The sequence below is a fragment of the Silene latifolia genome, chromosome 7 (genome assembly GCF_048544455.1).
Source record: "Silene latifolia isolate original U9 population chromosome 7, ASM4854445v1, whole genome shotgun sequence".
NCBI classification, from domain to species: Eukaryota; Viridiplantae; Streptophyta; class Magnoliopsida; order Caryophyllales; family Caryophyllaceae; genus Silene; species Silene latifolia.
The window spans coordinates 121,819,806-121,891,894 of record NC_133532.1 but is presented as its reverse complement, the minus strand read 5'-3'; the positions used below and the strand labels follow the sequence as shown (position 1 = coordinate 121,891,894).

General features: G+C 34.0%; 3 protein-coding genes and 1 long non-coding RNA gene across 11 annotated transcripts in view; all 4 read left to right on the top strand.

Annotated features, from left to right (window-relative positions):
* Nucleotides 1–286, top strand: part of LOC141592866 (uncharacterized) — a 2,285-nt gene extending 1,999 nt beyond the window's left edge. For both annotated transcript variants that reach the window (XM_074413737.1, XM_074413736.1), the window contains exon 2: nt 1–286. This exon is cut by the window's left edge. In XM_074413737.1, the coding sequence (XP_074269838.1) occupies nt 1–200 (200 nt within the window). In that variant the 3' untranslated portion in view covers nt 201–286.
* A 31,271-nt stretch (nt 287–31,557) lies between these two features.
* LOC141592864 (uncharacterized) lies at nt 31,558–41,930 on the top strand. 7 transcript variants are annotated; one of them, XR_012521235.1, is made up of 16 exons: nt 31,558–31,962; nt 32,908–33,121; nt 33,778–33,879; nt 33,984–34,045; nt 34,169–34,722; nt 34,838–34,910; nt 35,009–35,136; nt 35,234–35,354; nt 35,445–35,543; nt 38,031–38,152; nt 39,308–39,543; nt 39,678–39,777; nt 39,889–39,951; nt 40,073–40,174; nt 40,264–40,336; nt 40,569–41,930. It is a non-coding gene; the product is annotated as an uncharacterized LOC141592864 (long non-coding RNA). The 7 variants fall into 7 exon arrangements; XR_012521236.1 differs by having other exon boundaries at nt 31,616–31,962; nt 40,264–40,300; nt 40,587–40,911; XR_012521230.1 differs by having other exon boundaries at nt 40,264–40,911.
* A 20,119-nt stretch (nt 41,931–62,049) lies between these two features.
* Nucleotides 62,050–64,060, top strand: LOC141592863 (CBL-interacting serine/threonine-protein kinase 20). Its single transcript, XM_074413735.1, has one exon. It carries the CDS (start codon nt 62,275–62,277, stop codon nt 63,652–63,654), a length of 1,380 nt encoding a protein of 459 aa, XP_074269836.1. The 5' UTR covers nt 62,050–62,274; the 3' UTR covers nt 63,655–64,060.
* A 2,073-nt stretch (nt 64,061–66,133) lies between these two features.
* On the top strand, nt 66,134–71,361 carry LOC141592861 (calmodulin-binding receptor kinase CaMRLK). The gene is made up of 3 exons (XM_074413733.1): nt 66,134–67,383; nt 67,602–67,910; nt 70,565–71,361. Exons 1-3 carry the CDS (start codon nt 66,294–66,296, stop codon nt 71,194–71,196), a joined length of 2,031 nt encoding a protein of 676 aa, XP_074269834.1. The 5' UTR covers nt 66,134–66,293; the 3' UTR covers nt 71,197–71,361.
* Nucleotides 71,362–72,089: the final 728 nt, after the last annotated feature.

The window sequence follows — 72,089 nt, the reverse complement described above, 5'->3', positions numbered from 1 at the left end:
AGTATTTCACAAAGAGAAAAAAGGATGCCTTTAAAGAATTCATGAAGCGAGAAGCTACTATGGTGTCGAAGATGAGATGCAACCATATTTTTCATACTAGGTGTCTTATGAAATGGATTAAATCTTCTCCAAGTTGCCCAGTTTGCCGATTTGACTTGGATAAACAAGGAGGATTTTATAGGGATTTTTTAGAAATTTGAAGACCTTATGTACTACCCTACTCTATTCCTACTTCTTTGAGGGTGATGCCGTGATGGATTACAAAGTTAACTTATCACAGTTGATTCACAAATTCTTGTTTGTGACGGCACCTATCCGTCACTCTTGAGTGACGGATACCATTTTACCTCACAAAGTACCCACTTTTTCTCTCTCCACTAACCCATTTTGTTACCATTTTAACTCACAAAATATCCGCCACAAATGGTAACCCGTCACAAGGGAGACCAATTGCAGTTGATTATGAATTTGAATTCTCGTTGTGTGTTGTCAAATTTGAACGACTCCTTATCATGCATTTGATGAGCATTTGATCTTTTGTTACTCCTCGTTAGCTCTATTGGCTTCGTAATGCATATATTCCAGTTTTACAACTCAATCAGAACTGTAATCAATAATCTTGTGGCGAAGAATGAGAGGTTTGAGGGCATTATTGACAAGTAGATCTCCATTAACAAGTTAAAACTCGGTACAGTTGTGTATTTGAATAAGAAATATATGGACAACAATCCTATGAGGCCATTTATGAGCGTCGTTCACAATTATATTAAAAGTATCCTGCGAAATGGGAAACGGGAAAAAAAGGTAAAGCTACATAAACTTCAAGAACACAATCACTGGTTTACACAATGAGGTCTAGATTCATTGCTGAAAATCACGATTCATTCATTTATATTTTGGAATGTAGTTACTAATTAGATTTTGAAAATCAAACAATAGAAATAATGGAACGAAAATAACTTTGTAAAAATTAGGTACATCATTTTTCCTGAGATATATAATACTAGTTTAAAACCCGTGCAAAATTGCACGGTCATATATAAAAACATTTAAGTATGTATAATTAAATTATTATTTCTATAAGATTTATAACATTCCTACAAATAGGTCTATCCAATAAATTTATTACAAAAATCAGTATATATACAAAATTATAACGTAGGGTAAACTGAAGATATATATACGAAGTATGTTACTATTATTTCATATAGCCTAAATTTAGCATGTTACAATACTTATAAATGATTAATGACCACCTTCTTAACAGCAATAAAAGTCCATTTGAGAACAAAAGTAGATGCGTGATCTTGTATAACTCTCTATATATAACTCCAAGTAGTAATCATTCAATTACAATGCTAAAATTTGCTAATTTACACGTCCAATTCCATGTCTTATCTGAGTAGCTTATCAAATTTGAAGCAGAAGCTGGGTGGAGATCAACAATGTGTACGTACTCCATCTTCATCTTCATCTTTCCCTAATCGGATTTTCTAACATGTGCCCTAGGGCAGGGCACATGATAATAATCTAATTAGGAAAATATTGTTGAGAATATTTCATGATAAATTAGAGTTGAAACTCATATTTACTATAATTAGTATAATAATCTTGAAAATCTTTCCCTACTTAGCTTATTATCATGTGCCCTCACATGTTAGAAAAACCCTTCTCTAATAATTCACACATGAATCTGAATCCCTGATCTCAGTCCATCTTTGCCGTTTATTAATAGTACGTCTTAACATCATGATAAAAGCTTAAACAATTGATGTACATGGCCAAATCATGCTGACTTGAACATAGGACTATAAGAGCCCGAAGGATATAGCTAGTTAAGACTTAGAAGAGTCATGGAGAACAAATCGAACATACATGTGCCAATAATATCTCGCTGCTAATTACGTTTCGGACTATGCCTACATTCTAAATAGAGATCGAGATCTGAAATACTGATAAAGAAGCCAAAATTGATTATAATATAGTATTTCGTAAGACTGTAAAGTTCATTGTATTTTGTCATTGTTTCCCTCCAATATTTGAAGACCAAACAGTAAGTGATAGAAGTATTATCATCACATTCTGAACACAATTGAATAAAATATTGTTCAATTTTTAAGATGATGTGAAACTAATGTGAGGAAAAAAAATAATCAATCAAAATAATTCTTGTATAGCATTACTTAAAGTAATAAAGAAGAAAATTTTACCAACCAAAACCTTATACTCCCTCCTATTCATCATTTTCTTCCCTATTTCCTTATTCGGATTATTCGGGTTTTCTTCCCTATTTCCTTTTTTGGGTTGATTTGTGTGGTCCAAATTAAATTACATGTGGGGTAGTGTGTTTTTTGTGGTCCAAAATCGGTTTCTTATTCCTTGTGCAAAAAGGAAAGGGGAAGAATATAGTGAATAGGAGGGAGTATATTTTTTTAAGAACAAATTTATATTCAATTTGTGTAGGCCTAATGAAACATGGTGTACCAGTGTACCACCAATTCTTCTAGCAAACCTTACATAAACTATAAGCAAATACGGAGTATTACTTTTACAGGCGGAGCCATCATACTAAAGATGGTGAATTAATTGCGAATTCAAGAATCAATTAATCAGGTTCAAAACTAAATTAAATGATGTGAAAACTAAAAAGTTTAATCCAAAAAAACGTATTGTCTCACAACAACAAAATTTGGAGATCCATTATCAAATGAATTAAAATTAAACGATGTCAAAAAGTGAATCATTACCTTCTAAGTGATGAAATATTCAGCCAAGTACCTATAAAGCAAAGGGTCACTGGTATTAAGTACATGATATCATATATAGATTAGGGAAGAAAAAAAAAATATGTAGAAGTAATCCATTATACATATATGAGCAATGGCTGCAGATCGAGAAGATTATTGAAAGGTAAATGGTGAAGGCCAAGTAAGAAGGACTATAGAAGTTAAATTAGAAAGGTAAATGGTGGGAGGCGGCTTAAGTGTCAAATTAGAAAATGGTGGGCTGTAGAAGTTAGGGTTTAGCTTAGCAAAAATTGCATAGTAAATGTTTGGCGGGAATGCGTTAATTGTGAGGCTGCCACGTGTCCAGCCTAATCTATAGTGGTTCTTCTATTATATTTGTATATAGATTACTACAATATTAATCATATATCATGAAATATCTATGGGATTGTCTTTGAGAAAAATTGCATTTTTGATATTAAAAGGCATTCCTTAGAATAATTTTTTCCTTTCCTTTTTCTCTCTTTTCAATACCCGTTTGATGTTTGGCAGCCATCAGCAGTGACAACAAGGTAAGTCGTCAACGGGAGACGTCCATAAACACTAAAAAATCCTACGCTAAAACAGCATAAATGTATTGCTCAACTACGGCGTCTCTTAGGTAAGCCAGGTCCCAAAAAAAATGGACAAACTGACGAGAAATAAGAGGCATGGACCTGGAAAACTACGGGCGTCCCCAAAGCCTGAGCCAAATAATCCTCCAGAAGCGATTATAGGACCAACATCCTACTTGATAGTTGATACTGCATATATGGAACCGCAATTGAATATTGCAGGAGCTAGTTCACCGCTGACAACACACAAACATAGAAAAACAATAGGGAAAAAGGAACTCCAATCAAACACTAATGACAACACGCAAAGGGACGAAAACAGTGCAGGCATGCAAACTCTCACATTGAGAGCGCCGACCTAAAAACGGCTATCAAATGTCTGCCAAAGCTCAAATATTTATGCCCAAATATAGCTGGCGCGTTTTTTTGCCATGGCTGACCAAACATCCCTACCATTATGAATCAGAGATTCCATAACGGCATTACATATTTAGGGGGGGACCCCATACGTTTAGTCTTATGTGCAAATCACCCCCATAACTTTCGGTATGTGCATATTAGCCCCGCAAGTTCACAATATGGTGCAAATCAATTCTAATTTAAATTTTTTGTATTATATAAATATGAAAATTAAATTAACATAATTAATAAATATTAGACAAGCACATATATTATTAATAATTTATGAAAAGTCAATTTTACCCTCTTCTTTATCATCACACCACCACATGCCTCCCTCCGACCACCACATTACATCGACAACACCTGCATCAAACATAAGATTAGTTCAAAATCACCACCCTTACCACCATCTCGTCCCAATTGAAACCAACCCGGCAACATAAACCATCATTCCCAAACTCCGAAAACCCACGAAATTTCCCTTTCCCGTCATTGAAAAGCATGCAAAGGGGGATAGTGTTTCATGCGGCGAGGTCGGATTCCGAAAAACTTGCAAAGGGGGATGGTGTTCCATGCGGCGAGGTCGGATTCCGAAACACACAGCCTTGATGTTATATTCTCCGATAAGTAGTGTTCTACTCTCCGATTCCAAAACACATAACCTTGATGTTGTGCTGGTCTGGGTGGTTAGGCGGTGTGTACTAGTGGTGGAGGCATGTAGTGGTTGTGGTTGTAGCACTTGTAATTGGGACTTTGGGGAGTAGCAGTAGAGCCAAGAGAAAGAGGTATTTGGGTCTTAAAGGAGATAAGGGTAAAGGGTGGAAAGGGTAAATTAGTCTATACAAATTTTTAATAAAAGGAAAAAACAAATTGGAAATAAAAAAAAATGAGTAATATATAAAATAACAGCCAAACAAATTAAATGGGCTAAATTGCACCAATAAGTAAAGTTATGGGGTTAATTTGCACTTGGTAAAAGTTGTGGGGCTGAAATGCACGTAGGAGTAAACGTACGGGGGTTATTTGCTACTTCCCCGGATTCATACCAGACACATATGAATAAGAATACATCAGCTTTGGCTTCGAGACTATAGCCGACTCCCACCTTGAACTTGTTCCCACTAATCTTAATGGAGAGGTTACACGAGCAATCAGTAGGATCAAATGACATCAAGGTAAGAAAGGTACAAGCATATCAAGTCTAATGCCAAATCCATGGGATAACGTTCCCAATGCGACATGGTTACGCTCCGACTCTAAACTTGGCATGAGGCTCAAAGGTGACTCGCCATAAAATAGTCAAACTAACTTAAGAAAGCTCATAACTAAGCCAAAGAATGTTAAGAAAGATACGTTAGTGTGATTTGGGCTGAACATAAACATTCAAAGAGATTCAAGTTAGGTCTTCTTACATTGATACCCAACTATCGGTCAATAAAGCATTTGTCAGCAGCACAACCAAAAACCAATAGGGGTAAATGAATGAAAAAGGCAAGGAGAAGGGCCAAGTTTCAAAGAACACAGAGATGCACATTGCATAGCAGGAAAAACTACTGTAGAACCAATGACAGATTTGTGTTTCTCCCATTTGAGAACTCTCCTTATTTGCCAAAGAGTAAGGGACTATAATACGAAATTATCTTCATAAACTACATATTACTGAAATCATAGTCTTATTTAAGACCATCTTAACTTAAGACGACTCCCACACCCGATTAAAATAAAAGTGGAAATAAAAGAAGGTCGTTAGAGGTCTTAAGTTAAGACGGTCTTAAGCAAGAACAACTCCATACAAAAATTAGTCTATCCGTTATTACCACTAACCCTCGTCCTTTCCTCCACCACAATTCCTATCCCACTTCCTACTCAGCCCTCGCTACCAGTTCCACCGCGTCTGTCTCACTCTCCCCTACCTTGACAAGCCTGTCTCACTCTCCCATATCTCTCTCTCCCTTCACCGGCACTCTCCCCCAAACACCCTAACCACAATTCCCCCGTTACCTATACCAATTTTGCACATACTTACCTACTACCTATTATCTGTGAACAAACTACCCTTTTTTTCACACAAATGCTCCTTAGTTCCTTAGAATTTCGTACCAGTGCCAAAGCAAGAAATTCAAAACAAGCTTAATCAGAGAAAGCTGAAGTATTTTTATTCTATAACCACTGCATGTAAACCCATCATAGCCTAATCTCTAGGTAAAACCAGCTTTTAAACCTCCTATACAATAACATAAGTACTAATCGGTTTAATAGCCATTACACAATCATTAAATTACCATCTTTTAATTTGCTTTTTCATTTATTTTGTAAGTTACGATTATTATTAAATCGGTTTTTGATTAGTGAGCATCTCAATAGGTGAATTTATTAGCGAAAACTATTACTGAAAATGGTGGGTGTTTAATTGTACTCCCTCTATTTAAAAGAACTATCTATGTTTGTTTAAGATATGTGAGGTTTATGTTAATCAAACGCATAGAATTCATTTGAATAGGTACTTGTAACATCTAATCCTTTAAAGGCCTTACCATTACGATTTACGAGCAATAATAATATTCTCATAGCTCTTATGGTACTCGTAACACCTTTTTTTATACTTGTTGTATATGATAATAAAATTGAATATGTACCTGCAATTTACTATTAACAATAATATGATTACATTGAATATGTACTTGCGAGCTGATCTTCAAGTCTTTAGTCAATAATTGTTGGTTGCTCCCTTTAGTGGTATATATTCTTAAATATCTATATTTGGTCATCATTTTAAAGAATGTACTAACATGTTACACTTCAACTATTTTTCTTTTATATCAAAGAAAAAAAAAAAGATCTTGCACTTCTCTCCCAGTACTCCAGCAGTACTCTCATGTTAGAATTCTTGCATGTCTCTTTGTTTTGCTCTTGACTTTGATTCTTGTCAATTTTGCTTTTATGTCTGCTACTTTCCTTTATGTCAATTAATAATGCCATGCGAATGAATGAGGCGGAAGGTGTTCCTTTCGTCCTACTTCTTTCTTTTCAACTCCTCGCAAGTCACATCTTGTAAATGTTTCCTTCAAACCTTGTACTAAATCGCACTTTTGATAAAAAAAATATAGTCATGTCTTTGCGAATATAACGACTTTTGGTATGGTAAAAATATATGATCGTTTTGCTAAAAAAAATGATTTTTAGTGTGAAGTTAGCATAAATAGTACTACGTACTCCTACTACATATGAGAAAAAATTACAAAATTTGGAGTTTTAAAAATAGGGTATACAAAATGAAGAAATCAATAGCACCTCGATTAAATAAGAGACGATGTGTATTATATACTAATAATCAATAAATAAGCACAACACACTAACCTTTGCTTAGTGATTTGGTGTATATTAGCAATGGCTTCGACAACTTTGAGGTTAACCTACATATTAAAACATTAAAACAATGAAAAAATAAGAACAAATTAGAGAAACCGGCTAATTAGGTAAAAACTATGATATTATTATCACTTTAGCTGAGATTAAAAGTTTCAGAGTCAGTTTATGTATTAGTATACAAAATAGCGGTTACAAACATTTTAATTGTTCAGCATTTACTATCGCATAATGATGATCCGACTGCCACATTCAAGCATATGATCGACTTAAGTGGGCTGGGTATGCGGGAGGTTTATTGGGTATGTAGATTGTAGATAAGTGCATTTGGAGGATGTTAGGAGATGCCATGTGTCATTTCAATGCCATTTAGTGCAACCGTGTCATTCATAAAACAAATGTGGCATTCCATTAATCAGATGTGGCATTTTTCAATCACACGTGGCTTTAATGACGTGGACTTTAGGAGTCATTTTAGTTTAGGCTTTTAATAGTATTTTATAGATGAGATCTTGTTACGTAATTTTCTTAACTGCAAAGATAGTGCATTATTAGAAGATAGTGGATTATTAGTGGGTAGCTTTGAATGAAACCGCTTATTATTAATTGTTTGGTGTGCTGCCTTTTTCTTTTAATTTTAGATATTGGGCCAACTCCTATTATTGGGTTCGTCCTATGCTATACGACGGTTCTATAGGAGAGTTGCCGCAATAATTGACATAATAACCATTATGCCATGAATAGTATTCTGTTACTAATTGTATTAAAAATTAGATGTTTCTAAACAAGCAAATGATTGGGCCCCCAAAATTTTGAGGGCTAGTGCCATTGCACATGGTGCGCCTAGGCTTAGACGGGCCTGAAGAGAACAAAAAGGGAGGGGAAATAAAAAGATGGAGATTTTCCTATAAATCTCTCATTTGTTGGAGGGATTTTAACTTGACTATCAAGAGGGAAATAGGCGGATCCATTTTCCCTAACGGGCATTAAGCCGTGAGATCTGTGAGACGTACCTGGCTTAGTAGGTTGACAGAAATTTAAGTTATCATCGTACAAATTAGAGGTTTTCCATTAAAGGGTTAGTCAGAACTTATAAACCTACTCTATTATATTAGAGGTTTTCCATTATATCTACCGAGTGTTCAAGATGAAAGGAAAACATTAAAATTGAAAATAATACGAGAGTATATAATATTTATAAGTTGTTATTGTTACAAGTCAAATTAGATAAATCCTAGAACGTGCAATTTTGAGACACATGAAATCAAATTAGATAAAGCTTAGAACGTGGAATTTTGAGACACGTGCCAATTAAACACAAATACCAAGTTTACGTAGGCTTGGATGCATGTTGTAACCGAAGAAAATATGAAGTATGCTTATATCAATATCAAACTTTAGTTCAATACATACATTATCCAACCATTAACTTCCATGAATCGAAGTACTCCATAAGTAAAAGAAAGATGTAACGAGTGACTCATATTCTGCTGATTCCATCCTATTATATAGTCTCATTTGATGATATTTGAGACACATACGACATAAAGTTTACTGTTATTTGGATTCATGGAGTACTAAAGTAGATAAACACTTGCTTTATGCATTTACCACACTATCATCAATCCATCATTCCTCTTTTTCAATTAGTTGTTTTGCTTTAGGTAAAATCCATCACTAAGCAAAATTAGTTGTTGAAATTATTATATTATTACCAATATTTTTAGTATTTACATGATTATGAAATAAGATGGAATTTATTTATTTTTTTTTATTTTTTTTTTTTTGATGACGAGGAGGTTGGATCCTCCCCGGATACAGGACCCCACCCTGCTAGGCGCCTGTACCATGTGAGTTCTTTCATGGGATTATTCCCTCTCCGGGCGTCAGGTCCCCAGGAAAGTGTTCATCTAGGGAATCGAACCCAGGACCTCGCAATTCCTCCTTAGGAGGCTTTGAGGTTACCCTGGAATTCCACTAGACTCACACATCTTGGGTAATAAGATGGAATTTAAGTTGATTGAATTTGGGTAGGACTCTAACAAATAAAATGACAATAAGATCATTCGAAACATGTTATTCATTCAAATATGTTAAGCGTATTCTGTTAGTTATCTACTATTTTAAATATAATTCTACTAATTGTGAGTCATGGGCTATAACATAGACTTACAAAAGACTAACCAAACTCAAAGACTAATTGAAATTAAATTTCTCACAAATTAATTAAATTAAATGTTAAACTCATAAGTTACTCAACAATGACAAACATATACTCCGTATTTTTCACATGTAAGAACAAACATTTTTCACAAGCTTATTTAAAAATAAAACTATTTAGTTTCCCGTGCAACGCACGAACACGAAATCTAGTATATATATTCCCTCTCATCCAAACCAAAGGTAACAATTGATTTATCACACTTATCGAGGCACGTTTTACAACGCGGATATCCTTAGTTACACATTATTAAAAATTGCCCAAATTGTTGATTACACCCTAATATGTTACAAAACTTGAAAATTACCCCCTAATAATTTTTTGTGTAAATTGATAAACAGTATCAATATAAGGACCCTTTTTAATGGATAGTACCAACATAAAAATTAATTTGTAAACAGTACCAGAATATTTACTCCGATCTACCAATAGTACCAACTTACACTTTCCGGCCAAAAATGACATGAAATGACTTAAATACCCTTATTATTAACTAGTTATTCTCTCATATTTTCCTCACCCTTGATATATGACTATTTCAGCCACCGAGATGCCAAGCCACCGCCGCCGAGGAGCCCCGAGACAATTTACACTAATTTTGGTACTATTGGTAGATCGGAGTAAATATTCTGGTACTGTTTACAAATTAATTTTTATGTTGGTACTATCCATTAAAAAGAGTCCTTATATTGGTACTGTTTATCAATTTACACTAATTTTTTTTTTAAAAAAACTTACCACCTAATATGTCTTTTTTTCTTCAATATCAACACTTTTAGTTTTTTTTTCCGGTGAGAGAAGGTTTTTTTGGTCCGATATGCCCTTGCCTTATATCTATTACCCATTCCAACTTAATCCTAATTTACCCATTGTTTTTACCCGACACTTTCACTATTCATCACCAAGGCTTTCACCGTTCATCTTCAATTTGTACTGTTGTGTGCTTCTGCTGCGTGTGTCGTCATCATCAATATCATCATCTTAATTTCAGTAAGTTTACTCTATTTACTTAACCATCAATGCATAGTTGTTTTACTTTGATTTTATCTTCATCACAACCCTAATTTCATACTCAATGGCAATGAGTACAAATTGATGTCACATAAAATTGCTTGTTTCATTCCAATTTGATTTTTATTAACCCATGAAAAGTTATTGCAACCACGAATTTGTTTTCCTGGGTCGAAAATGGAGCATGCTTCAAATCTTCTTCCAGGGTCCTTGTTCGTCCAAGAGGTTAGTTGCTTCACTTCTTTACCACAATAGCATACTTTGGGCCTTTCAAATTTATTGTAGGACAAGCAATCAGAGGTGGAAGACATTGTTGGGTAAACTTAATATAGAAGGAAGAGAAGGGAGAGAGAGAAGAAGAAGAAGAAGAACCGAGAAAATGAAAAGAAAAAGGACGAATGGTAAAGAGTGAATTGGAATACATAATAGAGGGTTTTAATACATAATAGAAGGGTATAGTACTCAAGTAACATCTCTTTTGGACAGAATAGAAAAAGTTCACCAGAATTTGTCACCGGAATCTAGTTCTGGTGTTTATATTGAAGAAAAAAAGACATATTAGGTGGTAAGTTTTAAAAAAAAAATTATTAAGGGGTAATTTTCAAGTTTTGTAACATATTATATCATTCATGACGATAAATCAAACAAGATCTCACACGACTATATTTTGTCTTATAAATTAAGAACAATATCAAAGATTCCCTACGACCATGAATAGTGCCAAAAAGCAAGTGTTACCTTTGTTTGGATGACATGGAATACACATACACACACACACACACATATAGAGAGAGAGAGAGTCATTTGCATTTTGCAAGTCCCTATGTCCTTCTAATGACCATAGGATGAAGGGAATGGAGGGATGAGATTACATCTCAATTAAGGGCCACAAATTAATCTTGCAAGTCTCCCTTCCTAATCCTCCCTAACTTCTTCCTCATTCTAATCTCCCTGCTCATTCCTCATGAATCATTCTCTCTCATTTTTCTCATTCCCTCATTCTCTCTCATTTTCCTCTCATTCTCTCAAAATAAAACTAAATAAAAAAACCCACTCATCTTAATCCAAAAAAAAAACCAACAAATAACCACCTCTCTCCCTCACTCACCACCACCAACCACCACGTTCCTCACCACCAGCCAAATCCCGCCCACCACCCACGCCCACCACCAGCCAGATCTCGCCCACCACCTTTGTCACCAAATCTGACCACCACCTCCCTTTTTCTCCCTTCCTTCTCGGCTCTTCCAACCAGCCACCGACTTCCACCACCCGACCTTGCCAGCCACCAAGACCACCATCAACTCTCCTCTTCTCTTAATTTTTTGTGTTTTTGGTTTTCCCTTTTCAAATCCGATTTCTCTTTTTCTTTTTTCATTTTTTTTCTTTTTTAAATTTCTGTTTAGTTTTTTCAGTTTTAGATCTTGATTTTTAATTTTTTTGGGTCGGTTGTTGTGTTGTTGTCATTTGATTTTTTTTTTTCAGATCTTGATTTTATTTTTTAGGTTTGGTTTTGATTTTTTGTTTAAAGACTTGGGTTGGTTATTTTTTTGATTTTTTCAATTCTCGTCTTTTTTTCAAATATCGTCTTGTTTTATATTTCTTCAAATATCGTTTAAAAAAATTGTCTTGTTATGTATTTTTCTTCAGATTTTGTATTAAAATCTTGTCTTGTAAAAAATCGTCTTGTTAGATGTTTTTATATAAAAATATGAATTAGTGTAACTTTATACTTATATGGTTATTTTTTTTTAGAACTTGGTTGTACTAAAGTTACACATGTTGTTGATTAAAGTTACACGATTTACGTTTAAAGTTGCACTATTTACAACTAAAGTTATACCCTTCAAACATTAAAGTTGCACTATTTAGGACAAAAGTTATAAAAGTTACATATCTATTTTGTATAACTCAATTTATTTATTTATTTTTCATTTTTTTTTTATTTCTTTGGTATTTGTGTGATGTTGTGAGATGGTTTCTTCTACTTTTTAATTTTTGTTGACAGTTTACATTTGTTAAGTTTTTTAATTTTGAAATTTTCAGATCTACTTTTGAATTTTTAGTAACAAATTATATTTTTTAACATTTGTCTTGTTATATATTTTTTTTAGATCTAATAATTTTTCAGATCTAAATTCGTCTAATTATTTAACTTTTCAGATCTATTTGTGAATACGACGAAAGTTGCACATTATATGTAACTTCAATGACATTTTGTGCAACTCCCATTATGGCAACTTTATTACTCATTATGTGTAACTTCAATGGCATTATGTGCAACTTTATTACACATTATGTGCAACTTTAATGACATTATGTGCAACTTCAATCTCGTTTTGTTATTTTGTTGTTTTCAAATCTGATTTTAAATTTGGACTAAAGTTACACGATTTTGGACAAAAGTTACGCAAAATTGCACTAAAGTTACAGAAATTTGGACTAAAGTTACACTATTTATGACTAAAGTTTCACCCTTAAAAATAAAAGTAACATAAATTTGGACTATATGACTAAAGTTACAGTTCATAGACTATACATCTGAGGTAGTACCTCTTATTGTTTATTTTCTGAGTTTTATTTTAAAGTTTTTGAGTTCTGCTTTAATATAATGTTTTTGAGCACATCTACTAAAACATTACACTAAAAAAATATAATATTGCTCAAAAATTATATTTATAAATAGTAATATGCTCAGAAAAAATGTGTATATGCTCAAAAACTACAAGGTCTGAGGTACTACCTCAGATGCGTAATCTTTTTTCTCCTAAAGTTACACTACTTATGATGAAAGTTGCACTATTTACAATTAAAGTTATACCCTTTAAACATTAAAGTTACACTATTTAGGACAAAAGTTATATCATTATGGATTAAAGTTATATCCCTTATAATATTAAATCTCTTATTCTTCTCATTTCTCTTTTTTTTGACTAAAGTTACATAATTTTGTACTAATGTTATACAAAAATGGACTAAAGTTACAGTAGGACAATTTATATAAACTTGTCTTAAAATTTAATAAATTCATTCTTAAGAAATAAAGTTTTACCTAAAAATTACAAAAGTTATACAAATTTGTGTTGGGAAATGTGTCCTCAACAATAGTGCGATCACATGATTTAAATATCATTATTAAATCGCATGCCAAGAATACAAAAGAGATGATACATTACATATATAGTCAACTGGTCCACACATATCGGTTAAAAAGAAATGATGTATAACACTTCATATGCTTTGAGTATGATGAATTGTTTTCAAAAATCGAATTTAAGTAATCTTTACCAAGTAAGCTATAAAGATTACCCTTTAATGCTTGCAGAAGCATTAAGGAAGTAAAGCAAAGTGTTTATGATGCAATATTGTGTAAGGGTGTTACACAAGTGACAATTGACAATTGAGATTGCGCATGGTTTCTGACAAAACCATAATCAAAACACACTAGGATGGTTAAGATACCATTGTGGCAATGTTAATTAAGAAGTAGATTTTCTAGAATCGTTCTAGGCAATAAAGAACAATGAGAGATTTTTATAACGGAAATTGAGTACACTTGCGATCATGAGATGTGCAAGAAAGATGAGTCCCACTTTGTGAAAACAGTGGGAGCTATTCTTAGGCTAGAGGGCCTATGTCTTGATTGGATCTCGACACGTACTCAGAAAGTTTTGTAATGCAAATGTATACATTACAAAGGAAAACAAGTATGTAGTGAGGTTGAGTAAGGTACAAGAAATTGATAAAACCTACTAACCAAAGCCTTCTCAAAGGCTAAACATGATGAGTCATGTCATTTCAATTGAATTGAAATGAACAACTATGTACAAGATCAAATTAGATTATAGAACATGAAATAGTAATCGGCATTGACTATTCATATGTGATAATCGCATTTGTCGTTCGAGTTTTACTTTAAAACTCTTTTATTATACCTTGTTACATCCAAACGGGTTGTAGAGACAATTGAACCCCGTTAAAGTGAACACGGATTAGCATTGTATTCGCCCATAGTCACTTATATGAGGTGACGTCTCGAAGTGACTAGAGTGTGATGCGATTGATGGCAAGTTCAAGTGCCATAGAGTCATGTGAGATGACTAGTCGATCACATAAAGCAGACTATTAGGAACACTTTGTCGGGCGGTGACCGCTTATAGAGTTATGGCAAATTTATAAAGCCTGGTCGTGGCGAGAGCTACTATAGTATTCTAATGAGTCGATTCTTTTGACTAAAGACTATTCGCCTAAGATGGCACAGTTTCAGATTAACTTTGATTTGTGTTACTACGACCTTCGTAAATGGGGTCAAATGGGCATATTTTGGGTTATGATGGCTGTGGCTAGTCGAAGGGAATGAGTGCGATAGGAATTGTCCATCCCCTTGTCAGGGTTAAAACAATATCTCAAGGCCACTCGAGGAGTATTGTTTGCATGCATAAAATCCACATTTAATTTTATGACAAATTAATTTCGACATATATGAGTATGTTAAGTATGTATATGAATCTACATTTCTTTCAATCGGTATCAAGAGCCACGGTTGTTTGCATGCAAATTGGTTAAAAGTTTTTCCGAGTTATAAGAATAACAAATAAAACTTGTAAAATTTGTGTTATTATGATATATCACGAAATTATTACATGCATGTTAATATTTCTGGTCCTAAAGTGTTTTAGGATTTTTTGGTTAATTTTTCGGATTTTTATTGTTCATAATTTACAATAATGGCATTTAAATGTGATTTTATGAGTAAAAATGTCATTTTTGGTCTAAAATTTGCTATACTTCGAATTTTTCATTGATTTTTGGATATGTTGTCACATATAATATTTTGAGATAACCTGTAAATTTTCATAATTTTTGGACTTGTTATGCTCGAAAAATGGATTTTTTCATTTTAATTCGGATTTAAAGTGAAAAATAGGTTAATATGAGTTAAGTTTCGAATCTGGTCATAGAAATTTTATATGTTGTCACATGCAATTTTACAAGATGTGTGTAAAATAATTGGCCATAAAGAAGTCCTTTTGCATGATTTATGGATTTTTGAAGAAAAATAGCATAAATAGTGACATTATTAGTTAAAAATTAATAAAACATAATCTATGACTTAGGAAAAATGTCTAATGTTGCTTTTTATTATCTTTTTCAGATCTAAAATTGAAAAGTTAATGGATATAATTTTTCCTCATGTTTTATGATTATTTTAGTTAAAATCGATAAACCGCAACATTGTTTTTCCGGAAATTTTCGAAATTTTTTAACCTAAGATTTTGAACATTATGAGTGTCATGGTAATTTTCCAGAATGTTCATGAATTTAAATTTCAAATTTTGAATTTATTTGAAATTTTGTGATTTATTTGAAGTTTAATAGCTTATTTTTGGTAATTTTTGGACTAATTTATGAACAATTTTTGTAATTTAAGTTAATTATGGTCAATTTATTAGTGAAGACTAAATTTTGAGTCCTAAGTGGTTAGGGTAATTAACTAGTGCATAAATATGAATTTATGTATTTTTGTGATTATAAAATGTTGAAATCACGCAAATCCGTAAAAAAAAAAACCAAGTAATATACGATATTGGCAATTTAAAGGCGATTTAGCATAAAATGGAGCATGTTCTTACATATTATAATGCTACATTTTTCCTTATGATTGTCATAATTTTAATTTATGTAATTTTGAATTATGTATTTTTACTTAGTATGGCCTTAGATTTTAATTGGTATTTCCCGAAATGTATGGGAATATCGATGCGGTTGTAATTTTATTGTGATCTCGTATCACCGTTTTGTAATTTAATAGATTTATTTTATTTTAGTTACAAATGTATAATAGGAATTATGTAATTTATTATGTAATTTTATTCATTCCGGAGTTCCCAAAGACGGATTTCTTCAAGAATGACGATACATAAAGACGGTGTTACCTCGAGATGCGTGCCACAACCGAAGTTCAAGGGACCAATGGAGTTGGTTTCCGAATTTGTAATAGTTAAAGAGTTTTTCTATTTTAGGAAAGGCCATACTAGGATTTATTTATTTTATGCTTGCATTTTATTTTATGTTACATGCATTGCTAAATCGCCATAACTAAACATGCATTGTCATTTTATCGAGTTTATCGACCGTGTCAATTCAAATTATCGTAGTTCACCGCTTTAGTTCACTTAAAACGTGATAGATAATAAATTGACATGACCTCTCGCTAAAACAATTAATTGAGACATAGCCTTACCAAATAGTAGAAACCATGAAAACCTATTTCGCGAGGGAGTGCACTCGGCTACCCCGGGGTACAAACCTTGTTACGTAGGGGAAGTGGGTGATGAATGTTAATCCACCGAATTCATGTTGATAAGGGATGTATCGGCTACCCCGTGCCCAAGTTGATGTGGGTTTGGATAATGGACACATTTATTCGAAATTTGGATTGAACTCAACAAAAGTATTTAATAAGGGATGTATCGGCTACCCCGTGCCCTTGTTGATGTATTTTGGGCTATAGATAAACATTAGAGTAATTTTATCGACCAAGAGTTCTAAAAGTAGAATCGATTAAAAGGTTAATCCACCGAGTTATATTGATGAAGGTTGCATCGGCTACCCCGTGCCTAAGTTAATATGAATTTGGATCTTGGAATCATTTATCATAGTTGGGTAGAGGTCACTATGTAAATGCTATACTTGTTTACAAGTATTAATATAACGATGAATGTTTTGTTTTCCACTATTCCGTTATCATATTGTTCTATTTCTTTACCACAATTCATATACGATATCATTTCGTTTTGATTCAAATCTCCATTAAAATATCATAACTAAAGACAAATATGAATTTGCTTCTAAAACCTCAAATGAACCATTGCTAAGGATCTCTTGTAAAGAGTATAGATTAAAGTTATTCACTATCAAACAGGTTTTTGATTCTTGACTAACACATCTACTTGCAATGGATTGTTATTCATATACTTAATTGAATTAAGTATCTTGAAGCGATAAATTGTTTTGGTAATTAGTTTTGTTGGAATTCGTAATTGACCAAAACAACGCAACCACTTCAATAAAAGTTTTAAGACTAAAACGAACAAATGAAGAGTAATCTTCATAAGATTCAACTTTGCTTCTCTAAGTAAAGACTAATTGAATTAAGTGGGAGCATTCTCTTAAACCGTTAAGATGAGGACGAGGTTCAAGAAGTAAAAATAATAATGGAATTGATACAAGGTAATGTTAAAGTTGTTGAGAATGACGATGCTAAACCTATCAATCCCAACCGATATAGTTTCCATTGTCTTAAATGTTGGACACGAGAAAGGAAACTACCCCAAATTATTGAAGAATCAACAAGTTAGTTGTGGGACATCTAATGGGACCTTCTTTTTTAAATGTTTATTTGATTAAACATAAAATTTTGCTAATACTACTTCGTCAATATTAGAAACCAGTGGAGGTTTTCATCATTATGTTTGATACATAGGATGATTAGAATATGACGACTAGCAAAAATGAAGTCGAGAGATAGAGTAATTGTGTACTCAATCTAGTTTTTGGATTTGGAGTTGTACTTAATTGTGACTATTAAGTACATAAACTCTAAATAAGAATACAAACTTGTTAAGATACAAAAGAGGTTTCACTTTTGTGACCCTATACACCACGATTTGATGTATGGCTAGCCCATTATCAAGGTGAGTATATTCTAAACCAAACTAGAATGATATATCATGAAGATGATGCAAGACTCAAATTGGTAACCCAAGATTGAACCTTAAATTATGGAATGATTAACGCAAAGAGTTATCGAGTACTCTTGAAACCATTAGATTGTTAATGGTATATGCGTATCTTGTATTCAAAGCAAGAAGTCTCGTGCCTTTTGGTTGAAAAGGAGATCGAGGTTGTAAATCATTGATCCAAAATAGGTTGATCATTTTCTTTTACCAACGATTTAAGTTGACGCTAATATGTTCACTTAATAAGGTAAAAGGAGAAATCTTTGAAGAATTTCAAAGAGTTCAAGGAATCACGATTTAGTCGTGATGGGATTATCAAAGTGAAGACTTTGATATAAGCCAAAGGAAATGTGATATAGTATCACATGTTAATCTCTCTTAGCACGCATCATGGAATAATGTGTGATTGGATAAGAAATCAAACGCTATTCGATATGGTTTGGATTTCAATCAAGTTACTTTGAGTTACTTGATCCTTTTGGGGATTTTATCATTTTTGTCTAAATTATTTTTCCACTAAATCGAATCATATGAGATATGAAATGGTAAGGGTACCATGGTTGTAAGTTTTCACAAAGAAACAAATGCTCAATTTTTCCCTCTTCAATTAACACGAGTACGACGGGTTTGCGGCTCGTGAAGCTGTCTTTCTAAAAATACAAGTTTATTTCTAGAAGACAGAGTGGGAGAAATTATTCAAGAGCCACAAAGAATGCCACAAAGATTTTATGTCGCAAGAAACTGGTCTTTTTGTGCAAGATGTTGTTTCTTTAGAACCTAGGAGGTTAAATTCGTCACTTGTTGAAAATGATGAATTCATGATACTTTTAAGAAAGTAAAGAGCTTATAACTTACAAAAGAAATTGTTTGATTCAAGTTGATTACTTCTGGAAAGTAATGAACATATGACTTACATAAGAGTGTTTAAGTTACAACTCAATACAAGGCTTAGAGCCATGAAAATCCGAAAAATTAAAAGGCTTGATTAGTTGCAAAGGGTTTTGCACTAATAAAGAGAGATTTCAAGGTTTGATTGGTTGCAAAGGGTTTTGCACCAATTGAAATGCTTAAGCCTATTTGGATCTTCTTAGGGATTGTGTTTCATTATTATGAAATACACAGCGAGTGAATCTAAAACCCACTTCTTCAATAGAAGGAATGTATTCAATACATGTCATGAGTTTTAGTAGATTCTTGCAATCCTAAGATAATGTGAAACTTAAGAGAGGGTCTTAAGTAGGACATCAATGAGTTAGAATCAACATTTTGATCATGTGATAAAACATTTCTCGATAAGTCGAGAAGTTGTGTTTATACACGGAGTTTAGTGGGAGTTACGGAAATTTTAATTAGTCCGATATGTGGATGACATATTGATCATTGCGAATGATTTAAGACTTTTGGAGTATTATAATACATCTTGAATATCCGGATTTATGAAGATAAATCCACATGATATTAGCGTCTGTAAGAAGTCTTATGTTGATAAGATTCATGAGTAGTTCAATTAAATTGAACATATTTGATTGATTTCATTTGCTTCCGCTGCCGAATCAATTAAAAAGAAATGATGTATAACACTTCATATGCTTTGAGTATGATAAATTGTTTTCAAAAATCGAATTTAAGTAATCTTTACCAAGTAAGCTATAAAGATTACCCTTAAGTGCTTGCAGAAGCATTAAGGAAGTAAAGCAAAGTGTTTATGATGCAATATTGTGTAAGGGTGTTACACAAGTGACAATTGACAATTGAGATTGCGCATGGTTTCTGACAAAACCATAATCAAAACACACTAGGATGGTTAAGATACCATTGTGGCAATGTTAATTAAGAAGTAGATTTTCTAGAATCGTTCTAGGCAATAAAGAACAATGAGAGATTTTTATAACGGAAATTGAGTACACTTGCGATCATGAGATGTGCAAGAAAGATGAGTCCCGCACACTGTGAAAACAGTGGGAGCTATTCTTAGGCTAGAGGGCCTATGTCTTGATTGGATCTCGACACGTACTCAGAAAGTTTTGTAATGCAAATGTATACATTACAAAGGAAAACAAGTATGTAGTGAGGTTGAGTAAGGTACAAGAAATTGATAAAACCTACTAACCAAAGCCTTCTCAAAGGCTAAACATGATGAGTCATGTCATTTCAATTGAATTGAAATGAACAACTATGTACAAGATCAAATTAGATTATAGAACATGAAATAGTAATCAGGCATTGACTATTCATATGTGATAATCGCATTTGTCGTTCGAGTTTTACTTTAAAACTCTTTTATTATACCTTGTTACATCAAAACGGGTTGTAGAGACAATTGAACCCGTTAAAGTGAACACGGATTAGCATTGTATTCGCCCATAGTCACTTATATGAGGTGACGTCTCGAAGTGACTAGAGTGTGATGCGATTGATGGCAAGTTCAAGTGCCATAGAGTCATGTGAGATGACTAGTCGATCACATAGGCGGTTATTAGGAACACTTTGTCGGCGGTGACCGCTTATAGAGTTACGGCAAATTTATAAAGCACTGGTCGTGGCGAGAGCTACTATAGTATTCTAATGAGTCGATTCTTTTGACTAAAGACTATTCGCCTAAGATGGCACGGTTTTAGATTAACTTTGATTTGTGTTACTACGACCTTCGTAAATGGGGTCAAATGGACATATTTTGGGTTATGATGGTTGTGGCTAGTCGAAGGGAATGAGTGCGATAGGAATTGTCCATCCCCTTGTCAGGGTTAAAACAATATCTCAAGGCCACTCGAGGAGTAATGGCGGAAATGCGTGGCCACGCTCGGAAGGTATCAGTGGATAAATCCGGTCAATCAGTTATTCTCGGATCGAGGAAACCACTCTCGATATGATCACTTGCAAGTACGACCGAAAGACACCTTGCATTGAGTGAGAGATAGTAATAGGACAAGAGAATTGGTGACGCACACTTGTCGAGGACAAGTGGGAGATTGTTGGGAAATGTGTCCTCAACAATAGTGCGATCACATGATTTAAATATCATTATTAAATCTCATGCCAAGAATACGAAAGGGATGATACATTACATATATAGTCAACTGGTCCACACATATCGGTAATGATTGGTTGACTAGAGTTTGACATTATTGTCGTGCGACGGTGGTGATCGGTTGATCCCTTGAGGTCACACCTAAAGGACGATTCCCTTAATTAAAAGGTTAATTAGTTGTATACCGTCTGATTAATTAATTCCTTAAAATTGAACAATTCGATTTGTGAGAAAGAGAATATTGATATCTTATTGTAATGGGATTAAATAAGATTTATTTTAGTAATAAAATGCTTTGTTGCTAAAATTATTTATTGTTTGAGAAACAATAAAGAAGAATGAATGGTTAATTATAATTACAAGAAGTTGTGAATTATAACTATATGACCCATTTTATTTAAGTGATCAAGCATCACTAGTCAATTTGTTGAATGTAATTTAATTAATTTATAAAATGATATTTATGTGATAAATATGCATTTAATTAATTAGTAACATGTATCATACTACATGTGACATATTGTGTGACAAATGACAAATTGACAAAAATAAAATGGTAGTCCATTTTATACATAATGGACCGAAAATAGTGGGTGTGTTAGTGGGTTTTGGTTGTTTTATTTTATTTGATAAAATAAACATAATGATGCCTACCTACTACTAGCCTTACAAGCCTAAGGTATAGAAAAGAACAAAATGAAAAGTGAAGGACAATATATTGGTCCTTTTGGCTCACCCAAACCGTGTGGCCTCTTTACTTGAGGAGTGCTTTTGTTCTTTTAATTTAGATCACACTCTACCATTCATAATACATGCAATATGTTCATGTAGAATTTTCTCTCTTCTCTCTCTTCCATCTTCATCAAAAAAGGATGAGATTTTAATCTAAATTGTTCATATAAATTACTAAGATTACTAGAAGTAGTATATGAGTATTAGTAATAGATTTTAAGGTAAACTAAAATACAAACATCTAGTACATGTTTATTTGTGGGATTAAGGGATTGTCTTGGGTGCTACTAATTGGAGGGCTTCTAATTTGAAGTCAAGAATGTTCATCCATTAATGGAAAGCTCAAGAACTAACAAGAAGGAGATCTTGTTAGTGCCCATTATGACCGAAATCTTTATGGTGAGAAAATGTTTTCTTATCTTATTTTTATATTGTTTGCATGCATAAAATCCACATTTAATTTTATGACAAATTAATTTCGACATATATGAGTATGTTAAGTATGTATATGAATCTACATTTCTTTCAATTTGAACTAAAGTTATACAAATATGGACGAAAGTTACATAATATTGACTTAAAATTATACAAATTAAATTTATATATTGAAAATCATGTAACTCTAGTGCTTTAAAAGTGTAACTTTAGTCCTTAATATTATAATTTCAGTTCTAGAGTCCATTTTATCCATTATTTTGAGTTTATGTAACTCTAGTTTTTAGTGTGTGTAACTTTAATTTACTGAGAGTGTAACTTTAGTACATAATAATGTAACTTTAGTCCAAAATTGTATAACTTTAGTCCAAATATAAATTAAGATTTGAAACCAACACAATAACAAGATGAAATTGAAGTTGCACATATTGTCATTGAAGTTGCACATAATGCCACTGAAGTTGCGCATAATGTTATTGAAGTTGCACATAATGTCACTAAAATTGCACAAAATGTACAATTGAAGTGGCATTGAATGCACATAATGTGTATTGAAGTTGCACATAATGCCATTGAAGTTATACATAGTGTGGTTTGAATTTACACATAATTTAGTGAAGTTGCACATAATGTCATTGAAGTTGCACATAATGTGGATTGAAGTTATACATAATGTTAGTGAAGTTATAAACAATGTGGATTAAAGTTATACATATTGATGTTTAAATACTAAATCTGAAAATTTTATATAATAAGACGAAATTTAACAAGACGAGATTTTAAATAATTTATAAAACAAGAGGTTGAAGTTATATACATTGAAATTTGAGAAAATAAATAAATACACATTGAAATTTAAATACTAAAACTGAAAAATTTATATAACAAGACGAATTTTAACGAGACGAGATTTGAAAAAAGAAAAAAACAAGATGATATTTGAAATGCCAAAATATGAATTATAATAACTTTAATATATCTAAGATTAATATTAACAAATAGAAATAAAATAACTCCAAACAACAAATTTAACACAAAATCTGGAAAAAAAAGTTAACTAAGAGTGAAACGAGATCGTGGTGGTGAGACGGTGGGACAGTGGGTGGGTGGTGTCGGGTGAGGTAGTGGTGTATGAGGAAGAGAGGTTTTTTATTTATTTGGGTTTTTTGATTTATTTGGATTTTTTTGGTTTTTGATTTATAAATGGATTTTTTACGTGGCTTTTTTCATCCCATGTGCCATTGTATACGTGGCATTATAGTTAATGCGTATTTTTTTTTGTAGTTTTTTTTTGAGTTAATTAAGTTTAAAACTAATGGAATATAGATGGATTTTTAAAGGAAATGAGTGAATTAAATTAATGGAATATAATAATAAATTGATAATCCATGTCATATTAGTTTGCCAAGTCAGATTTTTATTATTTACGTGGCTTTTTTTCATCCCATGTGACATTGTCTACGTGACATTTTAATAATATTTTATAGATTTCTAGTCATCTTACCTCGTGAGTAATTGAGTATGTATATGCTATGTTATCTTGACGTTTCTTGATTAATAATATATATGTTTTGTTTTAGGATTAATCGATGCTTAATTTTGGAGTAGTCTCTAATAATGTCTACGACGATTCTCTTATACACTGGTTAATTATTGAATAATTTAATTTTAATTACTAATAAATCGTCTGATAAAACACTTCGTCGCTCGAAGTAATTTGGAAAAAACATAATTTAAGCAAAAACACTTCGATGCTGTAGTGGAATGGCGAAAATATAATGTATCGTACTACCGCAGAAATAATCGAAATCGAATGCTCCGAGAAATCACCACTTCAATACTGATTACTCCGTATATGCTTTTAATTTCATAACGAGCGAAGATTCAAACAAGTAAAGCGTAAAATGCAGTTAATATCAATGAAAATTGAAGGTTAACACAAGAAACTAGCCGAAATTAGAAAATCACTTATAATATCAACAAATAAAATAACGAAGTAGCATATTGTAGCATATATGAACTAACAACAAAATTTAGCATAAATTAGAGAAATTAAATCAACAATCAAGTTCGGATTAACATGAAGAAAAAACATGATGATTGAAGCAGGAAGAGTGTAGAATTTACCGTACCGAATCGATTCGCACTAGAAAAAAATGCGGAAAAAACGTAGATTATAGAGCTAATTGTAGAAGAAAGGGAGTTTAGGAGAAATCTAAACCATTTTTTTGTGAGGGAATGGAGATTTTGGAGCTTTTTTTTTGGTTTCTGTTACTGTGATTAGTAGTGAATGGCGGGAGAGTTGAGGAGAAGATATAGAATCTCCACACTTCGACGGTTACACGGTTATAGGATTTTTTTATTGGGGTCCACGGTTGTTGTAGGAAGTCTTTTGCATGGGATTTGAATATTTGGATTTGAGGAAGTGAGAAATAGTGTCATTGAGCATGTTAATTTAGGGACGTGTTAAATTTCGTGTATAATTTTACTAAATTTTGTGTATTTATCTTCTTTATTTTGAAGTTATTCCTCTTATTTTTTACCCATAAAAATACAATTAATCAAAACCTCAATTAAAAACCCCTAAATTAAAAACCCCAAATCCATCACCTCCTAGCCGGCGACTTCTCCGATTGTCTCCTTAGGTCGCCGGAGAGGTTTCTCCTGCCCTTGTTTCTTTCTTTTCCTCCTCTTCACATTCATCCGGTGGCTGACGGTGGATTTTTGATTTCGATTCGATTAAGTTTTAATGCTCCAGGTTTGGTCGCTTCTTCTCTATCTTGTTAATCTCGGTTTAATCGTTCTATTCTCGCTGTGGTCGGATAATCTCTGGTTTTTTCAAGCTTTTTATAAGATCTTGTGGTGGTTTTGTTTTTGGTCTATCCTGTTTTTACTGCGGTGTCCAATTGACGTTTTTTGTTATTTTGTTGGGACCTTGATCTCTGTCGTGTGGAGGGGTTTTGGCTCTGTTACTTCCGTTTTCCGAGTAGGGATTTTAAGGTGTGTCGTTTACTCTACTTTGGTGTTGTGCTGTTACTATGTCTTCTTTTACTGTTTTATCATAAATTCTTAGAAGCCTTTGCTTGTGCTCATGTGAGTGATGGGTTTATGGAGGAAGAAGGGGATAAGATGTTAGGTTGCTTTATGAAACTTCAGGGGTCATCTCTATTTGAGGTGAAGGGGCTTAAAGACAAGGGGAATGGTTTTTTAAGCAAAATTTTTTCGATAGGGCTGCCGATTGCTACGATGAAGCTTGTAAACTTTTAGGTTTGAGTTTGGGAATTATTGGTGGTGAAGATATCCAATCTTTATCGGACCTTGCGGTCTCCCTTAATCTAATCTCGCCGCGTATGCCCTGAAACTGGAGGAATACCAAGATGCTATTGATTTGTGCTCCATGATATTGGACACATTTCCTCATAATGTCAAGGCACTTTTTCGTAGGTCAGTTGCTTTTATGAAGGTGTAACGGTTTGTGGAAGCTGAAACGGATTTGGCGGAGGCATTGGTGGTCGAACCTAGAAATAAGGATGTTTTAAGGGAATTAGATGTCGTTAAAGGTCACATTCTCTTTAAGGAAAATGGTAAAAGAGTATTGGAAGTCGCTCCTACGGTTGGCGTGGATGTGAAAAGTAGGAAGCAGGTACAGGTACATGGGTCAGATTCTGAAATGAATATAAAAGATAGTGAAAGTGTGATTATTGAGGTGACGGAAAATCATAGTGATGTGCGTATAAAGGATAGTGAGAGTGTGAATATGGAGATGGATGATGCTCAAAGTTCTTGTGGGATTGATCTGAATACTATTACAGAAAAGAATGAACATATTCCTAACAAGTTAGTTCTTGAGTTCTCAAAAAAGGGTGGAGGAAAATTCTCGATTAAGGATCTCCGGACAAGATTACAAAAAGCTACTTCAAGGAAATAAGGTGAGTTATTACCATAAAAGAGAACTGTCGACTATAACAATTCAGATCCTTAATATCGAGGTCACTAAGGAGGGAGGAATTACAAGAGTTCATGGTAAGAAGAAGAAGAGAAGGAGACGTTCTAAAAAGCCGAAATTTAAGATGATAGTGATGAAGGAAGGCACGTCTTCTTTTTCGGATGTCATCAATGTGATTCATAATACTAGTTCGAGGGCATCCCCCTTTTGTGGCGAAAGTTCAAGTTCGTCCTCTATTTGTGATAACTTCTCTCCTCCTGGCATTCAAATCCTCCAAGGAAACTTTACGGTTGTCACTCCTAATTCATGCTTACCTATTTCTTTGGTGAATAACTCTGCCAACACCTCCTTTTGCTCTATAGCCCCTAATGATCAGCCATTTCTTTTTTCAGCGAGTCCTAAGAAGTGTAAAACTTCTTCGTTTGGTAAATTATCATGTCCTCCTACTACACGTATGCTTGGTAGGTACCCCTCTAATCGTCATGTGAGCGAGAAATTGAGAATTTCTACCTCTAAGAAGAATCATAGCCAACAGGATGAATCTCCGAGACACAATTTTTCTACTTTCTCTACAAGTAGATCCTCTTCCCGTAAATTTCTACGTCCTCGAGGCGTAAGTGTGTCTTGTTGCAGGTACTCCTCTGAAGCTCACCTAATAAAGAAGAGAAAAGAAGTTTTCGCTCATTTGGCAAGCTCAGATCGTCCCCTGAAGAAGCCTATTTTGTTTGTCAACCCCGTCCTTAGTTTAATTTCTTTTCCAAATAATAATGTAATAATAAAATCCAACTCGGAGAATCGAGTTGGTAATATGTAAAACACTTTCTTTACTGTTGCCAAAAAAAAAAAAATCAGAACCTCAAAAAAATCCCAAACAAAACCTTCCATTTGCTGCTCCACCCGTGTCCCACGAGAAAAAGGAACATACATCGGATGTACTACCTCACATTTTATTTATTTTTGAGCATATTTGTATTTTTTCTGAGCTTATTACCTCAAACTTTATTTGTTTTTGAGCATATGTGTATTTTTTCTGAGCTTATTAAAGTTTATAAGTTACATTTTAATTTTTTTCGTCAAACCCAAATTTAACTAAGTTTGTATGTAATATTTTTGAGTTTTATTGTAAATTTTTTGAGCTTAATGTTTTAGTGAATGAACTCATAAACTTTATAGTAAAACTCATAATTTTTAAAACAAAACTCAAAAACTTTATTATAATGCTCAGAAACTAAAAACTGGTGGTAGTACATCGGATGTATGATCCACTTACTGGTGTCCCACCAGCCACCCTCATTGATCGACGATGGAGAAGGAGAAGTGGATTGGATTGACGGCGATGAAAAATAGACGACGATGAGAGGTTTATTGGGTTTGTGAGTGTTAAGGAATAGAAAAGAGATAAGAGACAAGATAGACCACGATAGGGCTGGGAAGGGATGGATCGACGGCGTAGGGTGGTCGGGGCTGGTGTATGGGTTGTTGGGAATGAATAGGTTTTATCGACGGAGAAGCGGTTGCGAAGTTTAGATGGGACACAAATTAGTCGAGTATGGTGGACGACGCATGGTCAGGGTAGTCGACAACGTGAGGATCGAGATGGTCAAAGCTGGTGGAGGAGGAGTCGTGGACTCGTGGATGGTGAGGGGGGAGGTAGGAGGGGTGGTTGGGGATGGCAGGGATGTCGTTAATCAACATTTTTTTTATTGATTTTTTTTCAAATGAAAGGTAACGATGGGAAAGAGGGACAAAGTGCACGGGATGTAGTAAAATTATGCGCGAGATTTAACAATTACGTTAATTTATCAACCGTCTATAACACCCCCAACAAAAATAACCATAAAAAAATAGAACAATATATTCTTAGCCTCTTAGATCCTGCTTTTTTCGGGTTAAATGTAGCTGAATTGAATCGATCTGAAGCGAATTGAAATTTGCTCGCTCAAAATAGAGCTAAAATAACGAGTTGCACTAGAGTAAATGAGAGCTTGAAAAACAAAAGGTCTTTATATTAAAAGTAAAATAATTTGTGATGATTTAATATCGTCTCATACTTTGTACAAATATTTATCATAAGATAAGTAATGTTTTTTTTTTTCGCATTACATTTTTTACTTATTTTAGTACTTTTTGGGTCTTACTTTCCATTTACTTGTCCCTGTCTAAAACAACATCAACCTAATTCTCTCTAGTGTTAACTAGTGTAACACCCGTAAAAAATAGGTATTTAATTCGCTAATTGCATTAATATTAATCAACTGAATGTCCTTATTTTTACAATTTGGCGTTTTTTTACAATCAAATTAACCGAAATTAGGATTAGGTTGAAATTAATTTATGACTTGTTATAGTTAAGGATGAAAGGAGGGAGAAGAGATGGTGGCAGGTGGCGGCTGCCTGACGGGGGAGAGAAGTCGCCGACGAGAGCAAATGGAGGAGGTCCGGTTGGGCGGGAGATCAGTGGAGTTTAATTTGGGAGAGAAAAGGACAAATGGGCAGGGTGGTGGGGGAAAGGGTGACGGTGGTCGCCAATTCTAGGGGCTGCCTGTGAAGGGAGGTTGGTGACTAGGTGGTGGACGGTGGTTTTGATACGAAGGAAGTAGCGGAGGTTGGTGTGGTGGGTGGTTAATTTTTTTTTTTTTCCTGTAGTACATACATAAATGAATAGTTTAAAACTAGTTTAGATCCCGCGCAATGAATGCGCGGTATTTATAGACTTACTAATATAGATCATGTGTAATATATACACGGTATTTATAGAGTTTTACGTACTTTTTAGTGTATTATTTATAAAATTTAAATTGACAATTCTTATTTTTCATGTTTCTCCTTAATGTATTTTGATTAGAGAAATAAATAAAAATTTAAATCGTAAGAAGTAATAAAATGAGTGTTTTTTTTTTGAATTTTTTTGTTTTTTTACTAAGAAATTAATGATGTTAATTTACAAATATTTACTAATAACATATTTTTTAGCTGCAAATTTTTATCATAAAAAGTCAATGAATTTTAACAAATACTCCCTCCAATTTCCTATTATCTTCCCCTTTCTTTTGGCCACAAAAATTAAGAAAGGGGAAGAAAGAAGGAATAAAGTAGAATAAAGTATTGTAAGTTGTGAAGTTTATAGGGGAGAGAAAATAATAAATAATGAATAAAGAATAGATAAAGTAATGGGAGTTGATTTTTTAGGAGAGAGAAATTAATAAAAAATGAATAAAACTAACCAAAAAAAGAAAAAAGGGAAGATAATCAAACTTGTGTGAAAAAAAAAAGAGGGAAGATAATACGAAATTGGAGGGAGTATTTACTAATACTATATTTTTTAACCACAACCTCTTATCATAAAAAGTCAATAAATTTTTATCAATAAGTTTTTTAAAAAAGAATTTCCTTATCCTAAAAAAAGGGACCTGCTATTTCCAACACGAAAATTTACTTAATCTTACACAAATTTGAGACTTGTTCCGACATTACCCCTCTCATTTTTTTCAGCCAACTCTAAACCCATCTCCCCTTTCTCTACTCTTCTCCTGATAAACCAAAAAAAAAATGCCAACCCCCCAAACCACCCCTACCAGCCAGCCTTCACCCACCACCGGGCCGCCACCCTCGCCCGTTCACAACCCCATCACGCCCTACGACCGCCGCTCCATCCCACATCCCCTCCCTTGCCTATCCACTTTCGACATATGTAGTTGCCCAACCAACCACCTTTCACCCACAACGTACTGCACCGCGTTTCCCACCCTCGCCGGCGCCCAACCGCGCGACATCTCCGCTTCCTGTCGATTTGCCCCACCACGGTGGCCCACCCGAACAAACTTAGATTGCAATACAATGTTGATAAATTCAATCGATGGAGGAGTTCATCAATTATATTTGACCCAAAAAGTTAATAAATCCAATTCACATAACATTTGATCGAAATTTATGTAAATTTAATCAACAAAATGAAGTAATTGTCTGTTTAATTGCCTTCTACAATTCATAATTGAAAATTTGGGATAATTTTAATTAGGTTTTGGAAAGGGGGAAAAGGGAGTTTTTTTTTAGAGAAAGGGTAATTGTGGAAAAAGTTGACAAAATGTGTAGGATTAAGTAAAAGGGTGTGTAGGATTTAGCAATTACGTAAAAAAATCGGAGATAAATTTGTGCAAAATGTGAAATATTAAATGTTATAAATATTTAAATACAAAGATTATATCCATCTATAACTTATCATGTCCACACTATTCATTTATAACTTATCATCTCCTAGAATAATAGGGGACGGTCCTGCTATACGTCGTCGACAATTTACTAATTATCGTCGACAATTAATGTAAATTTCCAAGTTTGCCCTCCATAACATAACTCCATTTCCGTCTCACTAAAATGCAATTTCCGTCTCACTAAAACACAAGTCAATTTCCGTCTCACTAAAATCTTTCAAACAAAAAAAAATGACGATTTTTCAAAAAAAAAAAAAAGCGGGATTTGTACTTAACAACATGAACGAGAACTTAGCGATTATCGATTACCGCACCAAAAATTAATCTAAGTCAGAAAATGATTTTTTTTCTCAAAAAAAAAAAAAAAAAAAAAAAAAATCCGGACGAAAAACATTTCCGTCCAGACCAAGGTCCGGACAAAGAAAATTTTCGTCCAGACCATGGTCCAGACAAAGAAATTTTTCGTCCAGACCCAGGTCCAGACGAAAAATATTTTCGTCCGGATTTTTTTTTTTTTTTTTTTTTTTTAAAAAAATTTTTTTTTTAAAATATTTTTCGTCGGGCTGCAGTGCGGGCGAAAATATTTTCCGTCTGGATTGGTCAGATGCGGACGAAAAATATTTTTGTCTGGACCATGGTCTGGACGAAAAATTTCTTTGTCCGCACCTTGGTCTGGACGAAAAATTTCTTCATCCAGGCCTTTTTTCAACAATTTTTTTTTTTAAAAAAATTATTAATTTCCGTCTTAAATTAGTTTTGGGTGCGTGGATCGATAATCGCTAATTAAAATAAGTTTCAATAAATTAAAAAATTAAAATAAAACGAACTATCCCCGAACGGGGTTTATTAGTAATTATTAATTATTTTTTTACGAAAACAAAACAAGACGGAAAAAATATAAGGGGGATTGTGTGGGAGGGGTAGTTTTGGAAGTTCATTAAAATTGTCGACGATAATTAGTAAATTGTCGACGACCTTTAGCAGGCAGGTATATTTTAGGCGGGAAAAATTGGAGTTTCGCCTATTCATTTAGTAAATAGGGGATTGAGAGGGGTAATAACGAAAATTGTGCAATGTAATGAGTAAAAATATACTGCGAAAATCAACGCCCGTTTTTTTAGTTGGTAACGAAGCAAATCTTTTCTAGTCGAGAAAATGATTTTACACACACACGGTTTTTTTTCATCAAATTCTTAAATTAAACCAACCCAAAAAAACTCAAAAAAGGTTATCGTCTTCTCCAAGTAACCCCATCACTCCATCCCAATTCCCAATTCAATTAAAAAAACACACACAAAATTCCGCCGGCTAAATTAGGGTTTTTCGTCCTCCGATCAAATATCCCTAAACCTCCTCACGCTTTAGAATATTTTCCGCAAATGGACATCGTCACGCGCCACACCTCCACCTCTACCGCCGCACCAACCGACGCGCCGCCTTCTTCGCCGCCGCCTGCGCCGCCGCACGTGGTGGATGAGCCGGATTAATTGGCGAGGTACCTTGTGATCAACCACTCTTGGCAGGGCAGGTATAACTGTATAAACTTGTGCTTTGTTTGTCTAAATGTAGTGATTTTTTAGCTTGATTCGTTGGCTTTTACTAATTCGTATGAGGTTGGGACCGATTTTGAAGGCGATACGCCGATTTTTGGCAGGGATGAGCCGATGAAGTCTCTAATGAGTTTAGTCTTAGTGTTAGGATTTATGACATTTTGACGGAATTGCATCGGATTAAGGGGGAGAAGTTGACCTATGTCGCCGAGTTTATCATGTTTTGTTGTTGATTTGTTGATTAGTTGTTAGTTAGTGTGAATTGTTGTTTTCGTTGTTTACTGATTAGTTTAGGGATGGTTGCGTGATTGATGATTGCAAATTGTTGCGTAGATTAGTAGCTGTCGTTTAATTTTAGTCGGTTTATGCATGAGTAAGCGCAACCAAAAGAAACAGGAAGACTGTTGTTGAACTTTGAATGATGATAGAAAGAAAAGTAGTGCTTAGAATGGGCTCGGTAGAGCTTGTTGTCGACTTGTGTACGAGACATGCTTTGGTGTTTTTTGTACCATTGCCTCTGTGATTAGAGTAACCCACTTTCGTTTCATTTATCACGTGGCTTGCAAATGTAGTTGTTGTTTAATTGGTGCTGGTTTATGAATGAATAAGCTCACACAAATTAAATAGGGTAGAATATGTTGGAACTTTGCATGTAATTACTGCGCAGTTCGATTTTAGTGATAGAAAGAAGAGTAATGCTTAGAAGTTAGAAGGGGGTCGGTACAGTATGCTTTGTTTTGTCTGTACCATTGGTTTCGTGATTAGAGGACTGTTGGTTCTTTGATGATCAACTTAAGGTATAGAGCAGCTGATTTTCATTGCATCTGTTATATGGCTGGCAGAAGGTTGAGAAGCCAGAAATACCAACTTTGCTCTATGCCTCTTGCTTTCTGTCTTAAAACTGACCCTTTCTGATAACGCAGCCAGAGATGCAGTTGGAGGCTTGGAGCAGATGAAATCCCCTTGGGTTGGTCAGTCACAAGACTCAGAACCGCTGCTCATGGGACTGTAAATCTTCCGAGTTTAGGTTTAGGAATAGGGCCACGAGAAGGACTTGGAGAGCATGGTGATGCTATATCACGTCAGTTAATTCTTACAAAAGCATTGCTTGTTGAGAGACGTCCAGAAAATTGTGAGGTATGCCTTTTCAGAGGCATAGAACTGAATTACGAACTTAAAATAGTACTTCAGCTTAAACAAAGTGACCTTTTATTAATTTGTTGAATTTCAATATTGCTGTGAAGCTATCCTTTGGCATATAGTGTGTATTTTGTTTTGTCATTTGTTGATGCCACTGGATGTCTACGGCAGACAACACTTTTTCTTGATGTATCTAGCTTAGTTTTAGACAAACCTGAGATTTAGCCATCATATTTTTTTGGCAGCTTACAATAGAGGCATAATATAGCACGTCAGGTAGAATTTTGTGGATAAGCTTGATTTTGTCAAATCTCTACAACTCTACATATTGTTAGCTTAATGGATTTTCCACCATCTTAGTGGTCATTTTCATTTGTGTAGTTATTCACTAATAACCGATGCTCCGAACCATACAAATGTTGCCTAGTAGGCTTTCTTTTAAATTGTCGTTGCTCATTTTGTTTGTGGTTTGTAGAAGGTAATGTAGAACTGCTAAAGTCTGTTGGGAACTGTATTTGGTTATGTTGTTTTCTTTATGTAAAGGCTAGCTTTAGGGAATTATATTGGCTGTGTCGATGATCAATTTAAATGTGTAACCTTTTAATATGCGTTGGTTGTTTCCAGGTATAAATAACCCTTTCGCCTGTGTGCAGGCTGTCATTGTATGTCCGTTGTCTACGGTAAGCACCCTCGTCCGATTCGCTGAGGAGCCTCAGATGTTTGCTATTGAATTTAATGATGGTTTTCCTATTCAGGTGAGTGCCTACTGGCCCCTTCTTTAGTCTCTGATTATCTTTATGCTACGGTAAGGAATATCTTTTAATCACTTTCTGTTGCTACTTCCGCCGTTTGTTGCTAGGTCTATGCAAGTACATCTCGAGATAGCTTGCTTGCTGCTGACGCGATGTCTTTTAAACTGAAGTAAGTAAATTTGTTTCGATTGCTTAAGAACCGAGCTGTTTAAATTTCTAGTTCAATCATTTGCTTCTTTTAATTTTTTTTTGTTATATAAACCTCTTTCTGTCCAATTTATTCTATGGCCAGTGTCTGATGCCAGTTTTACCTCTACTGACAACGCCTGGTCATCGAATTAATCCATCCTGTGGGAGAGTTCAGTTACTTCGACAGCATCCATGCATTTGAAGCACCTAGCAGCAGCTGCTAAAGATACTGTTACTGATGGGAGCTCTATTCCTGGTTCCCGAGCTAAATTGTGGCGTAGAATCGGGGAGTTCAATGCATGCATACCTTACAGTGGAGTGCCTTCTTCGATTGAGGTTCCAGAGGTGACATTGATAGCCTTGATAACCATATTGCCTAGTACCCCCAATCTTCTACCAGTCTCCCCAGTCCCCACCCTTACCTTCACCTTCTCCCAAAGCAGCCGCAACTGTTACTGGATTTGTATCTTGTCTACGCCGATTTCTGGCCTCTAGAAGTGCAGCCTCTCATGTTGTCTCATTTTACGGCTGCTGTCCGACGAATAATGGGTTTGCTTAGAAATGGGTCAGAGTGTGTAACTGCTGAAGCTGCAGGTCCTGTTTCTTTATTGATTGGTGGTGGTCCCGGTGACACAAATTAATATGCGGACAGTAAAGGTGAGAGGCATGCAACTGCTATGCATACGAAATCTGTATTGGTTGACCAGGCATCAAGGCCTTATACTGTGCTTTATCAAGTGCTTATTCCTGATAAATCATATTGTCTGAGCAGGTAAAATGTACAACAGCCGGATGTCTTATTTATTGACTGTCATTTAACCAAGTCGTTCGAGATCTTCTCAAAGGTATGCTGGAAGTCGTAAAATGTCTTGGTTTTTACAACTGACCATTATTCGACATTATTTGTGACATATTACTATATTACTCTCTTTCTCTATCGCAGATACTTCACCATATACAACCAAAGAAGAAAATCAATGGTTCAACTACTCCTCTAAAGCACAGTATAGTGAGTATACTCAAAATGCACAGTTGCTATTTTTCACCAAGTCATTCGAGATCTTCTCAAAGGTAAGCAGGAAGTTGTAAAATGTCTTAGTTCTTACCACTGACCATTATTCGACATTGCTTGTGGGTTGTGACATTTTACTGTCTTTCTCCTTTGCAGATACTTCACCATTTACAGCCAAAGAAGAAAATCAATGGTTCAACTGCTTCTCTAAAGCACAATATACTCAAGAGCGCCGCAGTTGCTATCCTTAACCAAGTCATTCGAGTTCTTCTCAAAGGTATGCTAGAAGTCATAAAATGTCTTAGTTCTTACAACTGGCCATTATTCGACATTGTTTGTGACATATTACTGTCTTTCTCCACTGCAGATATTTCACCATATACAACCAAAGAAGAGAGTCAATGGTTCAACTGCGTCTCTAAAGCATAATATACTCAAGATGTGAAGGTGCTAGACAAAAAATGATGTAAGATGGTTTACCTGTGATCTTTAACTTTTAAACTGCACTCAAGTGTGCTCAATTTTTTCTGCTGTTATTGGTTCAGGGTTTTAATTGTTGATGGGCTGAATTACCTTATTACTAGAGATCATGAAGTGCTATATGAGCTATTTATGTTGAGTATTGTTAACTATGCTGCCATCTTCAAGCTTTATCTAAATAAGTATTGTTGAAATTAATTGTTATCGGTTCAACTCCCCTCCCTTTCCTTTTTCTCCAATTCTCTTCCTCCAAAGAAGCTCGAGATGTTATCAAGTTATTGCTGAGCTTGAATGTGCCCCACAAATTTCGACCTTATGAACTTAATGCACTTAAACCAGAGTGTGTGGCAAGTCTGCAAGTGTGTGCCTTGGTGGTGTGGTTGTGCTTCAAACCTTGTTAAGGGGGACATTACTTGCTTACGGGTGGTGGTTGTCGTATAGAGAAGAGGGGATACATTTGTTTAAGATTAAAAGAGTATAAGGCTACAAGTTTTTACCAAGTATTAGTAGTGGATAGAGTGAGGTTTTTTGTGAGTGTACGGAGTGAGTTTTTTTTTTTTTTTTTTTTGTGAACTCCCGGCATACATTAAACATAGGGAACAACTTCAGAATTATGCTTCCAGAACTGTGGTTCTTCTAGTCGGGATTGATGGTGAAGTTGTCTTGCGCTCCAGAAACCATGTTGGACTTGGTTAGTCATGGACTCATGGTTACAGGAAAGATGAAATCCTGAACGAGGCTAGAAAAATACCCACTCATATTTGTCTGTCTGTCCATTAGTTTGGGTACATTGCAGTTGGAACTTGGAGAGAAAGCAAAATAAAAAGACAATAATATCCCGTATGTGATGAAAACGAATTGGTTGATCTTACTTGGCGCGAAGATAACTTTGGTCACTGTAACCTATTGAGCTAAATTGGAAAACAGCACAGTACAGGAATTTAATAAAATAATAACATGCCTGCTAATTAATTAGGAAGCAATGTCTAATAGCTTATGTACGTGCATGAAACACAGTTAGGCACTACTGGCCATTGTTATCCTTTGGGTTCAAGTTGATGTAAAATGTTATGTCTGGTATATGCATGATACTTATGTACATGCATGGATTTGGTGGTGCACATGACTCTCCAACAGGAGGAACGATATTGCGGCTGTTACTAACCATTTAAACTATCTCAAAATGTGTGAACTAAGATCTTTATTCTAGAATTCAATACGTGCTAGGACGATTCCATTTAAGGGGATCTATTAAAAAAAAAAATTAAGCCAGTTCAATGATATAACAACTGTCAACTACTTGGTAGTCTGGTATATTATTTATCTACTCCCACATTGTTTGATAAACTTAAATAAAAAAATTACCTCAAAGAACCCAAATAGTTTTAGCAAATTATTCGGCAAGAATGAACAGATGCCCCCAGTTTGATGATTTCTTAAGAGTCATTTCAACTATTAGTTATAAAGAAGTATTTATCCCTAATTATCTACATGAACAATTTTCTAACAATTACATCAAATTGTTACCGCAAGCGGTCAAAAAATACTTGGTAACCTTTTAAGTAATAAGAAGAAGATGCAAAATTACTGATCACAAATGAATAGTAAAAAGCTCCCCTCTACTGTGCAAGACAGTTTACCCTTTTCTAGCTTCTGCCTCTAAGGCTTGTGTAGGTTTTGCTTAAAATCGTCTTAAGTTTAAGCTTATTTTAATTTAAGACGGTTATAAACAAAAATGTGGTCTCGGTCTCACTTTTCCCTTCCTTCCCCCCACAATCTCCGCTACTTTACAAAATCTCTTTCATGTTCTCCAGCAAAAGAAGTAACAAACCTTCTCCCTTATTTCCCTCAACAGTGTTCATTCCTATGGTTTCTGAACTGGCAAGGATATATCCAGGAATTGTTGGCTTGTTGGGAAAGTGTTATTTCGAAGAATTGTTGTTTCATATACTCTCTCCGTTCCACTCATTTGTTTACGTTTGTATTATTTATGAGGGGTATTTTAATCAGAGGAAAATAAATGATTGGGACGGAGTGAGTAATAGTTTTATTTCATGATTTTTCAGCTTTTCTACTGGTATTTATTTGTTACTACTAGGTTTGACTGTTCAAATTATGGGTGGGATTGGTGGATTTTTGATCGAGATGCTACTTCAAATGAATTTGCTGGTGTTTTATTTTAGGAGCTGATTCCTATGGCGGGGCTACTGTTAGGATATATTGGGATATGTCAAGATATCGGCGTATCGTAGAGAATTATCATATAGTGTTTCCATTAATAGGAAATCTGGTTTGACAACCGAAATCAATGAAATGTCCAGTAAAGTCCTTCCTTTGCACCAGAACTTTGTTACATATTCCTTGGAAAATGAAATATTGTGTAGTCTCACGCAACAACCTGCAGTAGATTAGAAAAAACTTGATGATGTAAACAATGTTGTATTTCTAAGTTTTTCACTGGCATGTATTTCAGATGCCAGGGTTTAAACAATTATTCACGTCCAGATGGAGAAGATCACGTGCAGATGGAGAAGCCTGGCTCAAGTGGGATGAGTGGGATGGTAGATTGTTGTAAGTTGTGCCTTAAATTGGCAGGTAAGAAGAAGTTTTAGGCCATGTTGGTGGAAGATGGATTTTGATTTAAAATCTGACGATGTAGTTTTCTTTCGTTTATTTTGGTTGGTCATTTCTCTTTTTAATGCGTGCTTTTGTTGTGATTTGTTTACTGGATTGAAGTAAAGTTTGGATTTTATACAGGGTTGTTATAGTGTTTCCATTAATAGGAGATTCTAAGTGTGTGCTTTGTTTGTCTAATGTTGCCATTATTTAGCTTGATTCTAACACGTTGGCTGTAACTAATTTGTATGAGTTTGGAGCTGATTTCGAAGGCGATACACCGATTTTTGAGAAGTTTAGGGGGAGTTTAAGGGGATTAAGTTTTCGTCGAGGTTTCGGGCGAGTATTTGACGGAATTGCATCGGATTACGGGGGAGAAGTTGACCTTTGTCGCCGAGTTTATCATTGTTTGTTGTTGATTTGTTGATTATTTATTAGTTAGTGTGAATTGTTGTTTTCGTCGTTTCCTGATTAGTTTAGTGATGGTTGCGTGATTAATGATTGCAAAGTGTTCGTAAATTAGTAGTTGTGGTTTAGAGTAAGCGCAACCAAAAGAAACAGGTAAGACTGCTGTTGAACTTTAGATAGTGATAGAAAGAAAAGTAGTGCTTGGAATGGGTTCGGTAGAGAGCTTGTTGTCGACTTGTGTACGACATGCTTTGGTGTTTTTTCTGTACCATTAGCTTTGTGATTAGAGGACTGTTGGATTTTTGATGATCACTTTCGTTGCATCTATCATGCGGCTTGCATAAATGTAGTTCTGGTTTAATTGCAGCTGGTTTATGAATGAATACGCTCACACAAATGAAAGAGGGAAGACTATGTTGAGCTTTGCATGTAATTAGTGCACTAAGCATTACAAGGGTAATGCTTAGAAGGGGCTTGGTAGAGCTTGTTGTCGACTCGTATACAGTATGCTTTTGTTATTTGTACCATTAGCTTCATGATAGAGAACTGTTGTTCTTTGATGATCAACTTTAACTATAGAGCAGCTGATTTTCATTGCATCTGTTATATGGCTGGCAGAAGGTTGAGAAACCAGAAATATGAGGTTTTTGTTTCGGTTTTGATTAGTCGAAACTCGAATGGCTTTTCATTTCTCAAATTTCTCTTTATTGTTCTGTCTGTATGCAGAAAATGTGAATAACATCAATTGAAATTGAAATTATTGACCTGAAGTCTGGTGACCTTCGCCAGTGTTTAGATTTTAGAGACATGGGCTCCCCCTGCTGCTATTATATTTTTTGGCTGATACCTACGGGAAAAGAAGTGGCGAACATGGTTTTGTTCTTTGCCCATTATATGGAAGGAATTCGAAAGCTTTTCAAGCAGCTTCTTCAACATTGACCTCTGTAATTATTTCTAACTTGGTATGCCTAGTATCCTTGCCTCATGCCATGGTGGCTATTTTGGTTGGGCATAATCTCCTAGTGATAATGAAGTCTGTTATATGTTGGTTACTTGGTTGTTTCCAGGTAAAAATAACCTTTTCGCCCGTGTGCAGGCTGTCATTGTATGTTCGTTTTCTACGGTAAGCGCCCTCGTCCGATTCGCTGAGGAATCAGATGTTTGCTATTGAATTTAATGATGGTTGCCCTATTCATGTGAGTGCCTACTGGTTCCTCCTTTAGTTTTTGATTATCTTTATGCTACAGTAAGGAATATCTTTTAATCACTTTTTGTTGCTACTTCCGCCGTTTGTTGCTGCTTGCTAGGTCTATGCAAGTACATCTCGAGATAGCTTACTTGTTGCTGTACGCGATGTCTTGCAAACTGAAGTAAGTAAATTTATTTCGATTGCTTAAGAACCGAGCTGTTAAAATTGCTACTTAAAACTGGCCATTATTCGACATTGTTTGTGACATATCACTGTCTTTCTCCATACTCCACCATATGCAGCCAAAGAAGAAAATCAATATGGTTCAACTGCTTCTCTAAAGCTCAATATACTAAAGATGCGCAGTTGCTATCTTTAACCAAGTCATTCGAATCTTCTCAAAGGTATGCTAGAAGTCGTAAAATTCTTAGTTCTTACAACTGGCCATTATTCGACATTGTTTGTGACATATTACGGTCTTTCTCCATTGCAGATACCTCACCATATACAACCAAAGAAGATAATCAATGGTTCAACTGCGTCTCTAAAGCACAATATACTCAACTGTGTTTCCAAGCTTGAAAAATCTTCCTGAATAAAATCTATACCTAGCACACAAAATTAATGTTCCTGCGGATTACAACTTACTAACTCTCTCCTAGTTGGTTTTATGGTCGATTAGACTGCCTTTTCGCGTATTGGCTTTGCCATTCGTTTGGGAACGATGGTTTAGATCCCATGAATTACAGTTTGACGCTTGGATTGATTTAATGTGCCTAGCAGTTTTTCTTATCACAGCATGATTATATGTTGCAGGCACTTGAATCTCCTAGAGAACCTCGTCGCCCTAAAGCATATTGGGATCATGTTTTGGAAGCGATGCTCTGGTTATCGAAGGTGATCATCTAATGTTTTTCACATTACAATCTGACTTCATTGTGAAACACTCGTAATCTTTGGTTTGTATAACTTAAATGGTGAATTGGTAAGAAGTTAGCATAGGCAACGAAGGTTGCTTTACAAAGCAAGCAGAGACAATTACCCTTTTCTAACTCCTGCCTCTAAGGCTCGAGTAGGTGTTGCTTTAAATTGTCTTATGTTTAAGCTTTTTTAAATTGATTGTGATGAAAGTGATCTTAATTTAAGACGGTTTTAAACAAAAATGTGGTCTCGGTCTCACTTTTCCCTCCCTTCCCCCCACAATTTCCATTACTCATCTCTTTTATGTTCTCGAGCAAACGAAGTAACAAACCTTTTCACTCATTTCCCTAGACAGTGTTCCTAGGGTTTCAGAACTGGCAAGGATATGTGTATACCTGCTAAGACGACTTACCGCATAAGCAATATCTGGTCTTGTATAATTCATTAAAAGCATGACATTGTTAATTATCTTAGCATATTCTCCTTGGTTCATGCTATTACCCTCATTCTTTTTTAGGTGAATACTAGGATCATATGGGATTTTGATAGGTGCACAATCAAAATAGTCAAATTTCTTAAGAATTTTCTCAACATAATGTGACTTATCCAAACTTAATCCATGTTTAGTCCTAGTAATTTTTATACCAAGAATAACATCGGCTTCCACTAGGTCTTTCATGTTAAAACGGGAGCTTAAGAAGACATTAGTATCATTGATGACATCCATATTAGTACAAAAAATGAGCATGTCATCAACATATAAACACACGATAACACATCCTTTTGTGTCATTTTTAGCGTAAACACAAGCATCCGAATTATTTACATGAAAACCATAAGAAGTACTTCCTCCAATTCAGTATATTCTTCCCCTTTGAAGTGGACACAAGGATTAAGAGAGGGAGTATTTTATTGATAAAAGACATATGTGGGGTTGGGGGGTTCGGGTGTTAATGAGACGAGACAGATCGCGAGCTACTAGAGATCGGCTCGGTCAAAGCTCGGCCCGGGCTCGTCTGGAGAGCTTAACGAGTGAAGCCGAGCAAAGGCTGACTCGACTCGAAAAGCTCGTGAGCGGCTCGAATTTGTGTAATTACATAAGATATTGCTGATATTTTATCATAATTATATTTTTGTATCACACATATCAAATGTTTCGCTGATTTGCCAAATATTTTTACATATAACCTTCGAGTCTTGTTATTGAAAATATCGAAAGAAAAAAAATAAAAAAATAAACAGTTTTATATAGGCTCAATTTGGGCTCGAGGTTGGCTCGAGCTCGCGTTATAGCTCGCAAGCTTTATAACGAACACATGTTTTTCAAGCTCGAGATCGGCTCGAGCTCGAGTTTTGGTTCTTGAGCACAAGCCGAGCAAGGCCAAGCTCGGGCTCGGCTCGACTCGTTAATACCCCTAGTTAGGAGATTGGAGAGAGGTAGTATAAATGAGGAATAAAATAAGAGTAAAAGAGTTGAGTGTGGTTTGGTGATAGGAGAGAGAGAGAGAGAGATGAATAATTAGGAGTTAAATAATGAATTGTGGTCCACAAACATCAAAGGAAGGAATAAAATAAGAGTAAAAGAGTTGGGTGGGGTTTGGTCATAGGAAAGAGGGATGAATAAAATAAGGGTGGTGCTCATTCATGGACGGATTTTACTCTTTTATAGACGGGAATGACCATTATACCCTTTCATTTTAATTCTTTCATTTACTCCTCTAATCCCAACCCTCTTTCCAACTGTCTACCACCTTCGTTCTGGCCAATCCACTCCACTGGTGGCCACCTTGCCCATCGCCGACCACCTCCGCCGCCCATGCCCACGTTCCCCATAAACAATTTTTTCCTTCATTCCACAAACAACCACCCTTCGTCCACCATGACTTCCCCCTCCACTATCTGCTACCCTCGTCTCTACCACCACCGTCGTCGACCCTCTTCCCTACCACTACCATCGCCGACCCACGTCGTCCACCGCAGACCAGCCAACACCCTCTCTACATACTCTACCCCATACGCTGATACGCACCACCAATTTGACCACCATTTGTCCCCTACTTCAGCCCCACGACCACCATAGCCACCCCCCTACATAGGCGACCCCCACCCTGCTCCATCCCCTTCCGACGACCAGCTACGTCTCCACCCTAGTCACCCCAACCTCTCTTCTTAAATAAAACCCTAATTGTAAATTTTGCTTAATTGAATATACAATTAGTTAATTTTGGTATAAAAAGTTGATGTATTGCTAATAAAATTAGATTAATACTTGTTTAATTTATGAATAATGTGCATAATTGATGATTTTTGTTTATATTTTGATTAATTTGTTAAGAGGAAGGGAGAAAAAGATTAGAGAGAAACTTCTCTCTTGTTTTCTAAAGAGAAGGGTACATAATGGAAAAATTATGGAAAAAAGTCCATGAAAGAGTAAAACGTGTACTTGAATGAGCAACTACGTAAAATAAGAGTAAAAGTTACCAAAAATAAAAAGGGGAATAAAACCTGAATAATCCGTTTTAGGAAATAGGGAATAATTAGGTTTGGTGCCCGGCCTCGCACGGGCTACCTCTATTTAACGTTAAATTTTATTTTCAATGAAATAAACTATGTTGGAGTTGTCGAACTCACACGTTTACTATTTGTAATATATTTTTCTACGACATATCTTGTAATTATGATGAAATGTAAAATTTATTTTCAAATTATGAAACACGTTCACTATCCCGATATTAATATTATTACTTTCACGACATTCTTTGTTAATATCATTACCTTCACTACTCCCGTGCTTACTATTGTTTCTTTTACTAATTCCTCTATTTTTTTCTGTTAAATTCATTATTTCCATTAATTTTATCCGGTCTATATTTAAATAAATAAAATATTTCCTTGAGTCGATTGGTTATTTAATTGTTCATACTTTTTCTCATTGTTAACACTGTTACTTTCACTACATTCGTTGTTACTTTCACTACATTCGTTGTTACTTTCACTATTCCCACTGTAATTATTATAACTGTCACTACTCCCACATTAATACCGTTAATTTTATTAATCTCGTTACTACTACTATTACTTTTACTACATTTAATTTAATGTATAATTCTATGATGATACTAATTAATTTCATAAGTGGGACATGTTAATTTAAGTAAAATCACTATATTCTTGTGTTTTCTAAACTTAATTACTTTAATTTAATGTAATTTCCATAAAAATTCTTCATCAAGGCATCTTTACATTATACTATTAACTAAAACTATATAATATTTACATTGAGGTCCCTTTATCAAGTCCATCACACGCTGCTATCGGTTTAAAACTATATAGTATAATTAATTTGTATAGATTTCTTTAATTACGTTGAAGTCCCTTAGTTTCTGGAATTAATATATAGTATTGATATAGAGAATTGGAGGGAGTAATAGTTTGATGAAATTTGTCATACCATTGCTTTGGAGCTTGCTTTAGACCATACAATGATCTAACCAGTTTACATACCTTGTCTTCTTGTCCTGGAATTACACAACCCTTTGGTTGCTTCATGTATATTTCTCCATTCAAAAAAGTTGTCTTAACGTCCATTTGATGCACAAATAGATCATGTATAGAAGCTAGTGCAATTAAAGCCCTAATAGCAGCATCTTTAGTAACAGGAGAGTAAGTGTCAAAGAAATCCAAACCCTTGGTTTGTCGATTACCACAAACAACCAATCTAGCTTTATATTTGTCGATAGACCCATCAGGTTTGAGTTTCTTCTTGAAGACCCATTTGTTGCTTAGAGGTTTACACCCTCTAGGCAGTTTGGCGAGAATCCAAGTATTATTACCTTTGATGGAATCTATCTCACTGTTGATAGATTCTAGCCAGAAAATAGAATCGATGGAATTCATGGCCTCCTTGTAAGTTCTAGGATCATTTTCTAGAACATAAGCATGAATGTCCTCCTTATCAAGAAATTCTTTTTCTTCCAAACTTGTCTCGAAGTCTAGGCCAAAATCTTTCACAATTCTAGCCATCTTGCTCCTTCTAGGTTCAGTCAGTGCATCTACATTAGTTACTGCACTAGTAGAAGCATTATCAACATTATAGGAAACAAGTGGTAAACGAGGCTCAGAGTTAGTTTTCATTAGAAAAGTATTCTAAAAAAATACATCTCTTGATTCTTTAATAGAACCAAAACCTGAACCATCCTTTAGAATAAACATGTAAGCCACGCTGTTAGAAGTATAACCAATGAATATACCGTTGATTGTTTTTGGTCCAATTTTGCTTATTTGACATGCAGGTATTCCAATTTTTCCCAAGCACCCCCACACTTTGAGGTAGTTGAGATTAGGCTTGTGGTCTTTCCAGAGCTCATAAGGAGTTGTCTCCAATTTTTTGTGTAAAACTCTGTTAAGTACAAAACAAACAGAAAGAAAGGCCTCACCCCACATGTTAGTAGGCATACCAGAACTACTAAGCATAGCATTCATCATGTATTTCAAAGATCTATTTTTCCTTTCAGCTATTCTGTTTTATTGTGGTGTGAATGGGCGGTGATCTCATGAATAATGCCATTTTCGTCACAATATTTTTTAAGTGGATAACCCTCATATTCACCGCCCCTATCAGACCTAACACGTTTGATCTTTAGGTCTAATTAATTCTCAACTTCAGCTTTATAGATCATGAATTTGTGCTCTGCATCATTTTTGTACTTAACAAATATACTTTCGTATATCTAGAGAAATCATCTACAAAAGTGATATAATAACGCTTAACTCCTCGGCTCATTGTGTTTCTGAAATCTCCCAAATCCGAATGAATTAATTCAAGAAGAGTTGAGGCACGATTGACTTGTTTATTAAACGGCGTCTTGAAATGTTTAGCCTCTACACATATCTCACATTTGTCAAAAGCCGTATTACTAAAACCATGTATAAAGTCAAGATGTTTTAATTTTTTTTAACATAATCAACATTTATATGACCTAATCTAGCATGCCATAAAGTAATAGACTCAGCGAGATAAACGGAAGCGGTAGAGTTTTTATTAATAGTCACCACATCGAGCACGAAAAGCCCGCCATTACAAAAAAAATTTCCAACAAAATTATTGTTTCTAGTAAGTAAAAGGTTGTCGGATTCAAAAGTGAGTTCTATATCGGCCTTTTTAAGAGACCCTGAAATAAGGTTCCTACGAATTTCTGGAACATGAAGAACATTATTAAGTTCGAGAACTTTACCGGAAGTTAGCTTTAGTTGTACCTTTCCCTTACCAATGACGCGTGTAGCGCTAGAGTTGCCCATGAACACGCGCTCCATTAGTTTCTGGCACATATTCTTTGAACGCTTCCTTGTCACAACATATATGACTCGTAGTTCCAGTATCCAGAACTCATTCTTTCACATTACTTACCAAATTTGCCTCGGATACAAATGCGGCAATGATTTCATCTGTCTCGGCAAGATGAGCTTGATGCTTGTTTCTTGTCTTCCCCTGTGATCCTTGTGGACAGAATCTGGCAGAGTGTCCCATTTCACCGCATGTGAAACATTCTCCTTTGAACGACCTTTTATGTTTAAATTTTGTTTGATGTTTCACTCTGTGGATCTGGTTCGGTCCCTTGTTGTGGTTGTTGTTATTATTACGTCTAGGACCCTTGTTGCGATTTTTTGTCTCAACAGATTGGTATTGGAAGAAGAATGATCAACTTGTTTTCCTTTTGACTGAATTCGATTTTGTTCTTCAATCTTGATGTGTGACACCAACTCAAGGAGAGTAAAATCTTTCTGTTTGTGTTTCATGGAATGCACATAATTCTGAAAGAGGCTGAAAGTTTCTCGAGTAGACAATTAGATTGAAAAATTTCATAGATTTCCATACCTCCCGCTATAGTATCAGCACATAAAGTATCATACTCATGAACTTGATCTAACACATGTTTTTCATCAGTTATACGAAAATTTAACCATCTATTGCAAGCGTAGTTTTTAGTGCCAAAATCATCTGTTCCATATTTTGTTTAAAAGCGTCTCAGATGTCTTTAGCAGAAACAAGCTTGCTATAGATCATAAATAAAGTCTCAGTCATGTAATGCAATAAAAGACCACGAGAAATTTTATTATCTGCAGGATAATTCCTTTTGGTGCTTCAGTTTCAGTTAAAGTATAATCTACCTTTAACTGGCTTAAAAGAAAATCAACTTTATCGGACCAAATTCTATAGTTTCTACCGTCAAGTAAATCCAATTTTGACATATCAGGGATAAAAATTGTAGGCATAAGGGTCGGATTAAAGGAAGCAGCAGAATTAAATTGGCATAGAATTATCGCCTAAGATAAATTTTAATGAGAAAGAAAAATAAAATTCAACTTTAGACGGTATGACTATTTAGCCGAACAATGAATAGAAAGAACTTACAGAACTTGAAGATGTCGTGGCGTGGCGTGCGGTGGTAGGGTCCCTTTACTACTACACATCTAGTAGTCCAACATAGGTGATCACTTATAAACTATATTAGTCCAACATAATCTATCAATGTGGGATAAAAGGAGATTCTTTTAAAGCAATACTTCCAACACCTTTAATGTCAAATTGATGGGAAATCTTTTGCCCAAACACAAGATTTTCCATCACAATGACAGGTTTACCGTCCGTCTGCAATTCATTTCAACTTTAGTGCTCATAATAGCTGATTATAGTCTAGAATCATGCAGGGATAAACATGAATACCTTGTATATCACGAAGATTCTTGCTAGACTAGTTGGTATTTCAGTGGAGATATGCTGGAGATATTTCCCGACAAATCAACGAACGACTCATATTCAACGACCATGTCGTCTGTGGTTTTGCCAAACAAACAACCACTCTTACCCCCTTGAGCATTCCACGGTTGATAGGTATTGGGGGAGTTTACGAAATCTGCTTCAGAAAACTCCAAATATTCCCGGAAAGGTTTGAAAATTTCTGGTAAGAATGGGTGGTTAAATAATGTTATTGGTTGAACATCTCTCTCAATTACCTTAGGGTACACTTTATTCCGGATGACATAGATATGTTATATATTGGACATGGTTTCAAGCAACGAACAATCCGAATAGTTTCTTTCAAAACCTTTTTCACACCTTTCAGTTATATGCCTTATTTGAACCCTTCAGCAGAATCTGGACATCATTGTAATCGAATGTGAGAAACGTCTCAAGTTATGAACTAGGAAGGTCTTAACTCTTAAACAAGAAATGATGATAAGTAATTGTCAGAGGCTTAATTACACAGGAAACAAAAAGACACCCATAACTCAAATATATTGGTATTGTAATTCGTAGATAATGGATTAATAGATATACTGTGCAACCAAAGATTGTAGAAATTAACATTGACAACTTGCACCACCACCATGTTCCTCATTCACCTTCTGATGTAAAATTACTCGGAGTTTTACCAAATTAAGGTAAAATTAGAACAATTTTTTTATGTTTTTAGAGATAATTTTGCAGCGGAAGTAAAAACGATATATAAAAGGATATGAATCTATAAAATATAATTAAAAGGCTACCCTAAAATGACTAATAAACGCCACGTAGATAAAGCCACGTAGGATCCAAAAATGCCACGTAAATGCCACGTAAATGTGAGCATCAAAACTCATTGCCACGTAATTGTCTTATTTTATAGATTTAATTCATTTTTCTATAAATTAGTTTAATTTATGTAACCCTTACAAATTTACATCAAAATTTCATAATTTATAATCAATATTGACATTTTAATTGAACTTTTGTAATAAAAACATGTTAATAAATGTCATAATTTATAATTAAAATTGACATTTTAATTGAAATTTTGGTAATAAAACATGTTAATAAATTAAAACTTTTCATATTACTTAACATGCACTCACCATTTTTATAACACTTTTTCTTATTTAATTCATTTTTTTAATTAAACATTATAATAAATTGATTAAACTTAACACCCACCAAATTAATTAAAATTTATTCCTATCTAATCAATTTTTGTAACATAATATGTTAATAAATTGATTAGATTTCTTTATACTACTTAATACCCATTATTTCCATTAATATGTTTCCCTATTTAATTCACCTCTTGAGTTGCTCAACAATTAATTATCTAATTTAATAATACTACAAAATAAATTAAAAATAAAATTAAAATATGGGAGTCTATGGTTGTGTGATGGCTATAAAACCTATAATACCTATGATAGTTTCTATTCACAATATTTATTTAAAATCTATTGCTCATTTGCCCATGAGTTTTTAAGTTGTGGATTATATTTTATGGTTTAATTTATTTATTTGATTATAGAGATTATATTGAGTATTGTTGTTGTTATGTCCAATAAACTATATTTTAATTTGTTATGTTATTGGTTTTATAAATCCTTTGATTTATATTTAAATTCATGTTTTCCATTTGGTTTAATTTCAATGATTTACAAGTGATTGATAAGTACATATTTTATATACTTTCATCCCCTATATTAGCTCCATTTTATTTGTTATTTAGCACTTATCATAGTGTCATAAGCTAATATTTGTTGTTCTAGTGTATTTATTTGTCTTAACACGTTTTTGTAGGAATATAAGCATTTAGAGGCTTTTTCCTATCATTTTGTACACTAAGTTCACTAAGGTAAACAAGACCAAGTGTTGGACTAAGCATGGAGTAATGGAATAAGTTTTGCATGGAGAAATTGGTGGATCAATGTGTGTAATGTAAATGTTGCCAACAATCAAAGTCAAAGCCCAATGATCAAGTCCAAGTCAAGGTGGAAAACATAAGATTACGACATGTTTAGGATACTTTTTGGGAGCTCTAAAGATGATGAATGAAACATTTACCCGGGTGCATTAAGGGTCATTAATCACGCTCTTTGGATTCCTCAACAATTAAGTGAGGAATTAAGTGGAAAATACCCGGAAACACACGACCCCGATCGGGGCCGCCCAATCCCGATCGGGGCCGCTTGCTCATTGATTGTTTACGTTTTCTCTTCCTCTCCTATAAATAGGAGAGGTATTCCAAAGCTTAGGGCATCTCTTCTTCACGTCTCATTTTACTCTTCATAGCCTTAAGCAAATATAATTCTCTCAATAGTTTTCATATTAGTTTGCAAATTAATTAAGCTTGTAGTTCTTAAACATTTGGTTCTTAATACATTTTCAAGCATTTGGTTATATATTGTTCTTCCATTCAAGTTCATCTCCTTAAGGTATTTTCTATATAGTTTACATTTTTACATATCTATTTAGTTTATATTAGTTTATAATTAAGCACTCTAATTAGATTACTTTAGTTTAATTTCTTTTACATGTTAAAACATTTAGTTCATATAAATCACTCAATCATGTTTATCATTTCTTTTTATATAGTTTACAATTTACACCTTACAAGAGTAGCTAAATCTCTTAGTCTAAGGGCTAGGGGAGCCATGCAAAAATCAAGTATATAACATGATAAAATAGGTTAATAATAATACTGTTCATATTGCTTCTATCACATGCTTGTGCCATAACGTTTAATCTTTGTTTAAGGCCTTATTCAATTGATTAAGTTTGTTCATTCGTTCTATAAGTCGAGAGGCACGGAATTGAATTAGACTAAGCATGTATAGTAGGACGACCTAGTCATGGACGAGAGTTTCTCTAGGACTCGGTCTATGGTTGACACTAATATCGTAAAATGGTTGTCTCTAAACCTAAGCAATTGACAATGTTATTAGTACCGAATTTATCATGATCATATGTTTACCCATGCATGTGTGACCCGAACCCCTTAGACTCCCTTTTATTATATAATTTACATTACAACTTTTGTTAATCATTAATCAACCAAACCAAACTAAAAGCGAAATCGACCTTGATAAAAATCTACCCATAGCCATTCACGACGCAATTCCCGTTTCCTTGTATTCGACCCCTATTACTACATTTATTTGTGTTTTGGGAATTTATCTTTGCATAGGTACGCGATAAGCCTATCAGTGATAATGTTGATTCGTTTGTGAAGTTTTTGTCATGTTGATGTTTTATCTTTTGGTCAATATATTTTTTTTATATGATTTTAAAGCATCGTGAAATGTATGTGAATGCATATAAGACAAAGCATCACGTGGGTAATCTGAAGAGGGAAGAAATATAAAAGACACGAAACTGAGGTAAAATCTATCTATACAATATAATTAAAAGGCTACTTAAAACATTTAATTTTAATTCACATGACATTTTTATAGAGGTTAATATTAATTCATCTATATTAATTACTTAATTATTTATTTTTATACAATATTATAAAAAGGAAAAACTATGTATTTGTTATAGAATAAGAATTAGAGAAGAAAGGGTATAGAGAAAACAAGTAAAAGATTGAGAGAGGGAAGAGAGTTATCTATTATTCATTACTGATGGGAGTATATATAGTACATAGGAGAAGGGTGAATCGGAACCCTAATTACATATATAATGGGTATAAGCCCAATGGACATCCACACTAACTAATATGTCATAACACTCCCCCTTGGATGTACATTACTGAAGAACATGCCTCGTTAAAACCTTACTATGGAAAACCCAGTGGGACAAAATCATAGATAAGGAAAAAGAGTACAACGTGTGCACACTCCCCCTGATGGTTGCATCATTTGTAAAGCGTTAATGCAACTCATGATGTGACGAAGTTCTCGATCTTTGAAATAGCTGTCATCGTTCTTAATCAACTTAATAGATGCCTTCAATTTAACAAGAATAATTATTCTAGAATTGTTGATCGCTTCAAATTTCATAATATGACGATAGTCATTCATAACGATTTTGCAGCTTCACTCCAAATGATCTTGTCACTTTTGTAGTTTGAAATCACCTGAACTTTTCTTTGCAAAACATATTATAACAATGTGCATTCATATGATATGTGACTAATTTCTAAACTATATGACATGAAAGAATGTAATGATGTGATATGAAACTAATTCAAAGATGATATACTTAGTCTAAATATGCACATGATGATGATGATGACTCGATAATGCAAACTGTACAGTATTGTTTTCAATATCCATGATTTGGATGGATTTCGGGTTTATGAGCTCGTTAATAACCATAAATATGCCGATGGTTAAACGGACTTATAAAGTCCTAATCCAATTGGCAATTGAATATTGCGCGCAAATGTGTATCCGTTTCATATGGATATAGTTTTATGATCATATTAGAAATGTAAAGAATCGTCATTCTTCATATATTACACTGTAAGTAATTTAATATGATAAAACTTGTATCGTTTTACCAACTTTTCACTTACTTTCTCCCCCTAAGGTGGTAAAAACTATATTAAAGATAGATTGCAATCATTCACTTGACCACCTTAGAATGGGATTTCTCATGATAAATGAGATTTCATGAGTGGGCATTATTGTAAGATTTTATAAGATATCTGGGGAGTAGTGTATAATGCAATTGATTATCAATTTGCTGAATAAAAATGCCCAATAAGAAGATCAACTTGTTCACTTAATAAGAATAAAATTGTGAATTTAACGGCACAAAGTACTTATATTTCTGTTATGCGGCTTTTAAGCCACTGACGATAATATCAATTCGTACAATTGAACTTACAAGGTCTTTTCTACCTTGAGTACTGTTATGCAACTTCAATGTTTAGATCTTCTAGGTATCAATCACACACAATTTTAGTCTTTGTACTTGCGTGTAATAAAATGCACCCCATATGCTATACTCAAAAGAGTGTCAGCACATTACTGTTTGAGTAGAATCAAGGCTTAAGAAAACGGGTATAGAAGGGATCCCGATGGCCTCAATTTTACATCATAATTCTTTTACTCGTACTTTAAAGCAGTGGTGTTCATATATTTTCAATCATCATTTTATGCCAAATTTGATATTTATTTGCATTTAATTGCAATTCACTGTGAAGTTGACTATGTCTCAATATATGTGCAATTGTGCACTTAAATGCCAAACTCATTGAATGATAAAATTATGATTAGCTATTTAATATCATATGTGCTCAATATATGATTTGATATAGCCATATAGATAGGACACCCTTAGTGTCTCGTATAAATTGGCAAGATTGATCATGTATTAATATCCTTTTTGGAAATAGGACGATATTATTCTGTTGAGTAACCATTGTCATCTTCTGCATATGACGAATAATTTAAGATATAAGAAAATGAAGAATTTGATATTTCATTAGGTAATGAAAATAAATAAACAATATGGGTAAGATTACTCCATAAATAAACTAGTCTCTCATTCAAATATTGAATACTAGCTCACCTTAAAGTGATAAAAGACTGTCTCACAGTGAATTGTTAGGAGGCCGTCTCACATTAAATTGATAGGAGATGGAGCACATATGATAATGGACCGTTCTCACATTAAACTGATAGGAGAATGTCTCATATTATATTGATTGACGATTGTCTTAAATTATAATGACGATCATGTCATGTTAAATGGATATGAGATCGTCTGAAATTAATTAGATAGGAACTCGTCTGAATTAAATAGATATGAGATCGTCTTAAATTATAATGACGTTCGTGTCTCATGTTAAATAGATATGAAATCTTCTAGTATTAATTAGATAGATAGGAGATCAATTAAATGGATAGGTAGGGGACTATATCGTATAAATAGATAGAGGATTGACTTAAATTAAATAGATATGAGACCGTCTCACATTAATTAGATAAACACTCGTCTCAATTAAATTGATATGAGATCATCTCGAATTAAATAGATAGAATGCGGTTTTACATTGAATAGATAGAAGACCGTCTTATATCATAACCACATATAGATGGTCTCACTTAAATTGATAGAAGATCGTCTTAAATTATAATAACAATCGTCTTATGTTAAATAGATCTAGGCTACCAATATCAGATTGACATCTGACTAATTCACTCATAGATTGACTTTCAAAAGAAAATCATGCATTCGCAAGTTGCAACAAATCAAACAACATACTCGACTAAATAAACGGGATTTTGGCCTAACCAAAATCAATGGGTGACCATTTGACAAAGATAATTACAAATTCCAAGTCCTAAATCAAAATGAGGTAAATAGAAACGTGATATGTAATCATTATTCCCAAATCCTAATCCAAGTTTCACGTATAGATGAAATCAATACTAAATTTATTGTTAGTTGCACCGCTTCTATAAAATTAGCAGCCCCTCATTACCTTTTAATTGATTAATACAAAATGTGAATTCAAGCGAACATAAGCCCCTTTACAAATCAAAAGTTCGAGAGATTGAGAGATTACCTTTATTGCTCCAATACACGAGAAATTGACGAATAACTACAATTCTCAATAGGTAATTGGGAAAATTAGTGGATGAACTAATCTCTTAGATTATATGCTCAATTAACTAGAGATTCGTGCTGATAACGTGTTTTAGAATAAGAATTAGAGAAGAAAGGGTATAGAGAAAACAAGTAAAAGATTGAGAGAGGAAAGAGAGTTATCTATTATTCATTACTGATGGGAGTATATATAGTACATAGGAGAAGGGTGAATCGGAACCCTAATTACATATATAATGGGTATAAGCCCAATGGACATCCACACTAACTAATATTTCATAACAGTATTAAATTTGTTAATTATCAGCCCGAAAGCTCGCTTTAAGCCCGCATGGGCCGGGTTTGGGCGATAAAATAGGCCCGTACTTGTAGCCCACCCCGGCCCGCACACTTGGGCTTAATTTAATGCTTGGGCCCGGCCCAACCCATGATCACCTCGAATTTAATTTAAGTAATTTACAAACAAATTCTATAAATACTTAAGTAAAATTAAACACTAATAATATAGTTTTAAAAGGGTAGTAATACCTTGTATTTAGTTCATGAAATTATTTCACGTAAAGTATAAGGTTTTGGAAAATATAAAATATATGGAAAAACAAATATTTATTTAATTTAAGTAATTTACAAACAAATTCTGTAAATACTTACGTAAATTAAACACTAATAATAGAATTTTAAAATGGTAGTAATACCATATATTTAGTTCATTAAATTATTTCACATAAAGGATGAGGTTTTGTAAAAAAAAAAAAAAAAAAAAAAAAAAAAAAAAAAATCATTGCTTAGCAATAAATTTAGTAAGTAAAACTAAAATAATTGTACTTATAATTTTGTTTTCATGTTGAATTTAAATGAGACATTTCCATTCCGTTTTTATTGTTTAATTATCCTTTAAAATTTATTCGAAATTAATTGTTTTTTCGAAATTAGTGATAAATGACTTAACTATTAGTATCTATACAATATAATAAAAAAAGGTAAGATGAGTAGTTTATTATTTGACGTGTGTCATGTTAAGCAATTTTAAGTGCCACATTTTATGTTTTTTTTTCTTTACATTTTATTAAGAATAGTAAGAGACTATGAGTTGGTATGTATAAATTATGACACAATGAATTATCATGATTAATTTTTTTAGTGAAATTATGATACAATGAATTTGCATAATTAAATGTATTAGTGGTAACTTTTTAGTTGCTCACTGAATTTGTATAAATACCTCTTCATAGAGAAATAAAAGAATCAAGCAAATACAAAATCAATATTGTAACTCTCTAAAGTCAAACACGTTTTATATCACTCATCCTTAATTCTCCATGGGTCATGTGAAATGTACATTGAAGACAAACATTCCATCCGCCTCTGTTTACCTGTTTTATTGTGCTTTGAAAATCAATTGTTGAATTTCATATAAATTTTGGATCTCAAAGGCGCTACATTGCTACTAAAGTTTAAACTTTTAGTTTGTTTGCATGTTGATTTCTCCTTATTGTTCATAGTTTTCATAGTATAAAGCTACAAATTTAAAAAAATAATATTTAAGTTTTGCGTAAAATAAAAAAGTTCAACTTCATAGTTATGATGTCAAATAACCAACTCTGGTTTCTTCTTTGCTAATCTCTAAATCACGTGATTAGTATTTGTAATTTGCTTATAAGGTGATTAATTTGCTTACATGTATTTTTTTGTTGACATGCATGTAGTACGTATAGATTATGTAATTGAACAAGCCAATATGGAAGATGTTGTGCATTCATTAATTAGTTTGATATACATTGCTAAGACAAATTCGTCCTATTTCAAAATTCCGACAGATTTGCAGTATGTGATTAGTTACAACCATTGTTTGGTTTGAAACGTGATGTAGAATATTCGGTTGTTACCCTACAAAGTAATTAAATACAATAAAAAATGATTATGCATATGACTCGAGACAATAAGTTAAATCATCATGTTTAGAATGTTATATAGATTATAACTGAAATACAACTCAAATTCACAAGATAGTCCAGCAAAATGAATTTAAGTTTGCATACTTTGTCATTAACATAAGAATTTCCACGTAAATAAAACTATGTATTTCTTCTTTGTTTATAATGTCATCAATTAAGTACACGTCGACTTACTAACAAAAAAATGCATTTCAACTTCGCAACCCACTTTGAACAAATATATGCATGAATAAGTTTTGGGTCCTGATTTTCACACTACATATGTTACTCATCGCAGTACACGTATGACAATTATACCCTTTCATTTCCACTCTCATTTTCCCATCTTATGTCTCTGAAAATTATTCTTCTCTCATCTCTTCTCTTACCAATCACCTCCATCGATACCGCCAACTACCACCGTTAATCACCACCGTCAAACCAGATACATGGGGCATGGGTGGATAGGTTACCGGCATAGAAATGTGGTGGTGGGGCAGTACGTGGGTTTGCAACGTGAAATAGTGGGGAGTAGGACTTGGGAGGGGGTTGGGTTTACGTTTAATGGAAATTTAGTTTAATTTTTTGGGTTAATTCATATGAATACTCCATACTATTACCCATATTCTCAAAATAATATGAACTATGTTTTAACTTAAAATATACTCAACTTTGTATACCCTTTTCTCGTAATAGAATCGCCTAAATTTTAACCTGTTATATCAGGTAATAAGTGACATATTACTGATGTGGCACTAATACTACTACTACTACTACTACTACTAATAATAATAATAATAATAATAATAATAATAATAATAATAATAATAATAATAATAATAATAATAATAATAATAATAATAATAATAATAATAATAATAATAATAATAATAATCCCCTTCAGTGATGTTTGATTTCAGAAAAGGGGAAAAAGGGGGAAAAAATTAGAATCAATCTAGGTTTTAGCAAACTTACTTCCATTTATTTTTCATGATAATTTCAAATTCAGTTACAAATTTGTTCATGAATCACTCAAACCATGCCGAATAGAAATGCTTGATCATCTAATCGACGATCTCCGGCGATAATTACTGATTTCTCCTAGGATTTCGCGCTCGTGAATTTTAGATTATTATTTCTGTGGATTTTGTGAAGATAAGATATTAATCTTATCATATTTGCATTGGATTCTTCATTTTCTCCATCTTCATCAATGGCAACGATCAAGAACCTTCAACAAGACCTCCAACACCTTCCACTACGACGCCGTTTAATTCAATAGAGAAGGAAGCAGAGCCGCCACAACATGTGGTAGGACTGCGCGCATCGTCGTACACAGTGGTGAACTCGGTGATATAGAAGAAAGAGGATGAACCAGAATGATGTTTTGATCCGAGGATTTTGATGATATATTGGGGGTCGGGGGAGGGGGCGATGATGTTTGATTTTACTAAGTGACGACGATCGTGGTGGTGGTGAGTGAAAGGTAGGTGGTGGTGGTGGTGGTGGTGGGTGAGTGGTTCACTGATTCTGGGTAATTGGATAAGTGATTTTGGTGAAGAAAGGCAAGTAATGGAGTGGGATTGTTTTTTTTTTTTGGTGAAGTAATGGGGTGGGATTGTTAATAGAGGTTATTATGTTAATCCTTGTTTTAGATATTTTTTTAAGAGATGACCTGACTAGCAGGTAGTGGGTTATCGGGTGTATTATGAGAAGAGAAGGTTAATAGATCGGTTTATTGTGAGATTAATTGAAGTTGAGAGTAATATAAGAATACCACCTATAGTTTGGAGTATTTTTGTTAAATAACCCTAATTTTTTCTTCTTCTAATACATTAATCTTTAGCCTTCTCGTCAATCGTCATGTCGTATGTGGCTATGTGAAGTGCATATTGATCCTATCGCTGGCGCGGGCCCCTGACCATTCTTCATTCCCCCACCACTCTTTTATGCCCAATTACCACAAACCCTAAATCAATTACAGAAACTTTGGTGTAAATAAAAGAACAACTGTTAAACATAAAAGAAAAACATTCATTTGATTAATATTAAGATAACTAACGAATTAATACATGTTCTATACTTGAACTATCATCTATAATTGAAAAAAATTGTTTATTTTGGGACATGTAAGTGCTAACGATAGACATAATTGAATTTAATGTCTTTGGTAGCAAGGGTAACAAATGGAAAATTGGAGAGAAAAAGTATTGAAATGAGTAAAAAGCGTACTGCGAAAATAAATTACGTATTATTAGAAGATTATACTCTGTATTAACTACCCACTTCTCAAACTAAATTCTTCCCTATTTTAAATCTTACAACAACATGGATTATTTCACAACATGTGTCAACCATTTTACATTTTATCTTAAAATCTTTTATTTATAGTTGAAAAAAAATTGTTCTCCATTTTCCTTCCCCTTCATTAAATTTTCGTATCAGAACAAAGTTGTAAGGATGCGTCTTGATAAAACCCGTGCATTGCACGGGTCACAAAATTAGTTAAGATTACATACAGCATATAAACTTCGAATTAATTCAAAATAAATTAGCAAAAAATTAATGTAAAAAGTGTAGAAGTAAGTTGTATTACCGATTCGGAATCGCCTTAAAGAAAATGTTGAAGAAAACGAACATTGTAGAAGATGTAGAACGAAGGAACTTTAAACTTTAAACCATTTTTAATGAGAGAGTGAAGAATTATGAATATTTGTAGAGAGAGAATGAAAATTACTTAGAGAATTTTGTTATGGTGATAACTGATAAAGTATGCACTATACTGTGAATGGTGGAATGGCGGGAGTTGAAAAGGTGGAGTTGTGAATTTAGTTATAGGATTCTATTGGACCCACCGTTGACAGCAAATATTGTTGCATGTTCAAATGGGGTTAGTTTCTGTAACACCTCCATACTCCAAGGTGTCTTACCAAGACCACCTTATACATGGAAGTGCTACCATTTCGGTTACCCGAGGTATAGTAATCAAAAGTGACCATCAAGAAACATAATTTAAGCATAATGTTTAAAGTGATTACATCAAAACCAACAGTAAAGTAAAGTACAACTGTTCTAAAACAAAATTACAACTAAAGTAACAAAAGTATTGTGATAACACAGCGGAAGACTACTATCAGACTTGTGGCGACTCCATTCCCAGCTAATCCCGCGCGCATCTATAGTATTCCTGCTAAACAACTGCTCACCACCCCCGAATTCATCACCACAGTTTTTAAAACATTTAAACGGGGTCAGTTACTGATTACACAATATAAGATAAAGCAAGATAACAATACATACGATCACCCAACTCCGTCACATCTCCGCACATCTGACTACACACTAAAATGTGTAGCCCTGCCAGAATATCCATCGCAACAGATATTCCACACCGCCAGTGGGGGATCGCAGCCGTTCCCACCTAAGCCCCGCTTATCATCTCCGAGCGAAAACCCAAGTTTCTTAATGTGCACATCCCCCTTGTGACAGAAACGACAAGGGGCGAATCAAGGGCGTGAAACCACTCCCGCAAGTGACTCCACTCAGCCGAGGACGCGTCTCGTGAACCACAGACAAACACATCCAACCAACTATATAACAACTATTACCAATTACAATACCAATATGATAAAGACCAACAACATCACAACCATCACCAATCAACTATCAAACACAATTTAATCAATAACCGAGTAGGGAAACCCTACTTAGAAAAGCAATCACCAAGAACATTACAATCAGCTATTCAAAACCGCTCTTCTACGAAATCACCTCCTATAATCACACAATCATATAATTACTATCTAACAATCACAATACTCCAAAACCCCCCAAAATACCAAATTAGGGTTTCAACCAAAATCAATGAAACAACATAAAAACTATACTAAGATCTTATCCACAATGTGACGGTCTCAACGGCGTAAAGAACTCAGGATTCCGACGACACAAGCCTTGGGATTTAATAGCAATGAGAGAGAGAGAGAGAGAGAGAGAGAGAGAGAGAGAATGTAACTTTGTTTTAATCTTTATGAAAGTTAAAGTAGGGTAAAATGAAAAGAAACCGACGGATTAAGTTTATATATCTTTCTCACGTTGCTATCAAAACCCGTCAAAAACAACCCGTAAGACCAACTTACTCGATCGAGTAAATCACTTACTCGATCGAGTACCCCCTACGCGATCGAATAGCTCACTTACTCGATCGAGTACCCATCAGCAGTACACTGTTTCGCACTTAACACTCACTTACTCGACAGAGTAAGCCCTACTCGATAGATTACCCAACAACACATAAAACCGTAGTATTATAGTTTCGGCTTTTGTTTTTATTTTTTTGGTAAAATACTGCACACTTTTTATTACTTCAACAAAAAAATATCGTTTTATTTTACAGCGCATCGAAAAAATATATAACATTTTATATTATAGGGTAAAAATAAGACAAATAATCACTTTATGCATAAAAATAAAGGAAAATGAAGGTGAAAGAATGAAATTATTATTTAAGGAGATTGTGAGAAGAAATGGAGAGAAAGGAAATGGAGAGGTTCCATTTCTGAAAAAAAAAAATTGTTCATTTTATATTCAAAACTAACCACTTTTCTAAAAAAAAGAAATAATCACCTTTTAGCATAAAATCATTATTATTTACATAATCTTTTTTCTCGATCGCACTATACGACAGTCACCGAGTATAATTTGCATCAAATCTTAGTTCAAACTTCAAAACTTCCGCCTCTTATATATCCAAAGTCAAAGATTCTCATTTAAGGTGGTACTATTCGTTTAAAACTTAAGACGACTTAAGTATCTTACCATTTGTGTACATAAAATAAATATATTACGGAGTACTTTTTATATATATTCTTATATATACAAGTTAACAAGTAGTATTTATTTAATTTGTCTTAATCATAAGATGGATAGTGTCGTCTTAAGGGAGATTTAATGAATGTTTATGTACCCAAAGTTTGATAGAGTCTAAGTTTTAACATCAACAATGTGCGCACGTATTAGCAAGTAGTCACACAAACAAACGTTATTGGGCACCATCATCTACCGAACAGTCAAACACCATGTCCTTAAGCTATAAGCCTACGACATACTCGTGGTAGCAAGTGGCACCATACAGTCATGTACCACACAAGACTGACCTAGTGTGAAATTCTAAATCATCACGTATTCAACACTGACTCGTTACAAACCTCCTATTTCTACTGCTGTTAAAAATAAAAATAAAAATAAACTTGACTCGTTATATACTTATATACGTGACTCGTTTGAGCTTATAACGATCAAATAAATAGCTGGAATAAATGAAAAATATATAAGAATTTATGTATCAAAAAAAAGAACGAATTTGCTTAGTTATGAATTTGATACTGTATAAAAACACATAAAATAAAATGTAATACTCCGTATATGAGAATTATCAACATAGTGTCTTGTTGACAAAAACTTCTCAAAAACTTGAGCTTAATCATAAGAGAGTATGTTGCTTCTATAAGCCCTTAAGATATACCGAGTTTCTATGAAATTTTATTTATAAAAAATCAAAACATAATCCATTTTATCATTTTTTAACGTATGTCTTAAGAGCACACGATAAGAAATTAATTGGAGACATTTATAAGGTTATTCATTAGTTATGGACCTTATGGTAAATATTAGTTTGTACATCAATGTCTGATGATATGTCAGATGATATATTATTCGGCATTGTTCTCTGCTTATCTTCTTTATTGAACACACATTAAAAAAACCATTCTTTTTATTAATACATACTCCATTTTTTTTTTTAACTTGTCAAAAAAAAAAAAAAAAGGTATGGGTATACGGTATACCTACACCCTTCAAATGGTAGATTCCTATACCAAATCAAAGGACAACAAAATGTGATAGAAGATGTCATAATTACAACTATAAACAACCTTTAATAGTACTACTACCAAACATGATCACCATCAAAATGACAAGTGCAATCCCTTAAGTATTACACCCACCAAACCTTCTTTCTTTGCCTATTTTATGCTTCATTTACATCCATTGATTTTCTAAATTCTTTTGTAACAAAATTCCAAGAAAAATAAAATAGAAGAGACAATTTCCTTCTTCACCTTGCCCTCTCTTGTAGGGCTAGGTCAAATTCTCTCCTTTAATAATCTCCATTTAATTCTCCACTTTTCATCAAAATTCATCATGAATTTTACAAAATCATTCAATACAATGACTACCCTACAATCAAATCTCCCCTTATTACATTAAAACCCAATTTCAACCGCGAAAAATGGAGAAGAAAGGCGTTATTTTGATGCAAAAATACGAACTAGGCCGGTTATTAGGGCAAGGTACATTTGCAAAGGTATATTATGCAAGACACATCGTTACGGGTCAAAGTGTTGCAATCAAAATGGTTGATAAAGAGAAGATATTAAAAGTTGGATTAATTAACCAAATTAAACGAGAAATCTCGGTTATGCGACTCGTTAAACATCCTAATATCGTACAACTTTACGAGGTTATGGCAAGCAAGACGAAAATATATTTTGCCATGGAATATGTTAAGGGTGGTGAACTTTTTAATAAAGTTTCTAAAGGAAGATTAAAAGAAGATCAAGCTAGAAAATATTTTCAACAATTAATTAGTGCAATTGATTTTTGTCATAGTCGTGGCGTATACCATCGTGATCTTAAACCCGAAAATTTACTCCTAGACGAATATGGTAACCTAAAGGTGTCCGATTTTGGATTAAGCGCGTTACATGATTCAACTAGACAAGACGGGCTTCTCCATACAACTTGTGGTACCCCGGCCTATGTAGCGCCCGAGGTTATTAATAAACGAGGTTATGATGGTGCAAAAGCTGATATATGGTCATGTGGGGTCGTGTTATATGTTTTATTAGCCGGGTTTTTACCATTTCATGATACAAATTTGATGGAATTGTATAGGAAAATTAGTAGGGGGGATTTTAGGTGTCCATCTTGGTTCCCACCCGAGGTCCGAAAACTCCTATGTAAGATACTTGACCCGAGCCCATTTTCGCGGATAACCGTGACAAAATTGATGGGTAATAATTGGTTCCAAATTGGGTTCAAACATGTTGAAAGGCCCAATAATAAGGATGACCTTGTTGAAGGCTCCCCGAGCACCCCTAGGGATGTTCGGGCTGCCTTCAACGATATTGATTTTGAATGTGGCCCATCGGAGAGTAGTCGAGATTCGAGCCCAATGAAACCCACATGTATGAATGCTTTCGACATTATCTCGCTTTCACCGGGTTTTGATCTCTCGGGCCTATTTGACAAGGCGGGCGTGGCGACCAAGCCCAAGAATCGATTTACCACGGCTAAGCCCCCGTCGATGATTATGTCGAAATTCGAGCAAATAGCAAAATGTAACAAGAGGTTTAAGATACATAAGAAAGGTGGTATAGTCAAATTACAAAGTAGCAAAGAAGGAAGGAAAGGACTACTTAAAATTGATGCCGAAATATTTGAGGTAGCACCTACATTACATGTAATTGAGGTCAAGAAATCGTCCGGTGACACAATCGAGTATAACGATTTTTGCGACCACGATTTGAGACCGGCATTGAGGGATATTGTTTGGACATGGCAAGGAAATGCAACAATTAATCAATCTCATGAACAAGTTGTTGTATAGGAGATGTGTTTTTTTAGACTAATTTATTTGGTCTTTTTACATCATCCTATACACATACAAGTTCTAGACAAATATACTTAATTGATTCGAAGCATTACTCTTTCTATCCCAGTAAATAGTTTACGCTTACTTTATTTTGTGAGGAAAATAAAGTAAATATAGACTATTAACTGGGACAGAAAGAGTACTATTGTAATCCTTACTCTATTCCCCTCCCGAGTTTATACCTTCCTTCTTTTGATTCAATTTCGTTTGTTATATGTCTTGTTGAAATGAAAGAGAGAAATATTTTAGTTGTTGATTTGTAAGTTGAAAAACTCGTTGATATGTTACACAAGTTTCTGCCTTAGTTGATTTTCTTGGGTTAATTTGTATGAACTCTTAAGTATTATGTATAACTTTTTGGTTTATTCTTACTTTTATATAAGTTTACAAGTGTTTTTGTATGAAACTAGATCATTGTATGAGTGGTTGAAGGTCAAAACTCAAGTGACTATAGAAAATGAGTTTTCCATGTAGATGTAACGGCGAAGCCAGAAATGTTAAAAGTGTGAAGTCAGGTTTAATGTAATTGTCATTCGTTTCTTATAGTTTCATGCATAATGTTAAGAAACAGTAATTGGGTTGACACGGTCACGACATGAAATGTAAAAATGTGAAGTCAGGTTTAATGTAATTGTCATTCGTTTTTTATTACTCAAATGGCATAAATATATATAATTTCCCTTATAGTTTCATGCATACTGTTAAGAAACAGTAAATTTCTGTATATATCATAACCTCTAAAATAATACTCCGTATAGAAAATCTCTTAGAGGTTAAGACTTAAGACGGAGACATTGTGGATAATAAGTCGCTCAAGTCTATTTCCTCCCTTTTCTCTCAAAAGAACTACGTTCAAGTCCATTTCATGGTACAAGCCCAACCCACCCACATAAACTTCTCAATCCAACCCACTCCAACCATCAACCTAACCCAACCCAACCAAAGACAGCAAGAAATTGATTTTTTAGGTGAATTTAATAAGGAATTCCTCCTCTTCCCTTTCTTATTTTCCAACAATTATTTTCTAAGATAAAATTAAAACCGTTAAATCATCTCAATATAAAATATGGACTATTAGGGTAAGATTATATTAGTAGTCTTGAGATAAGACTTTGACAAGTCTTAAGACAAGATTTTGATAAGTCTTAAGACAAGACTCGCTTAAGCTTACCAATAATCTAACAAAGTCTTAACTTGAGCTTGAAAATCCAAGAATCAACTTAAAATTTTGGGTGAGTCTTGAGTTCTTGACCCCACATTCAAAAGAAATTATGTAAGGAGTGGATCTCATGTGTCATTTCTTTTTGTTATTTTTTTTTAAGTTTGTAAAAAAGAAAAAGTGAAATGGAAAAGTAGAGTTTGGAGTGAGTCTGACTGATAATGTATGTAGTTTGAGCTAAATGTGAACAATAAAGAAATAATAAAAGATAGTGAAAAACTGATGTGACAGAGTCTTAAGACATTGGCGAGTCTTACCAATAATCATACCCTTAAGAAGAAAGGAATAAATCTAATTAAATGAAATTCATGGTATAAGCCTATAGCTGGCAAAAGCTTACCCGGTCTAACGAGACTTGAAAATTGGGTGAATCAATACACAGTCGACCATAAATCGATAACTGATAGCAGTCTTATTTGTCTCAACCCGAACCTGTTCTGAATTGACATGGACTGACTCTTGAACCGATATTAACTCAACCAAATGGGTAACCCGATAACAAACTAGTTTAAAAATGATGGAAATAAGACCAATTTAACATTAATCTTAATTGTTTTCACTTATAACTAAATTTAATACATTCTTACATTATTTTACACATGAAATTAACCATCTAACATAAGATAAAATATATGCTTGCAGCTTGACCCAGTATTGACCTGAACCGAAGCCAACTCGACTTTACACCTGATGATGCCCCGACATGAACTGTTACCGACCAAAACCCGTCATTGACCCCGCACAACCCATACCGAGATGACCTGGCCTGCTCTAACCCGACCCATAATCAACCCGAATGAACTGATAAACACCTCTACACAAGCCCAACCTACCAACCAAGTGGTGTTAGTCCAGTGGTAGCCGGGTTAAACCTTGAAGCTTGCAGAAATGCAGGAGTTGAGAGGTCTCGGGTTCGACTACCAAGGTGAGGCGATGATCACAGCCATGCAGCCCCCAAAGGGGTGGGCTTACGTGGTTAAATGTGGTGGTCTTTGGAATACATGGACCGGAGGATTCAACCCCTCGTCATCAAAAAAAAAAAAAAAAAAAAAAAAAAAAAAAAAACGTACCCATATAAACCTTCTCAACCCAACCCAAGAACCTAGCAAGAAATTGATATTTTAGGTGGATTAAAAATTTCCTCGTCTTCCCTTTGTTAGTTTCCTACCATAACAATAACAACTAAACTAAAAAAACAAACAAAACCACTTAAACAAACATCAACAACCTACCCACACTTAGTAACTACCCCACTTCATTTTCCAACCAAACAAATCTCAATCTCTTCCATTTCAACATTCCCTTCACCTCCTTTTTCACCATCCCAAAACACACAAAATTCTTTCTTCATTCCTTCATTCACACTTTCAAAAAAATGACATTTTTTAATAATCTCACAAAACTCTTCATTCTCTTCACACTATTATTTCTCACCTTTGTTGACTCAAAATGCACTAAACCCTCAGATTTTCACCTTATTCTCAAAGCATTCAACTCAACTTCTTCACCCTTAAACTCTTCCACTATTTTCCAACATTTTCCTAAAAATTGTTCTTCACAAATTAATGAAATTAATCTTTCATTTCATAATTTAAGTGGTACTATTTCATGGAATTTCTTAAGAAATCTTTCACATTTAAAATCCCTTGATCTTTCCCATAATACCCTTAAAGGGTCTATCCCTAGTTGGCTTTGGTCACTTAATTCACTCCAAAAAGTCAATATTTCTAACAACTATTTTGGGGGTAATTTGGGTATTTCACCTGAAATTCATTTCTCAAATGTGAAAAGTATTGATCTTTCTAATAATAGGTTTACTAAACTGGGTAATTTTTCTGGGTTTTCTAATTTGAATTTCCTTGATGTTTCTCATAATAATTTGAATATTTTATCATCTGGGTTTTTTAATAATCTCAGTAAATTAAATCATTTAGATGTTTCAAGTTGTAACTTAACTGGTAATTTAAATCCCATTAAAAAGTTACCATCTTTGAAATATTTAGATGTTTCAAACAATAATTTATTGGGTAAATTCCCAATTGATTTTCCACCATTACAAAATCTTAATTTCCTCAATATTTCATTTAATAAATTTACTGGTAATTTTTTACCAAAATATTACCAAAAATTTGGTAAATCTGCATTTTTAAAAGCTGGGGATTTTACTGTTTCTAATATTATTACAACAAATTCAAAAATCCCATCTCATAAACTCACAAAAAAACACAATCCCAGTAAAAAACAGAGTAAAAACAGAGAACCCAAATTAAAAAACAATAAATTTAAGTTGATACTAGCATTGTCGTTTGGTTCACTTGGGGTTGTCGTTTTGGTGTTTGCTTTGTTGTACATTATTCATAGAACTAAGTTGAGGAACAGTAAAAAGAAATGGGTCATTTCAAAGCCTATACAAGTTCCCTACAAGATGGACAAATCCGGTCCGTTTGAGTTCGAGACTGAATCAGGTAATAATAGGATTACGTAAATAATCAAATTGTTTCATTACGAGTATAATACCTCACTTAACTCATTTGTTTCAATACGTTTGAATAAAATACGCTCCATAAAAAGTTTTAAACGTAAAGAATCAGATGAATCGTAGACTCATCTATTTCTCTACGTTTGAATAAAATACCCCCACGAAAAGTTAGTTGAATATTATTTACGAAATCCTATTATTCAGGAACATCATGGACGGTCGAGATACGAGAAGCCACCTCAGCACCAGTAGTAATGTTTGAGAAGCCATTGATGAGTTTGACTTTCAAAGACTTAATAGCTGCCACGTGTCACTTTGGAAGGGAGTCACAGCTGGCAGAAGGAAGATGTGGGCCCCTATATAGGGCAGTCCTACATGGCGACCTCCACGTGGCAATTAAGGTTTTGGAAAATGCAAGAGGAGTTGACAATGAACAAATTATAGCTATGTTTGAAGATTTGTCTAAGCTTAGACATCCTAACTTGTTGCCTATTTCTGGTTACTGCATTGCAGGTAAATTTAATTTTACTTTTTTTACTTTGACTTTTTTTTTTTCTGTTGTTTTATTATCTGAATTTTACTTTAGATAGGTTTGTAGGTTACTATATTTACCCTTATGATGTTTGGATAGAAGTACAAGTTTGCAAAAAGGTAACCCTAGATAGTGGTACTAAATCTTCAATCTTAGCACCAGTCAAATATGGACTAGATAATATTGACTACGACGACGAGAGTTATAAATTTCGTTTCAATTTTGATTATAAATTGTGATTTTAAAAATGGTTGTTATCGATATCTCTATCTACTTAAAAAAATGTATTATGCAAAATGTCACATGTGTGGGATGTCTAATATGTTTAAAATATTTTCCGAGTTCTCAATTTCAATTTTTTGGACGTATGAGTGTATGACCAATTAGTTCATTTTGTCGCAATTTCTCAATTATATACGGAGTATGTAACATTGTATTTGGTACAAAGAAGAACGTGATGAGATAAATTACCGAACACAAATTTTAAAATATGTTCGAATGTTATAGAAAAAGTTACAAATTAAAAATTTAAAAGGTGAATAAATTACCGAACACAAATTTTTATTGTAACAATGAACATATCTGTTTTATGCTTAAAATGAATCAAATAGATGGAAGACGAAATAAAATCTAGGGAACAGTAAAAAGCTTTTTCTATTTATCGAAATGGGTATCCGTCTTAAGAGAGACCAGCCAACAACGTATAACCAAGTGTTATTTTTAGTATAGTTGACCTAAATTGAAATTTTGGTATGGTTGAAATATAAAGAAGTTAGGAAAAAATGGACCTACACAGCAAGCATGCAATAAATAGGGCTCACGGAAAGATTTAAGGCACCTCTCTTCTTCTGTGAAATGTGAATAAATGTCGTACAACAGATGATATTTATTGCATGGAAGAGGTCACGTAAACGTAAGGGCAGTGAAACATGCAGTTTTCATCATTATTTTTTGGAAACTTGTGTTTTTTTCTTTCAATTTTTTCACTGTCTTGGTAATTTAAAATTTTGTTCTATCTTCTTGACTGTTTGGCGCATTCATACAATACAATATATTCTTATAATTCAAATTGTTTTTTTTTTTGAAGTTGTGTCTCATACATATTGCTCACATATTACGGCATTTATGGGTTTTTTTGTTTGTATTGAGTGCCATAATGTAAACAAAGCTTCAAATGTCAAGGCATGGGATAAGGTGTGGGGGCATAGATTAGATACGGAATAAAAAATTTTAGTTAAGACGGTTTTAAGTTAAGTTGATATTTGTAACTAATTTAAATGAGGGAAAATTAAAAGCAAGGTTAACTTGTGAGACGTTTTAAGGAAGACGGTCCAAATAAAGACCTACCATTAAATTACCATTTTTTAAAAAATTCATATGAAATATTAACCTTTTAATTTAATAAGTCTAATTCTAAGATTGGTAAGACATTTTTGGGGTTGGTATAAAATCAAAGGAGAAAATATAACAATTACTACTCTTTTTGTTTTTCTGTGTATGACGGTATGTTTTAACTCATATATTTTGCAAGATATTGAAGTAAAAAAAGCGACAATGACGTAAAATATGAAAATGACATAAATAAAAGAAAAAACAATAGAGAATATGTTTTTATGTTTTAAAAAGTTCATAATTGTGCTTTTAAGTTGGTGAAATTTTTGGGGAAAGTGCTAAAGAGAGTGAACTAGTAGAGTGCCGTTGTTGTCAAGGAAGTTGATTTGGAATCTAGAATAATAAAGATGGTCACTTTCTCTAAACAAATCTACATTATATATCTACATAACTACTTTTATTTGTTTTTAATCTATTTTTGTGTTAAAAGTATAAGAAATGTGCATTTATAAGTAGTTGAAATAGTTAAGAAGATCCCTAAACAAGGTGTATATTTTGTTAGGTTGTTTGGAATAGCCACATCTAAACTAAGTTCTAAAACAAGTCATATTTCAATAATCACTAGCAACTACCTATTTAAACAAGAACACAACTACTAGAATGTCATGTGTCTTTAGTGTAAACCCCTCGATTTAGTAGAGGACCTTAGTTATGTCGAAAGGAGGTTTAACCCTGCTGATTTTCATCTTCGATATAAAATTATCATCCAGTCTCCTTGGCTCAGTGATTGATCGAGTCTCAAAATATTCACACACGGAGTTAATAGTCTAATAAACTTCGACCTCCCTTATCATTTACTCCAAGATCTACCACTGCTGGCTCGGTTGACTGCGGGACTTAACGCTTATGATTTTAAATTGAAAAATAAGATAACGTCAGCAAATGTTTATGGTACTGATTCTAAGTAAGTAGTGTATGCATTTCACAATAGTAAAACCATATGCTAAAGATTTAAATGACTACTTCAAAATATTAATACAACATAAATATAGAACAAAGACATAAGATATTTAGTTTGAGCAACCAACCAACAACCACTCATAATAAAATTAAATTTTAATTTTAATTTGGATGTTATCTTGGGAGACATAGCAATTATTTTATTTGTGATGAGCTACTTATTATTTCATTTATGAAATGGACCTTCTTTTTCAATGCATTATTGTAAGCTCATCAATATAATGTACTTCATATTTATGTTGAAAATCTATAGTTGTTTACCATCCATCATTTAATTTGTCAGGAAAGGAGAAGCTAGTATTGTACGAGTTCATGTCCAATGGTGACCTACACTCATGGCTACATGAGCTACCCGCGGGTAGACCTAACGTGGACGATTGGAGTACCGACACGTGGGACTACCAAACCGACCCCGAATCCACTCCCAATAACCACATTGCCACATCACCTGATAAACTCAATTGGCTCACGCGCCATCGTATTGCGCTCGGAGTAGCGCGTGGGCTAGCCTACCTCCACCATGCCCGGTCAAAGCCAGTGGTCCACGGACACCTCGTTCCCTCGAATATTCTCCTTTCCGATGACCTCGAGCCTCGAATTGCCGACTTTGGGATGTGCTTAGATGGCAATGTGGGGTCAGCTGAGGATGACGTGTACGGGTTTGGTTTGATTATAATCGAGTTATTAACTGGTCAACCCATTGCTTCAGAGAACATATTAGGTCAAATTAGAAGATCTGTCAGGGACGGCCACGGGGCTAAAATGTTAGATCATCGACTTAAGCTCGACGATGGCTCGACCACCAGTGCTGCCGTCGAGTGCCTTCGAGTCGGCTACTTGTGCACGGCGGAGAACACTAGTAAGAGGCCTACAATGCAACAAGTGCTTGGTTTACTTAAGGACATACACCCTTAGTTAACTAACTAGACAAGTAGACATGGTCATGTAATTGTATAGGTAAATTTGTTTGAGTTTCACGCTCCTTTGAAAGCGCGTGAGTGAGTTAAAAGAGGAAAGTACTCTCCTCGAGTTCTTGCATCTTTTATTTACGGTCCCGAAAGAGATTTACTTTTTTTACCCCACACGTCATCTTAAAACAAGGCGTACAAGTCTCAGGTGACTTTTGCCCGCGTTCTAGTTATTCTTTTACAAATTATCGCGTAAGACGGTTTTCAATAATGTTATGGTGAGTTCCCAACTCCCCTCGCATGATAAGTGTATATAATATCTTGTTTTACGTCGTTTCTGTATTTGTTGTTTTATCACAAATTCTTATCTAAGATTGGCTTAACTTAAAACGGTTCTCCCATCCGATAAAAATTAAGGTGAAAATTAAAAAAGATTAGGAGAGATTTTAAGTAAAATCAATGGATGTTTTATTGATGTGACTCACCCAGTCACGCTAATATAATATGAAATAATCGGTCTTTAGAAAAGCTTACTCAATATCGTGTGGCACTCGTCGTCTAAATTTTCACCCTCCACAAATTATCACGGAAGACTGTTAAACGCATATAAGGATTTACGATTACTTCTACGCTTTATTTGTTACCAACTTGCTAACTTTAAATAAGTTTAATTTTTATGTGCTATTATGAGGTCATTGTACGATATCTAAAAATCTTACGGAGTATAAGAGAACGATTGTTAGGCGTTTTGTTTGAAATATTATTCAAAGAAAATTTCTTTTAAATTTTACTAGTTTTAACCTGTGCAAAATTGCACGAGATTGAATATTCAACAATTTAATTCAATCTATAAACATAGAAAATAGTGTTGCATAATTATGATTTGTAATACTATTAAAT

What these genes read in the sequence shown, in the direction of transcription:
- LOC141592863 (XM_074413735.1), top strand. Translation starts at nt 62,275, where the DNA reads ATGGAGAAGAAAGGCGTTATTTTGATGCAAAAATACGAACTAGGCCGG.
- LOC141592861 (XM_074413733.1), top strand. Translation starts at nt 66,294, where the DNA reads ATGACATTTTTTAATAATCTCACAAAACTCTTCATTCTCTTCACACTA. An exon ending in TGAGTTCGAGACTGAATCAG is followed by an intron (nt 67,384 to 67,601) that starts GTAATAATAGGA and finishes CCTATTATTCAG; the next exon opens with GAACATCATGGACGGTCGAG. An exon ending in TTCTGGTTACTGCATTGCAG is followed by an intron (nt 67,911 to 70,564) that starts GTAAATTTAATT and finishes TTAATTTGTCAG; the next exon opens with GAAAGGAGAAGCTAGTATTG.